Here is a 72,089-nt window from a genome sequence, read left to right as displayed (position 1 = left end):
AGTTCTAAAAATTGGTAAAAAATTGGATGTCCGAAATACAAGCTTATCTACAACGTAATTAAACTTTGTTCAATACAAATTTATATCATTTTTTTTTCTTTTATGCATCATATTTTTATATTTTTGGTTTTCGTTTCATGAAACTGACGCAACACAATTCCGTATCTTGAAATTGTAGACTCTCGAAAAGACGACAGTTTGAAAAAGAATTGTCGTCTTCTGATTTCGGAAATACGAGTTACGATCACTAAAGTTTTTCGTTTCAAAAAAATAGGCATTTCGTGCAAAGTAGCAAATCTCAAGGACAACTCGTGAATTTTCCGAATAAACAAAGAATATTAATGGTATCAATTGTGTAATTAATTGACTTATACTAGTAGAGATCCCGCGCAAATGCGCGGTTTTTTAGATAGGAAATTTAACAATTATACTATTGGTATTTAACTGCATTTGAAATTTAATTATAAAATTTACTATTAATAATGTTTTGTATTAAGAGCTAGAAAAAAGATTGTTCAACACTTTTACTCCGTATAAGATTATCGAAACCGAAATTATTTTATTAACTTTGTTTTAAAAAAATATTGTTTTTAATTATATCATTATATCTACTAAAGCCGTTATATAAACAATTAAAAAAAATTAACCAAAATTTAAGTTTTCATATAGTATGGAGCAAAGATATATATTAAGTTAAAGGGTAAGAAAAAATATGTCATAAGTTTTTCTTTTTAGAAGGAATAACAATTTATCAAAAGATAGAAAAATAGAATTAATTAAAAAAATGTTTCCTAAAAACATGTTATTGGCCGTAATGTTTAGTTTTAAAAACAATAATAGTAAAAATATTTCTATCACATTGTACATATAATTAATGCAATTTCATGTATGTAATAAAATAGAATATCATATTAATATGTCTATACAAATTAAAAAAAATATTATCCCCTTTTTTAAATGGTATAGAATTATTTATGTATGAAATTAATCAGTATGGTGCACTTGTAGATAAGATATTATGAAGCCCATTTATAGCATAAGTCAAAATTAATCAGGATGGCCCAGTTGTATATATGATGTTATGAAGCCCATTTATAGCCTAATTTATTTAGGCGGGAAAACTTAGAGATCTCTTATTCTTTTAGTTTAAGGGAGATGTCTATACAAATTAAAAAAAAAAAATATTATCCTTTTTTTTAAATGGTATAGAATTATTTATGTATGAAATTAATCAGTATGGTTCACTTGTAGATATGATATTATGAAGCCCATTTATAGCATAAGTCAAAATTAATCAGGATGGCCAATTGTATATATGATGTTATGAAGCCCATTTATAGCCTAATTTATTTAGGCGGAAAAACTTAGAGATCTCTTATTCTTTTAGTTTAAGGAAAATTATACAGAGGATGACATTAGGTACAAAAATAGACAAAATTAATGGTGTAGGAAGGAAAGAAGTATACGTATTCTCCCGCTATTCAAAATTCTGCTACCTACCTTAAGGCAAACAGATCTGCCACTAGCACAAGCTTGTTTTTTTTTTTGAAATTCTAGCACAAGCTTGTTAGAATGCCCTCTTAGACTTCCTAATTTTTATTTAACTGAAAATGATCTTGGGCTATAGCCCTAGTAAAAGAGGGCTAATTCCGCCCATGCGTGTATCCTTAGTACACATATTAAGAGCCTGAATAAAGAAAGAATCAAAGGAATATATCTTTAGAAATTCTCCTATATACTAAGAGAATAAAACTTTCCAAAGTTCTCCCTCAAAAAGGCATCAAGCTAAATAAGAAAATAAAAAAAAAACTTCTTTCCTTAAATTATTATCATTTCATCAAGATATAATCTTTTAATCAAATAATAATATTTTCTTTAAAATTTAAATTATAATATTTAAATTAAAATAAATTTCTAATTTCACTATAATTTTATAAACTTGACACATTTTGTATAAAACTTAAACTGATATTATTAGTTTATTCGCAAAAAAAAAAAATATTCATTAACATAATTTGAGAAAAATTATTGTTTGTAATCATTAGTTTTATGTTAAAGGAAAAAATTCATTAAGCACATTTTATAACTTTAATAAATTCTCTTTATTAGTTCATACACTACTACAGAATTCATCAAGGACATCGGACTTCTAGACACATGGACATCGGATTATAGGCCGATGTAGAGTTCAGTCCCGTCCATATGGGGTGTAATGGACATGGGACTTTAAACCGATGTCCATTAATAAAAGGACATCGGATTTTTAAATATATCCGATGTCCATATGAGTAATGAACATCAGATTTTAACAGTAATCCGATGTCCATATGTGTAATGTACATCAGATTTTTATAGAAAGCCCATGTCCTTTGAAGCTAGAATTACATCGAACTTTTATAAATCCGCTGTCCTTTATATTTGTTTTTTTTTTTTTAAAAATTTTTAAAAAGAGCAGGCCAATTCATATTGCATTACACCAATTTGAATGCCAAAACATTAATACAAAACATGCCAACTGCCATTCAACCAAAATGATCGATTTCAATTAATAAAAACCGATCCCAATCAACATACAATGCAACCGTCTCCATCATCCGAATTAATGGTGCAAAATATCATGGCACGTAGGTTAAAAGTCTCACCACGATAAGCATCATATACCTCTACCCCTTCATCCCATAATAACTTTAAATCATCCATCAATGGTTCCAAGTAAACATCTATGTCATTTCCAGGTTGCTTAGGCCCGGAAATTAGTAGTGACAACATAAGATATTTACGTTTCATGCATAACCAAGGAGGCAAATTATAAATTGTTAGCAAAACAGGCCACGTACTCCACTGACTACTTAGATTACCAAATGGATTCATACCATCAAGACATAGTCCAAGCCTTAAATTTCTAGCATCGGACCCAAATTCAGAAACAAATGATCTATGCTTTTCCACTGAGTTGAATCAGCAGGATGACGAATTTTGTCATCTAAAATTCTACCATCACCACCAAAGATGCCAAATTAAGTTTCTCGCCTCTTTTAAATTTGCAAACATTCTTTTAAATCTTGGGATAATGGGAAGATACCACAAGACTTTAACTGGGACACCTTTACTATTTGTGGAATTCTTTTTCGGCAACTTATAACGTGAACTCCCACACTTTGGACATTTGTCTAATTCTTTATAATCTTTCCGAAACAAAATGCAATCGTTACGACATGCATGTATTTTTACATAATCAACTCCCATTGGACACAAAATTTTCTTAGCATCATACGTACGCCTAGGGAGTTCATTGCCTTCCTGAACATCCGACCCAAAAACTCAAGCAAAGTTGTGAAACTTTTATCACTCCATCCATTTTTAGCCTTTAAACTATACAATTTTAAAGTTCTTTGATAGGCGTGTGAAAGTTGAACCAGGGTACAAGGGTTTTATTGCATCACCAAACAACCTATCAAACATCTCAATTTCACTTGGGTCTACAAATGATTTTTTCAAATCATTTATAAGATTGTCTATTCGATCAACATTTTCATCAAAATCCTCTCCCTCAAAGTCGCTATCATCCCCTAAATTACTACACAAAGTGGGCAGCACATCCTCCCCATGCCAAATCCACCTTGTATAACTCTTGTCAATACCATTAATTAGGAGGTGACTTTCCAATTCTACCGCATCAACATACTCATTATTCCCACATTTAACACATGGACAGAAAAGTTGTTCCACATTCTCTGCATTATTCATAGCATGTCTAACAAAATATTCCACCCCTTCCCTATATCTTGAATCCAAACGATCAACAAACATCCATTCGCGATCCATATCCATACTCCAAATTTACTGCAATAATAGGGAAGAGGGTTAAAATCTGCTTACTATTTTCAGAGTTCATCACTTCACCTAATTACTTAACTCTCTACTCCTTAATTAACATTCTACCTTACTTTTACTCCTTACTTTGTTTATTTACATGCTTTTTATGCTACAAACGTATTGATCAAAATAGTAAGCGATTTTCAAACATGCTAATCACAGACCATACATTCACTACACATTCACACATGCTAATCACATACCATAGAAACCCCCAATTTGAGCATACATTCACATACATTCTTTCACAGACCATACATTCACACAACTACCAACTAATCTGCTCATACAACCACATCAAAAGAGACCCAATTCAACTAAACATTAGAATGATAAGTTTGATAATCAAGTTTAAGAAACTCCAATGAATCATTTGTCGCCAATTGCCCTCACTCGGTAACTTTTCGATTCTCGATCGATCCGAGGTTCGGACTTGTAAAAGTGTGCTCTTTGAGTTACATAAAAAGGGAATACGTACATGAAATGGAAAGGAACACGTCTTTGGATTATCGACACTAATGTCGGTAATATTCAATCTTTACCGTTTGAGTTATATATGTATATCAAGATAATATTTACGGTTTTTTTTTATCGTAAATTCTTTTTACAAGTTTACAAAGACTTAGTTTTTGACACTATTTTTTGCTGCCACTGGCTTGTAGCAGTAGGCAATGTTAGATGCTGCACTGCAAGGGAATATATGTGCCAAGTTTCCTGTTAAACTATTTGAGCAATTTTCCCTCTTTTGTGTACTGTTCTTAACAGGAAGCAGCAGGAAATCAGGTATTATCTGCATTCGTGGAGATCGTGTTTGATAATATGGACATTTGCATACTTGTATTCAAATAGTCAAGTTTCAAACTTTCAATGATTATTAAAAAACTAAATGGCAAAATTCAAGCAAAGAAGAGTGCCAAAATAATTAATACAAATGGCTCATCCTTTTATACACAAATTCATCACTTAAACAAACAAAGAATTCAACTAACAACGAGTATCATTCATATATAAACCAGGAATATAAATGCATGTAATACAATAATAGCAATGTATAATAATAAACCCCCAATTAGATTATCAATTAAATTATAACCCTATAATTCATTCTTCAGTCAAAATTACAAACAAATCAAAAACCATTTCAGTAAAATATTCAAATAAACCATAAAATGATCGAGAATAAATATATAAATGATAGGGGAAGATTAATTACCTAATAATAAAGAGCGAAGAAACGAAAAGAATGACTAGGGTTTGATGTCGCGAGGTGATGAGAACGAAGACTGATGATATCGCCGGTGAAGAGAAGAAGGATGATGTCGCCGGTGATGAGGGAAGAAGGGATGAACGATGAAGCAGCAGCAGCAGCTAGGATTTTGGGTTTTTGATCGGGTGTTGAAGTAACAAGCTAAGGGATGAAGGATGTATAGAGAAGAAAGGGATGGTCGAGTAAAGCTAAGGGTTTGGGTTTGTCTCAGTATGCTAGTAAAATAATTTGGGGCGGGGAATTGTTTTCATTTGCGCCCAAATTGAGGATTATATGGACATGGGTTGTAATTTAATCCGATGTCCATTATAATGGACATGGGTTGAAAATAACAACCGATGTCCATATAATATAATTACATCAGACTTTTATAAAAATCCGATGTGCAAACTTATTACATCTGTTTTTTCAAAAATCCGATGTCCATCCACTGATGTCCTTGATGAATTCTGTAGTAGTGATAGTTCATTTTTTTTCCTCATATCGAAATACAATGAGGTATATGACAAATTAATGATGTATCAATTTAAAACATTAAATTAATAACTAAAAACAAAACCTCTATATATATACCGCAAATGTGCGGGATCTACATTAGTGTAAGTATATCAACTCGTTTAATTTATTCCATATTTTCATGAGAAATGTAAGTATCAACTCATTTATTTCATATTTAGTTTTAGTGAAATATATTCCTTTGATTCTTTCTTAGATTCTTAATATATATCTCTAGGACACACGTTAGAAAAACCATATAGAGTTAGAATGCCTTGAATATTCATGAACATCTTAATTTGTCATACTGTTAGACTTTGTCATTATTAATTTTGTAAAATTATTATACGATGTACGAAGTATCATAAATATATTATTATCGTATTACTCTCTCCATTTTGGTTTATTGTTAATTGTTAATTGTTATCCTTTGATTTTATTATAAAGACCCAGGAAAGAGAAAGAGGTTAATTACTAAATGATAAGTGGACCAAATTGTTCGTGAATCATCAAAGACATGAAATTGAAGTGGCGTCGTTAAACGGCAAAGTGTGATGAACAAGGAGACAAATATAATATAAGTGGCATGCAATAACGTAGGATCCTTCACTTGTTGTCTTGTTTGTCAATTATTATCGCCACCAAATGTGAAAAGCATCATTAATCATGACGAACCAACATATGGAATACTTTTGTCACCTATTTAGAATTAGGGAGTAGACATTATACTCAATTATTCTTGTCATTCTATGAATTGGGTGTACAATTATATTCCAAATCCACTCTTGTTGGAGTATTGTGCAAATTCGTAAATGTCATTTCATTAGCCCTCACCAAATTCTATGGATTCTTGTACAAAAAAAAAAAAAAAAACAAATTCTATGTGTTCTCAAGTTACAAGTGACGGTTATATTATCCGACTATTCGGGAACACCGGGTTACGCTAAAAAAAACTGAAAGTGAAAGATTACGGTAAATGTCTTCATGATCGGGGATGCTAGTGTAGTGGTGTCACCTACTTTTGACATATATAAAAAATTGTAAATGTTAGTTAATTTAGCTAATAAAGTCATAAGAAGTTGTACTTAATACTTATGACTTGAGTTTAAATTCGGTCAACAAATTATTGAACTTATAGTTCCCTTCCAATTAGACGTAGACATGAGAGAAAAAAAAAGAGAGAAAAAAGAAAAGAAAAATGCGTCTTATTAGGAAAAACTACTGCGGTGGTCAGCGGAGGCTCACCAACCACCAGGGTGGTCTGGTCTCTGGGGGTTACTACAGTAGGCTACATGGAATCGTGTGCCAATGACAGAATCAAAAACTAATGGAGCAGACCTTCCCATTTCATTTGTAATCGGGAAAAAAAGAAGAAATCATCAATGGAGACAAGGGGCGAGATTCAGAAGAAGAATTAGAGAATGGAGAAGAAAAGATGAAATCATCTTAATCTTTGTAGATAATATTGAATTAAAGACAACCGATACAATGATTAGGACACAATTTGAAGAATTTGGGGAAGTTTGATGTATTCATTTCCAGGAAAAGAAAGGTAAACAACTCAAGACGTTTCGGCTTTGTGAAAATTAAAGGTCCATGGAATGCATATAGGGCAATTAAGGGAATTAGGGGTCGATGGATTGATAACTCAAGACTTTATGTGAAAGAAGCAAGATTCAAGAAGCAATTTAGTAAATCTGGGTTTAGTAATGGCAAAGGTCCGATGGTCAAAAGCAAAGAGTGGGTACCAAGACATAAGGCAGTGCCTAGAAGAACATCTCCAACACCATCAGTGGACAAAATGAAACCAATTGATGAAAAAAAAATAGTAAAGGCCGGTCAATGTCAATTCAACTATGGTAGAAGAATTGGAAAGAAGTTTAATTGGAGAAAGTGATGATTCAAGATCAGTGGAGGTCCTCTCTCAAACACTAACCAACCAATGGAATTCAATCACTAAGGTACGTGACTTAGGCCCGTACAAGTTAATAGTTACTTTCATGGAAAAGGAAGACATGGAGCATGCTATTAAGACCAAAAATCCCCTTCTAATACAATACTTTAGTCATGTATACCCATGGGATATATACCAACAAGGAGATACTAGGAGGATTTGGCTAGAGGTAATGAGAATTCCTCTACAAGTGTGGTCAAGGGATACTTGTGAAAAGATTGCAGATAAATTTGGAATCCTAGTATGTTGTGATTCGAGCTCTGAAAAGCCTGATAGCTTTTGCTACCTGTAGAATGATGATTGATACCAATATTATGTCGTATATTGCAGAGGTAGTGTATTTGAGCATCGATGAGCAATCTATTGGAAATTCAATTTTTGTTAGGGAGGGGTCACTTGACTACATGTTACATCAAACAACCGGAGCTCAACTTGAATTTGTCGTCCCATCAATGGGATGATACACTATCTGCCAATAACCATGCCCAGTTTGGTGTCCAAGAATCTGAGGGGGCTAAACTTTCTCAAAACATGGCTACGGTTGCTGGAACACCTGAGGATGATGGACAATCAAATGAAAGTGAAAAGACGGTAACCGTGATTGGAAATGTCAAGTATGATATTAATGAGGAAATGGACTTAATTTCAATGAGGCGGAGATTAGATGCACATATAGAAATTTCAGCAGATACTTCATGTTATGATGATGATTGTCCCCCTGGCTTCCAAAAGATTTTAAATGCCAAAAAGTTTAAGAGGAACTCCAAGTCTTCGGCAAAGGAGTTTAATCGTAAGAGCACCGAAGTTTCGAAAAATAAGTCGACCAGGAAAGCAGCGAACCAATTATTAAGAGACGAAATTGCAAATAGGGCGGAAATAAATTCGGATAACAACTTTGAACCTTGGTCTGACGATGACTTCGATAATGATAGAATTGCGGAAGAAAGAAAGACCAGAGATTTAGGAAAGCTGTTTGGATTTAGGGTTGGTGAAAGTTTGGACCTCAACGATTTGCTTAAGTAGTTATGCTCATCAAAATCCATTGTGTGGCCTGGAATGGTAGAGGAGCTGGTAGCAGCGGTAAGTTTTACTTATATTAAATTATCGTGACGGAATCTTACGTGGGATGCATTTTTAGCTTTGGTTTATTTAGACGGATTTGGAAAGGGCTTGCACCACCAAGTTGTGAAATACTTTTATGGGTAACACTATGGAAATGGGTAAACACAAGGGATATGATATGAAATGGAATGAGATGACTTGGGAGGGGATGACCCGTAACTTTTATCGTAACTGTTTGGAAGATATTTTCGAGAACAAGATATCTTATTGGCCCTCTACAATGGATAAATTGCTTATGAGAGTTGGGTTGTGGGGCTAATCAAGGAAGGACACTTTACCCTACATTTTGGCGGAATGGTTAAACAATTGGAAAACATTAAGATCGTGGAAGAAGAAAAGGACTATGAAAAGGAGGGCTCTCCTAGTACGCAAGTTTTTCGCGTTGGAAAGGACATTGTTTTTATTGTTTTTCTGTTTCTTGTGAACTTTCTGGAATCCTACTCACTGTAGATCTATGGGATTTTATCCCTTTCTGCTAATAAAAAAAATTCCCTTCCCATTACACAAAGAAAAACAAGGAATTAGAGGCCTAAACCCTACACATTTGACGTAATAAATTCCTTGCATCAAACATATGACTGTGGGACGATAGAGAGTACACTACATTTTATAATTCTATGTTGTCAAGGGCGGACCTAGGATTTAATGTATGGGGTAGCAAAAAAAGGAATCTATATCTCTATATATATATAAAAGAGAGTTTTTTTGAGCGATTCTAGAGCATCCACATCATCAAAAAATAATTTAGGAAAGTTTCATAAATAATATTTTTCACATAAAAAATAAAGTGGAGAATCTTTTAATTATTATAATATCTATATTTCCTATTTTATATTCATGAGAATATTCTATTTTTATATAAAAACTGTCATTTCATTTGGCAAAAAAAAATGTCGTTATAAAAATTATGAAGATAATATAATTAGATTCGTAGTAAAAAATGCTTTACTTAGAGTATAGATTTCATATGATTTGCACATATTAAAGATGGTGTGCAAATGTCGTTATAAAAATTATGAAGATAATATAATTAGATTCGTAGTCAAATATGCTTTCATTAGAGTATATATTTCATAAGATTTGCACATATTAAAGATGGTGTACTTCTTAATATGTTATTTGTCCCACATTGTAAAACAATGTTAGTGTGGTGATTATAATACGTATAAATTATAGAATTGTCCCACATCGAAAGATTAACAAAAGGTGGGTGATCCTATGATTATAAATAATAGTCATCGCTGGACCCTATATACCAACCAAAAACCTTTTGAGTCTCTTAAGTATTGTTTTGGAGAGCTCTTAAGAGTTTATATCATTATCTTCACAGTATGATATATATATATATATATATATATATATATTATATTTAAGTGATGTTTATAATCTTTATATAAAAACTTATACATCTTATTTGCCAAAAAAGTATTATAAAAAAAATTATGAAAATTATATTATAATAGATTATTGGTAAAAGAAATGATAGCATTAGAATATAGTATCATATTATTTGCATATATTTTTAATTATGATAAAAAATTAAAAACAAATGTACGAATATTAATAAATAGTACTCTCTCCATTCAAGACCAAATACAACATTTTCATTTACACACTTGCCAAGACACAAATTACAACGTAAATATCTTTATGTTTACATTATAAAAAATTTAAAAAATTGATATTCTCATTGTACTTTATAGGTGAGTCAAATAAGATCCCACATGACCATATTTTGTCTTACATATTGCAAGGAATCGTAAAAATTCTATTCGTTCATGAATAGTGCGATTCTAGAGCGTCCACATCATCAAAAATTAATTTAGGAAAGTTTCATAAATAATATTTTTCACATAAAAAATAAAGTGGAGAATCTTTTAATTATTATAATATCTATATTTCCTATTTTATATTCATGAGAATACTCTATTTTTTATATAAAAACTTTGTCATTTCATTTGGCAAAAAAATGTCGTTATAAAAATTATGAAGATAATATAATTAGATTCGTAGTAAAAAATGCTTTCATTAGAGTATAGATTTCATATGATTTGCACATATTAAAGATGATGTGCAAATCTCGTTATAAAAATTATGAAGATAATATAATTAGATTCGTAGTAAAAAATCCTTTCATTAGAGTATAGATTTCATATGATTTGCATATATTAAAGATGGTGTACTTCTTAATATGTTATTTATCCCACATTGAAAAACAATGTTAGTGTGGTGATTATAATACGTATAAATTATAGAATTGTCCCACATCGAAAGATTAACAAAAGGTGGGTGATCCTATGATTATAAATAGGAGTCATCGCTGGACCCTATATACCAACCAAAAACCTTTTGAGTCTCTTAAGTATTGTTTTGGAGAGCTCTTAAGAGTTTATATCATTATCTTCACAATATGATATTTATATATATATATATATATATATATATATATATATATATATATATATATATATATATATATATATATATATATATATATATATATATATGTATTATATTCAAGTGATGTTTATAATCTTTATATAAAAACTTATACATCTTATTTGCCAAAAAAGTATTATAAAAAAAATTATGAAAATTATATTATAATAGATTATTGGTAAAAGAAATGCTAGCATTAGAATATAGTATCATATTATTTGCATATATTTTTAATTATGATAAAAAATTAAAAACAAATTTATGAATATTAATAAATAGTACTCTCTCCATTCAAGACCAAATACAATATTTTCATTTACACACTTGCCAATACACAAATTACAACGTAAATATCTTTAAGTTTACATTATAAAAAATTAAAAAAATTGATATTCTCATTGTACTTTATAGGTGAGTCAAATAAGATCCCACATGACCATATTTTGTCTTACATGTTGCAAGGAATCGTAAAGATTCTATTCGTTCATGAATAGTGTAAAAAAAGAAATGTTGTATTTGGTCTTGAATCGGGGGAGTATAGTATTTGCTCATTATTATTATAACCCGGGTTAGATGTCAAATTATGTGCGAAAACATGGTCTATTTCTAAGTATGTTATTTGTGCCACATTGAAAAATATGTTGGTGTGATGAATATATTACGTATAAATAATAGAATTGTCTCACCTCGAAAGTTTAGGATAAGGTAGGTGATCATATGATTATAAATAGAAGGCGTCCTTAGAACCTAAATTTCTAACCCAAAACCTTCTGAGTCTCTTAAGCATTGTCCTGGAGAGCTCTTAAGAGTTTATATCCTTATCTCCACGGTATAATATATATATTCTTTATATTATGTCCAAATGATATTTATAATTTTTATATAAAAACTTATACATCTCATTTAGAAAAAAAGTATCATATTATTTGCATATATTTTAATTATGATAAGAAGTTAAAAAAAATGTACTATACGAATATTAATAAATAGTGTAGTATTTGCTTATTATTATTAAACCGGGTTAAATGTCGAATTAAGTGCGAAAAAAATGGTATTTTTCTAAGTATATTGTTTGTCCACATTGAAAAATAATGTAGATGTGGTAAATATACTACATATAAATAGTTGAATTGTCCCCACATTAGAAGATTATCATGAGGTGAGATATCATATGATTATAAATAGGAGTCATATTTGAAACTTAGGGGTATCAACCCAAAATCTTTTGAATCGCTTAAATATTATCCTAGATAATTCTTATAAGTGTTTGTATTAACGACAAACCTTAATTACAACAATATCATACAAATATTAATCACGTAGATATTTATAAAGGCGATTATATATTACTATATTAGTGATATTATAATGTTTATTTTAAGACAATCGATAGTATAATAACTTTATTTAAAACAAAATCATAATTAAAAAATAAAATGGGTGCTAAATATACATAAATTGGTTATTAATGTGTCATATATAATGATAATCTCTGCACTAAAATATAAAATTTATGAATTATAATACAATCAAGTGTTGCATAAAAAGATCTTGAATCTACAAACAAATCAATAATGAGCTTTTTTACTTTAATAAATAGTAGAATTAACTTTTTAACTTTCAAATATAGGTAATTATTATGGCTCATTACATTTGAGTAACTAAAACATATCATAATTTTCAACCATTAATCAAAATCGCACCAGAAAAAGAAAATATTTTGCATTTGCTTATACATTTTATTGCTCCCTCAATTACATATTAAAAGTCGTGTTAGGAAAAAAAATGTAATTTTATCATTATTAAATCGGGCTGGATATCGAAATAGGTGCAAAAAAGATGGTGTACTTCTTCGTGTGTTATTTGTACCACATTGAAAAATAATGTAGGTGTGGTAAATATACTACATATAAATAATTGAATTGTCCCACATCAAAAAATTATCATAAGGTGGGGTGATCCTAAAAATTAATTTAGGAAAGTATCATAAATAATATTTTTTGATGTAAAAAATAAAGTGGAGAATCTTTTAATTATTATAATATTTATTTCCTATATTATATTCAAGTGATATTTCTAATTTTTATATACAAATTTTTACATTTCATTTGGCAAAAAAATATCGTTAAGAAAATTATGAAAATAACATTTGATTTGTGGTAAAAATGCTATCATTTGGTAAAAATGCTATCATTAGCGTATAGATTTCATATAATTTGTACATATATAAAATTGTGTACTTTTTAGTATGTTATATGTCTCACGTTGAAAAAAATGTAGGATTATATAAAAATAATAGAATATAATTGTCACACATCGAAATATTAACATAAGATGTAGTGATCTTATGATTATAAATATGAGGCATCCTTGGAACTTAGGTATCAACCCAACATCTTTTGCGTCTCTTAAATAAGATGTTCTGACTTTTGATCATATCTATATAAATGATTAGACATAAGATGTAAATATTAAGACCTTATAACCATTTTTTTTGTTACTAAGTTAATTACCCCATTGCAACGCACGGACATCCAAACTAGTAGTCTATATATGCATGTAATGAGTTTCGAACCTGGGGCAATAGGTGGAAAACCAAAACCTTTACCATTGAACAACAAGAGGTTTATTATATATTTAATGGAATAATATTTACTTATCTACTAAGTATTCAACAATAATTGGGATAGCAAAAATTCCTCTTCTTAGCTGTATTTTTTATGTTTGGGGTAGAGGCCGCCACCCCTTGCTAATAGGTGGGTCAATGTCGTTGGCTACTCTCATGATGCATTCTTCAATTATTCAAATGATGATGCAAAATAGGAAATAGGACTAGGAGCCGATGTTTGAGTTCCGGTTAAGGGTTCCGATCTTTTCGGGTGTAATAACTGGGGGATGTAATTGTAGAATCTGGGGCAGTCGAAAGCAATGTTGCACACTCAATTGCGGTATGTCCTCTTTTTGTATTTGTATTTTGCCTTCGTCTCTTTTTGTGCTTGGTCGGGTTGTCCTTAGTGTAAGTAATAGGAAAAATTAGTCTTGAAGTATGAGAACTGCGTAGTATATATATTCTTCATCTATGACTCTATGTTACTCAAACTAGGGCATACGATTAATCGAAAGAACCGTGTATGAAATACTTTTCAAGTGAAGCGGTAGTTATTTGACCGAGTATTTGTTTGCGTATAGTATAAGACAATTGCATATTGCCATAATGATTATCGGTGTTCAAGAGAGAAACTAAAATTTTAAAATAAAGAAGAATGGAGATGCGGGGGATCAAACCACGTGCCTCTCGCAAGCAAAGCGAGTGCTCTACCACTTGAGCTACATCCTCGTCGTTGAATACCTTATGTACCTTATATTTATAACCTGTAAATCCATCTTACAATAATAGCGACATAACAGACTCACTACATGTGTCCAAGCTCAGAAGGGAGACAGGCAGACATCAAGTCAGCAAGTTAACTCCCACCATTATATTTCACAAAATCTCATTGAAGACGGCGATATTCGTCACAAGCTTGTCCCCTCTCCCTTTTTATGAGAGGTCTTCAACTTGTGACGGGATTAGCCCGTCACAAGAAAAACGCTTTGAATATATTTTCACATTTTTTTCCCCAAGAATGAATTATAGCTACCTTAATACCTTATGGTAACGCCGATGATATGGATTACACAGAATTTTAAACGGAACACTTATCCCATCTATAGATTCCGCGCGTGTTCGTGCGGTTTTGTAGATGGGCATATTAGAGAAAATTTTAACTATATTATTAGTATTTAACTTCAGTTGACATTTAGTTATAAAATTTAAATTAGTAATGTTTTGTATTAAAAGTAAGAAAAGAGTAGGTTCAACACTTTTAATCCGTATAAGATTGTCGGTTTTACTCGAACTATTTTGTTAACTTTGTTTTAAAAAAATATTGCTATTATATTATCATATCCACTAAAGGTGTAATATAACCGTTAACTAATTATTGTAGCCATCAAATTTAGTTTTAAAAATAATAATAGTAAAATATTACTTTCACATCATACTTATAATCAGTACTTCGAACAATTTTATTTATGTAACAAAATAAGAATATTCTATTAATATGTCTAAATCTAATCAAATTGAAAAATTTACCCCTTTTAAATGGGCTAGAATTATATATTTATTACTCCGTATATGAAATTAAACAATATGGCCCAATTTTAGACATGACCTAATAAAGCCCAATTATAGAGTAGTTTTCATTTAGGCGAAAAAATATTGGAGATCTCTTATTCTTTTAGGGGGCGTTTGGTTAGGGGTTTAAAAGAAAGGGAATGGAAATCAAAATTGACTATTCCCTTTGTTAGTGTTTGTTTGACACAAACAAAGGGAATGTAATTCTCTTCCTTACCTCCAACCTTCTCTACACTCATTCCCCCCCCCCCCCCCCAATACCCTTTTCCTACCAATCAACACATCACTATCACACACCACACATCACCGACCACAACGTCTATCTCCACCAACGTCGGCGTCACCCTCCATGTGCCGTCGCCGGCGTCACCCGTTGTACCTTCTTTTACCACCTCCAAAACCACCACCAAATCCGGTTGAAATTTAATCAATATAATTCATTCAATCAGTCAATTAAATTCCCATCATCAACAATTCCAATCATCAAATCAAATCTGATTTTGATTGAACTAGCAAGAATCGATCTTCTAGCATTGAACAACGAGATAACATTGATAACAACACAAATAATCGTCGGCGGTAGTGTGTAATGGCCGTGTGTTTCTCCGACGAGTTGTAAACGTGAAGGAGAGATGGTAGTATCATATGGCGATGATGGTCTGGGCGGAGGGAAACGCCGATGACGACGTAGCAGGTGGTCTGGTCACTGGCGACAGTAAAATGGGGATGGGTTTTCATGAACCATGGTAATGGAAGTGGTTTTAGTGTGTTGAAAAGGTGGTTCAATACATTACAACATCATTTTTTTTATTATTTCTTCATTCGAGTACCAAACAATAACTATAATCATTTAAGGGGATCCGATTCCATTCCCCTTATAACCCTTTCTTAATTCCATTCTGATGGTTCAATTTTAACCTCGTAAGTGCACGGTTTGTCGTCGTACAAATTGAGGGTCAAATCCGCGAAGAGCTAGGGAGATTACTAATTGTCCTAATTCTTAGGCTTAGCTAAGTCGATAATAATGGGGTTGGATATTTTAACTAGACAACTAAACTAATCAAATTAATATGCAAATAAACTAATTATGAAAATTAAGCAAGTGAGAAATAAAGATGTAATTCAATAGAATAAAGAGCCTAGGACCCGATTTCCACCAACAAATCATAATTCAACGTCATGATTCCCTTAGCGAGTTATTGGGGTGATATGTAAAGAGGAGATGACTCTAATTCGCCTAGAACCCCCCCTCTCAGATTCGAACTAGGACACTAGACCTCCCAACTTCCCTCCCTTTTGGGTTCGGAGTTGGAACCCTTAAAATTGAATTCCGAATTTCCTAGAAACACGCGCTTTTCCAAGACACTCTAACTCCATTTAAGGTTAATAAGCTCTCACCATGTTCCAAGTCATCCAACTCCTCCTCTAGGAGGTCGAATTCGAACTCAAGCTTAGAGGTGCCCTCCCTTGGGTTCAAACTTGGAAAATGGAAATAATGTAGATCTAGGGTTGTCTATCCAAAAATTACAAAGTGGGGGTATATATAGTGTTTGCAAAACAAATGGAGGTGAACCGGAAGAGAAAAAGGGTGAAATGAACCGTCCCTTAGGGACGAAATCTGTCCCGGCTGGTACGGCTTGTCTGTCCCGGTGGCTGTCCCGGTGGGATGGATTTAGGGACGGACTCCAGCACTTGCTTCTTGTTTCTCTTCTTCCATACCGGTCATTGTCCTTAAGGGATGACTAAAGGGACGACACTAGTTGCTTCATAACTCCTCCTTAGGGAAAAGGGGTCTTGAGAGCTCATCCAAAGGGTCTCCAAGTGAGCCGGGACAGCTCCTAAGCTAGGATTTCGCACCCAAGTCCTTGCTCCATCCAAATGGCTTCAAAATGCACAAATTCCGTCTTGTTTCGCCTTGTTTCATCTACAAAACATTATCTAAAGCCAAATGGACTAAAGGGAAGCTATTAGCACCAAAAATCGTTCCGAAGAGCGGAAATGACATGTGATAAGGCATTAAATAAGCGGTAAAATGTCACAAAATAATCACATATCAAATCTCCCCATAATTGAACCTTACTCGTCCTCGAGTAAGCTAGATCTATCTATGTGGGTGCACAATATAAGCATCACTTGACTTATTCTAACTAATAATATCCGAATGAGTATTAGCGCACTCAACGCCTTTTCAACTCACGCAATTTTCACTTATGAGGAAAAGCAAAATTCGCAATCCAAGTAAGGTCTTGCGCAAAATTTAGAAACATCCAACATTAAAGCACACAGAGACAAGTAAGGATGTATCAACAAAAGTTTAGCCAATTTCCTCATCTAAATGGCTCAACTTTCATTTCAAGACAAAGAGTTTTAATAGGGGAAAAATAGTCTCGGGTCTCAACGAGGTGCCCAGTCCCTAGAATTAGCTCAATTAACCCTTGCAACAACACAACATGCCAATGAAACGAATTCAAGGCGGGAAAGGGGGAAAATAGCCTAACTTGCAAGATTGACATGACAAATGCACAAGATTAGACAATGCCAAACCGTTGACCAAGGGAGACTTAGAATGCCAATTTCCTCACGGATTCCACTCGTCGCTCAAGTGAATTTCAAGTGATTTCTTTTGCAAAATTAGTAACAAAGAATCACTCTCCTACTACGACTTGCGGGGTACGCCCGCATTATAATGTGGAACTTCTTCCTAATAACCGTATAAGAAATGCAAAAAGAAGAGGAAATGTACATATTAAGAGGAAATAGGGTTGTAACGGGGCCAGGGAGATGGACGAAACATGTAATACTAAAGTTTTATGAGTCTCTGGGTACTCTATCGAGTGGGGCTTACTCTGTCAAGTAAGTATGTTTGGTATTCGAAATAGTAGTCTGCCCGTAGGGTACTAGATCGAGTAGCCTTGGCACTCGATCGAGTAAGTGCACTCGATCGAGTACGAGACTTACTCGATCGAGTAAGTCGGTTATCGGGTGTTATTTGACGGGTTTTGTTAATAAGGCGGATTAGTATATAATAACTTTCGCCATCTTCCTTAAAAACTTTTACAAAACCTAATTCACTGATTAAGAGAGATTTCAAGTTACGTTGCTTTGTTCTTCCGCTTTATTGACAAATCCCGGAGCTAGAGGAGTCGGTTTCCTTGGTTCTTTATATCATTGTGATCCTTGCGTCAAGGGTAAGTTCTACGTACCATTTTTATAGCATTTGGTTGATGTTGGTTAAACCCTAATTTGGGGATTTGGGGTTTTTTTTATGTTTTATATGGTTAAGGTAGTGATTTTATGAATATATGTATAGGAGGAGGATTCGTAGAGGAGAGATTTTAAGACAGCTGCTAGATCGTCTGATTTGTGATTGCATTCCAGGTAGGGTTTCCCTACTCAGTATTAGTTACATGATGTGTTTGGTAGTTTCATTGTGATGATTGTTAAAGTATATTGTTGGTGGTTGTGACGGTTGTTGGTTATATTGTTGATTAATATCGTTGATTATTGTTGTATCTGTCTGTGATCTTCGGGGTGCGTCCCTGGCTGAGTGGAGTCACTTGCGGGAGTGGCTTCACGCTCTTGATTCGCCTTCTGTGGAACCCACCACAAAAGGGATGTGCACATTAATGAACATGGGTTTATCGCTCGATGGAGATGAGCGGGGCTTAGGTGGGAACGGCTGCGGTCCCCCACTGGCGGTGTGAAGTATTTGTTGCGATGGGTACTCTGGCAGGACTACACACTTTAGTGTGTATTCAGTTGTGTGGAGATTGATTATGGAGTTTGGGGTTTGATGTGACGATTGAGCTGTTTGGCATTGTATTATCGTGATTTGTTTTGTGTAATTAGTACTGACCCTGTTGTTTGTTTTGTAAAACTGTGGTGATCCGTTCGGGGATGGTGAGCAGTTATTGAGCAGGTTTGATATGATGCATATGGGCTAGCTGGGATGAGTCATCACTTGCAGTTAGAAGAGTCTTCCGCTGTGTTAGACGATGTCCTTTAGTTACTTAGTTTTATCAGTAGACAGTTTTGGTTTGGTTGTATTTCACTTTACAGTTTGGTTTGAGACATGTAATCACTTAAATTATATTTACTTTTAAAGCACGTTTCTTTATTGTCTTATGATATTCATTGCCTTGGGTAACCGAGATGGTGACATTCCTATACCTGAGTGGTCCTGGTAAGGCACTTGGAGTATATGGGTGTCACAAAGTGGTATCAGAGCGACGATCCTGAAACCTGTAACCAATAAATCTAATGAACATAGGGAGTCAAATTGAAATGAACCCGGGGTAGAAGTTGTAGGAGCTAATGCAAAGGCTTGGGAGACGTCCTAAAGTCGCGAACTCGCCCTACAATTTTGAACCCTGTCACATGGGGTACGTGTCGGGATAGTATATGTTGTCTTCGGATTTGTGTTATCTATATAGTAGCATGTGGTGTGAATTGATGGATGTTGAATGTGGAGGATTGGAGGTACGGAATAGAAGTTGAAAGATATGTAAATTATATGTTGAATTGGATGAAAAGCGTGTTGTTTGTTTATAATGTGGCATAGTAGTGATATGAAGTAAATTGTTTTGTTGAGTATATAAAGAGTTGCGTATACATGCATGCATAGTTGTTGTTGTTATGTTGAGAGTAGAGAAGTTTTATATAATGTTGGGAAAGTAAAATGAGCATGCGGGTATTTATATGAGTCTGCATGACTCGATCGAGTGGGGGGCACTCGATCGAGTAGGTGAGGTGCTCGATCGAGTGGGTCTGACTCGATCGAGTAGGGAGTTTAGTGTTTTTCTGGGCAGAAACATGTTTTTGGGTACTCTATCGAGTACGTAGGGGCACTCGATCGAGTAGGGTTCTCTCGATCGAGTGTCTTGTCAGCTCGGTCGAGTGTGTTTTTGAGCAGAGGTCTGATCAGGTTCTGGAGTCGAGGCACTCGATCGAGTAGGTTAGGCACTCGATCGAGTGGCCTCAACTCGACCGAGTGGGTTCTATACAGGTCGTATGCGTGTTTATGTCTACCTTTTCTTATCTAGTTACAAGATGCCGCCAAAGAAAACCGCTTTGTATGCTAGAGCTGAGAGCAAGAACATTGATGATATAGTAAAGATGTTGGAGCACCAAGATGCTCTTAGGGAAGCTTTGAAGAGAGTGGGAAAGGATAAGGAGGTTGATCACTCTAAGATCAGTATCCACATATCTAGGTTCAGTCCGAAAGAGTCTAAGGGAACCGGTGCGCCAATTCTTCTGGATAATTGGCACAGGGAGATGGAGAATATCCTGGAGTTGGTGCACTGCCCGGATGAGTTGAAAGTGGAACAAGCTACGTTCTACTTGAGGGAAGCGGTAGGTGAGTGGTGGGATAAGGTCAAGGTGAGTGCTACGAAGATGTATATGAAGCAGGGACTACCTGCAATACCTTGGGATGAGTTCAGGAGAGCCATGAGATGTGAGTTTGTGCCAGAACATGTGAGGAGTAAGCTGAGGGAGGAGTTCGATGAGTTTAAGATGACATCTGATATGACGGTGGCTGAGTACTACCGTAAGTTTAATGAGAAGTCCATATCTGCTGAGGATATGGGGCTGAGTGAGGAGAATCTAGCTTTGAGGTTTGAGAAGGGGTTGACCCCCAAGATTATGGAAAAGCTACCGGTGGGAGTCCTTACAGATGTTAAGGAAGTCTATGAGAGAGCTGGGAGGGCTGAGAGGTTGGTGGAGATGACTAGGGAGAGAGGTGCTGAGAAGAGGAAGGCTGAGAGCGAGGGTGGTGGGCAATCCAGCTATAAGAAGGGTAACTACACTCAGGCGAGAGCATATTCATCTGGCTCGGGGTTTAGTGCTGGGGCTTTGTGGACGCGGGCCAACGGGGGCGAAAAGTGAGCAAGCTTTTCTTGTGCATTTGTGGAGTCGCCACCAATCTATTGTGGAAAATTGGAAACCATTCGAATAACTCGTGCCATGTCAAGACACAAAGTAGTGACATGAACACCAAGAACTCGTTACCCTTAGCATTCTATGTCCAGAATGATTCTCGTGGATGCCAATGAACACGGATGTTCACAGAGATCTGGAGTAAGGGGTGAGGGTACGTATTAGGAAGCTCTTTTGATCGAACACCTAATCCCGCCCGCCTCGATAGCGGCCTCTACTAATGATTAGGGAAGTTATCTATACTCGATATGTTGTCGATTATATGCATGCAATGCAGCATCCATTAGATTAATCCTAACATGTGAGAATTAATACTAAGTCGGTGAACACGTAATTTAACATACAATTAATTTCAAAGTAGGAATTTAGGGTCGATTACATGTGAGCATACAAACAATATGATAATAGAGAAATACAATAAAAATACAATAAAGAAAATTACAATAATTACATCGGATTTAATTGATTTATGTCGAAAATACATTTAAAACGGATGGTTGTAGAAAAGAAAGAACAAATAAATTAACGAACAAAAATTAGGTGATAATACGATTAATAGTAAATTAAATACGTAAACTAATAAACTAGGTCAAGGCAAAAACGGGAGTTCAGAGACAGAACTCAACCCAGAACAGGCGCAGCAGAGCTGCGTCCTTTGGAAGAGGCGCAGCAGTTGCTGCGTCTGTTCCTGACCTGAATTCTGGCTGTGAAGCCGAAATTGCATGTCGTTAATGCTCATTGGTAATTTAAATGCTTGATTAATGATATTTGACTCGGATAGAAGTGATTTAACATATTATTTACATGTGAATTGGTCATAAAAACAATAAATCATGGACGTAACTAAATAGAATGAATTATTTACAAGATTAATGAGGTTAATTATGAGAATTAAACAAACTAAACAAATTAATTAGGTTAAACAGGTTATTAATGACGAACTAATGATGGCAACGATAAATAAGAGATGCAAATATATCAATGGTGAATTCCAGAGACTCAATATGGATGAATCGAATCTCTAAAACCCGAATTGATTTTAATGACGAAAACCCGCAATGGATTATAAGGGATTTAAGTCAGGAATTAAAAAAATGAATTAAATAATAAAGATTTAGATGTTAAGATTATCATGTTAGAAATACCGTGTCAGTGAACAATGATCAATTGAAAACAAAATAAAACATACAGACGAATCAAAAGACGAAGGAAGAAGAAAGGAAGCAGGAACTACGGCAGCCTCAGGAAGAGGCGCAGCAGGTGCTGCGTGTTGGAGCTTGTGTCCTCCACAAATTAGTGTGATAACATTAATAAATCTCTTATAGGTTCACAAGGGTATACTTCGTATTTTATCAGTTGATTAACGATTACCTAATAACGGTTGGCTTGCTAGAAAGTTTGACGTTATTATCATACTGATGGCGGTGATCAACTGGTCCCTAAAAGTCACACCTAAAGGATGTGTTTGAGAGATGTGATTGTATGAAAATATAATCACATTGATGCCTGACTAAAAGGTTAGTCCAAGCAATTGACTAAACAGATAGTCAATGTGTTGATGAGACAATTATTTAATGCCGATTAAATAATATTAGCTAAGACGAATTAACTGTCAATTCGTAAAATTGAATATAACATGTTATATTTAATTAATGTATATAATGATAGCTTGGACGAATTAATATGTTAATTCGTAATTAAATGTAATCGGTGATATTTAATCAGCAAATGATAATTATACGATATTGTCATAATAAATTATTATTGACCCGTATTAATAAATCAACCGCAAGCTGTTGTGTGTAGACTTGTTAATACGGAATAATATAAATGACAATTTATATTTAATACATTTTATACATTTTGCATACTACCAAAATAAGAAGATTTAATCTCCTTATTTTTGGGTAGGTAGAAATACCCAAAAAAAAAAGAGAAAATAACTTCTCTTATTTTCGGAATTATGGGCCGAATTAGGAGAGGAAAAATATCTCCATTTAAACTTCTCTTTTTCGGTTTTAAGAAGGAAGAGGTGAGATCATTTTTACCCTAATTCTAACCTAGCCTCCTCTCATCAAAGAAAAACACAAAAACCCGAAATAATTTACAGAAAATTGGTGATCAATTCTAGCAAGAACACAAAGGGCATATCTCATATCATCTTGGGTGCAACTGATAGGTGAATATCATTGCGATATTGTTCTTAGGCCGATTTTGCTAGGACCGAAGGTTGATTTCATAATCTCTCTATTTTGTTTATGTAATTTTCTTTTATGACTAATAATCATCTTTATATATTCGTTATAATCCTTAATAATAAAGGAAGTATACAGATAATTTCCCACAAGTGGTATCAGAGCCAGGGCCACGAATTTTATTTTGATGATTTTCATAAAATGAATTTAAACAAAAGATTGTTGAATCGAAAGAAAAAAAAACCCCACGGCTGAAATTTTTTTTTTTGCCGAATTGAAATTTTTTTCCCCAGCCGGTTTTGTTCTTGTTTTGATGCTATATTTCCATTTTTATTTTTCATATTGTTGTTTTAATCAGTTAAAATAATTATATGAAGAATTTGTAGATGTTTGATTTAATGAAGATTAAGTTTAAAATGTAAATGGAATCGTCATGTTGATGATATAAAAAATTGTTTTTGCTATATAGTTTTTGGCATATACGGTTAATCATGTTTCATTAATTAATATGCTAATCTTGTTCTAATAGCAACTATAAACGATTTTGTTCATCTTTAAATTTTTTTTGGGGGCTGTTTTGTTATTGTTACAGCCGAGTATTTTTTTTTGTTTTAGGACTATTTTGGCGCAAGAGAAAAAAAAGGGGGGCTGTTTTTTTTAGGGTTTGCCGAGCCAAAAAGAATTTTTTTTCCTGTTGTTTTTTATTTTGCTGTTATGCCGAAAAAAAAAGAAAAAAAATATTTTTTGTTTTTTTTGTAATTGCCGAAATAAAAAGGGTGATTGCTGTTTTTTGTTTTTGCCGAGAGCCAAAGAAAAAAAAAACTGTTTTTTTGTTAATTTGGCTGATGCCGTGAGCAATATAAAAAAATAATTTTTTTTTGGTTAGTTTTGGCCAATATTGATTATACATTAAATTTATAATGTATGATAATTTTTGTGAAGCGGTTCACAAATTTTAAGATACCTAATTATTTTAAAGCAGTTTAAAATATTGATGGATTAAATTCATATTACAAGTTTAATATGAATTAAGATTAAATTTATAGTGAGTAATTGAGGAATTGTCACTTAATTTGATCAATTAAATAGGTGGTTGGGATAAAATTAATCTACATAATTAAAGAATTATGTCTTGCATGTTTAATTTTTTTAGTTGATGCATTTCTTTTGTTGAATGAATCGTTGAATGAATTTATTTACGTAGTTTTGCAATCGGTTGTAATTTGTAATACCGAGTGTGGCCTTAGTTAATTATGTTTTCGTAATGAAGGAAACATAATTTTTATGTAATTATGAGATCTCGAATCTCCTTTTATTTTCTTTAAGTATTATGGTTTTGAAATTAGAATGTAAATAGGTTTATTATGTAATTTAAATTGTAATTTTAAAGAAGATTAAAGATGGAGATTGGAGCTCACTCCCGCTACATGGACCAAGATGGAACATCAAGACAAGCTTCTCGGGTCCAAGGATGGATTCCAAATTTGTATTTAATGTTCATTTTAGTAGATAGGCCACACTAGGACTTTTTATTGTTTTTACGTTTTCGTTCTTATTGCTTTTCATTCACATGATAGTTTATGCATCATTTTCCGCCTAAAACCAAACCACCTACTAAAATGCATGAAAATTGACTCATATAGATTGTATGTTAGTTTTCATAGACATACAGATGTCACACAGTTTAAGCCATCACCTTAGTTTATTCATTCACGCATGCTAGATATTAGTTCACTTAAAATGAATTAAAATAAAGTTGATGGGATCTTCCTCTAAAACGGAAATTGAGACTAGTCTTTATAAGTGCAAACAGCTATGAATCCCTTCTTCGTCGGTAGGCATAATATGACCCCTTCTACGTTGGGTAAGTAGTTTGTGTTGACTTAGTTTATCTCAACATTATAGTCCGAAGAGTTTCTCGTGGTTATGATGGACTAAAGATAGAATTTACAGATATTAATCGACCAAGAATTCTAACAGTAGAATTAGCCAAAAGGTTGGCTTATCAATTTGCAGATAATTGAGTCTTGGGATCATTTATATAATTCTTGAGGGAGGTCAATTGTATAAATGCTTGAGTCTTCGCTTATAACAGTTTTGCATTAAGACTTAAAATCATAAACGATGCACATGCTTATTATTTTTATTCTTATTTTCGCAGTGTAGAACACGATTATTTTTGATAATATTGTTACAACAAATGGCTGGAAATAACGAAATCCCAATGCCGAGTGCCACACTTGGACGCGAGTCCTGGATTAAAGTTTTTATGGACAACATGAATCAGTTCACACGACTGAAGAATGATGGGTCCAACTTTGCGGGCTGGGAGGCAGCACTACGGAATGCTGCCATTGCTGACGGTAAGCTCAAGTACTTAACTGAGCCAATACCGGTTAACCTAGGCCCCAATGCAGGAGTTAACGAGTCACTTGCTTATAGTGATTTCGTCATGGAAGCGGGTGCGATAAAGAACGTACTCATCTTTGCAATGGAAACCAATTTGCAGAGACGCTTCATTGCCCAAGGTGCAAACAAGATTTTCACCACGCTCACTAACGAGTTCTCAAAAGCACCGAGAATCGTTACTTATGAGCATACCTGTCGCTTCTTTGATGCGAAACTCCAGAAGGGCCAACCTGTTAGCCCACACATTCTCAACATGATTGAGAATGTCGAGAAATTGGAGGCACTTGATTGCAAAATCAGTGAGAGCATAGTCATTGACCGAATGCTTCATTCTCTTCATGATGGTTTTGCCCTTTTCAGGGCGAACTACTACATGAATGACTTAAAGAAAAGTCCTCATGAGCTACACTCACTTCTCGTACAGACCGAGAAGGATATGAAATTGAGTGGGAGCATGAAGCAGGATGTTATCACGATTTCCAACAAGAGTAAAGGTAAGGGCAAAGCTCCAGGCGACCTAACTGTAGGTAAGCCAAAGTTTAAGAAGCCAGGAAACGGTAAGAGTGGGCCTGGTGAGACTAGTGGCTCACAGGGTAAGGCAAAGAGCAAGGGCGGTGACATTGAGTGTCACCATTGTCACAAGACTGGACATTGGAGGAGGAACTGTCCCGTGTACCGTGAGGACATAAAAGCAGGCCGCGTCGTTCCTGTTGGTATGTCATCTTATATTCATATGATTGAGATTAACCATGCAAGTTTCGGAACTTGGGTACTTGATACTGGTTGTGGTTCTAATCTGTGTAATCATTTGCAGGGCCTAAGAAACATCACACCTCTCGGAAAGGGTGATGTGGACCTGCGAGTCTGGAATGGAGCTAGAGTTGCTGCTGTCTCGAAGGGAACATATGTAATCTAACTCCCTAGTGGTTTTGAGTTATTTTTAAATAACTGTTACTATGTACTCAGTTTGTCTAAGAACATTATTTCAGTTTCCGTACTTGATAAGGACGGTTTTTCATTTTTAATAAAGGATAATAGCTGTATTTTCTCTTTCAATGAAATGATTTATGACAAAGCAGTTTCCATGAATGGAATTTACATCTTAAATCAAACCACAGAAGTATTACACGTGAATAATAAGAAATTAAAGGTTGGTGACAAAGATCAAACCTATCTATAGCATTGTCGAATGGGACACATAAATGAGAAACGTGTAAAGAAACTCGTCGATAATGGGACTATTCCCGCATTCAAATTTTCTACATATGGCACTTGTGAATCATGTTTCATTGGCAAAATGACTCGAATTTCCTTCAAAGGTGTTGGAATGCGCGCTAGTGACCTATTAGGACTCATACATACTGATATTTGTGGACCTATGTCAATTACCGCTAGAGATGGCTATAGATATTTTATCACTTTCACGGACGATTTGAGTAGATACGGATATGTCTACTTAATGAAGCATAAAAGTGAGTCCTTTGAGAAATTCAAGGAATACCAGAACAGGGTTGAGAACCAACTGGGTAGAAAGGTTAAAGCACTCCGTTCAGATCGGGGTGACGAATATCTTTCAAATGAGCTTGATCAACACCTTAAAGACTGTGGAATCGTTTTGCAGTTAACTCCATCTGGAACACCTCAATTAAATGGTGTGTCCGAACGGAGAAATCGAACCTTACTTGATATGGTTCGATCCATGATGAGTCACACGGTAGTACCTGATTCATTATGGGGTTTTGCTCTTTTGTCACCGCTCTTTATACTTAATCAAGTCCGACTAAAGTCAGTCGACAAGACTCCATATGAAATCTGGAAGGGAACGGTCCCTAACTTGTCCTTTATTCGGGTTTGGGGCTGCGAGGCTTATGTCAAGTGGAGACACGAGGATAAGCTCGGCCCGCGATCGGTCAAGACATACTTTATTGGTTATCCAAAAGGAACGTTTGGTCATTACTTCTATTCGCCTACCGAACATCGAGTTTTTGTTGCGGCTAGTGCGACGTTCTTAGAGAAAGAATTTCTCGAGAACAAGACAAGTAATAGAACCTTCGAGCTGTCGGAGATTCCAGAACCAACAACCGAGGAACAGTTGAAGGAATTTGTTCCTCCAACTGATGATACGGTTAATATTCCTGAGGAACCTAGGAGGTCGGGTAGAGTCTCTAATCCTCCGGACAGATACATTGGTATGATCGAGGAGAATGATGTTTTGCTCCTAGAGAGTAATGAACCCGCTACCTATAAAGGTGCTATGGCCTGTTCCGACTCAAAGCTATGGCTCGAAGCCATGCAATCCGAGATGGACTCCATGTATGAGAATGACGTATGAGATCTTGTTGATTTACCTAATAAGGTAAAACCTCTACAGTACAAATGGCTTTAGTAAATAAAGCATTCTGTAGACGCGCAACCAGATACCTATAAGGCACAACTAGTGGCAAAAGGTTTCACTCAAGTGCACGGATTGCATTATGATGAGATTTTTGCACCTGTAGTCATGCTACGTTCCATTCGGATAATCTTAGCGATTGTAGCATTTCATGACTATGAAATTTGGCAAATGGATGTGAAAACCGCCTTCTTAAGCGGTTATTTGGAGGAAGAGTTGTACATGGTGCAACCCGAAGGTTTCATAGATCCTGAACATTCTAAGAAAGTATGCAAGCTTAAGCGCTCTATTTATGGACTTAAGCAAGCTTCTCGGAGTTGGAATCATCGATTCGACCAGGTGATAAAAGAGTATGGTTTCACTCGATCGGTCGAGGAACCATGCTTATATATCATGTCGAGTGGGAGCAAGATTGTATTCTTGATATTGTATGTCGATGACATACTCTTGATTGGGAATGACATTCCTCTCTTATCTTTGGTTAAAGGATGGTTGAAGAACCATTTCCAGATGAAAGATCTGGGTGAGGCACAACGCATATTGGGAATCCGTATCTACCGAGATAGATCAAGACGGACGTTATCACTTAGTCAGGAGTCTTATTTGGATAAGATTCTTGAGAGGTTCAGCATGACCAACTCCAAGAAGGGGAACCTTCCAATGACGTTTGGGATGCAGATGAGCAAGTCTCAGTCTCCCACAACGCCTGGAGGGATTGAGCGCATGAGTCGTGTTCCTTATGCATCTGCAATAGGATCAATCATGTATGCCATGATATGCACACGTCCAGACGTTGCATATGCATTGAGTATGACGAGTCGGTACCAAAACAATCCAGGTGAAACACACTGGATAACTGTTAAAAATATCCTTAAGTACCTACGGAGGACTAAGGATAGGGTATTGACTTATGGAGGAGATACTAAGCTATGCGCAATCACGCAGATGCTAGCTTCCAAACGGATCGAGATGATTCAAAATCTCAGTCCTGGTTCGTCTTCACTCTTAATGGTGCAGCGGTCAGCTGGACGAGTTCCAAATAGAGTGTTGTAGCAGATTCTACTACTGAATCCGAGTACTATGCCGCTTCGGAGGCAGCAAAGGAAGCGATATGAATGCGTCAATTCTTAGAAGGACTTACGATAGTTCCTAGTTCGAATGACCCGATCACCATCTATTGTGACAATAGAGGTGCCATCTTCCAGGCTAAGGAGCCAAAGTCTAGCAACAAATCTAGACATGTACATCGGAAAGCTCACCTGATCCGTGATTACGTGGAGCAAGAAGAGATAGTGATTGACAAGATAGCTTCGGATGATAACATCGCGGACCCTCTCACTAAACCGTTGAATTTTGATAAGCATGAAGGGCACGTTATTTCCATGGGAATTACACGTGTTCCTGAGTTGTAGTAGTTGATTATGGATTTGATACATTATCTTTTTCATATACTATTTATAACTTCATCTTTTTAATATAATATTTTGTTTTTCATGTGGATTGTACTGACAACATTGAACGCTACAAAGTGAACTGAATTACATTATATTTTGTTTTGGTCCGTAATCACCTTAATGAGCTGATAACTCTGGCTATTATATTGTGCAGTCGATTGATGGTGGGTTCAACGAGCCATAAGTCAAACGGTTGACTGATCGATCACAGATGCGAGATTATAACGATACCTCGTAGGACAAATTTTTGTGACAACGTAATGGAGTCCTAAATGTTTAAAAACATTCGGTGCCAGGTCGTGGATAGGACATCCATTATGTTCCTAGAGTCGATTCTTTTGACTATCGACTGTCTCTTGAGATTAAGGCAGTTTTTGGGTGACTTTGGTTTCTTTCTCACGGTCTGCCGTAATCGAGGCTAAGTAGATTTTTTCGGGTCATTTCATACTCGTGCTTACATCTCAGGGATTCGAGTTGAGGAAAATATCCAACCCTTATCAGGTTTAGTTATTTCTCAGGGCCACTCGAGGAGTTGTAACTGAAATGCATGGCCATGCTCGAATGATGATTCGTTTATCAGTTAAGTTACTCTCTAGTCGGGGAAACCACTCTTGATAATGATCACTTGTAAAATACGAACTTTGTGAATACAGATTTTGCAAATTGTTTTACATTGAGTGGGAGAAATTTTAGGATATGAGAATCGGTTATCGCACATACACTTGTGAGGACAAGTGGGAGTTTGTTGGAGCTTGTGTCCTCCACAAATTAGTGTGATAACATTAATAAATCTCTTATAGGTTCACAAGGGTATACTTCGTATTTTATCAGTTGGTTAACGATTACCTAATAACGGTTGGCTTGCTAGAAAGTTTGACGTTATTATCATACTGATGGCGGTGATCAATTGGTCCTAAAAGTCACACCTAAAGGATGTGTTTGAGAGATGTGATTGTATGAAAATATAATCACATTGATGCCTGACTAAAAGGTTAGTCCAAGTAATTGACTAAACAGATAGTCAATGTGTTGATGAGACAATTATTTAATGCCGATTAAATAATATTAGCTAAGACGAATTAACTGTCAATTCGTAAAATTGAATATAATATGTTATATTTAATTAATGTATATAATGATAGTTTGGACGAATTAATATGTTCATTCGTAATTAAATGTAATCGGTTATATTTAATCAGCAAATGATAATTATACAATATTGTCATAATAAATTATTATTGACCCATATTAATAAATCAACCGCAAGCTGTTGTGTGTAGACTTGTTAATACGGAATAATATAAATGACAATTTATATTTAATACATTTTATACATTTTGCATACTACCAAAATAAGAAGATTTAATCTCCTTATTTTTGGGTAGGTAGAAATACCGAAAAAAAAGAGAAAATAACTTCTCTTATTTTCGGAATTATGGGCCGAATTAGGAGAGGAAAAATATCTCCATTTAAACTTCTCTTTTTCGGTTTTAAGAAGGAAGAGGTGAGATCATTTTTAACCTAATTCTAACCTAGCCTCCTCTCATCAAAGAAAAACACAAAAACCCTAAATAAGTTACAGAAAATTGGGGATCAATTCTAGCAAGAACACAAAGGGCATATCTCATATCATCTTGGGTGCAACTGATAGGTGAATATCATTGCGATATTGTTCTTAGGCCGATTTTGCTAGGACCGAAGGTTGATTTCATAATCTCTCTATTTTGTTTATGTAATTTTCTTTTATGACTAATAATCATCTTTATATATTCGTTATAATCCTTAATAATAAGGGAAGTATATAGATAATTTCCCACACTGCGTCCTTTCTCGACGTTTGTCTCATGATAATTCGTAAAAAGGGTTTGAAATAAGGTTTTACAAATTGGTTTTAAGCGTATTTTCGACATAAATCTTACAATGATGATTACAAAAATTAAAAAAACAATAATAAAAGAAGGATTTACACCCTCAGACTTACATGTTTGACAAATCGAGATTGGCTAAGTTAACGTTTAGTGATGCTCGACTTGAATGTACGACGAAAGTACCCTCTTAGAGGAATTAAACAGATTGATTAACTTGATTGATTGTAGAGTTGGTCAAATTGGTCGGTCATGCAAACGAGGCTGGTACTCAGAAAGATCCGAGCTTACGTGGTCGAATGTTCAAGCACGTAGACGCCAAAAAGTAAGAACGTGGTCTAGAATGCAAAGGGAGAAGAGAAGGGCGGACACTCGCGTGAGAAATATGTGAGACCGAAGGTCTCTATTTATACTAATCACACGACGAAAATTAGGGTTTTCGGAGAAACTTTGGATGTGAATCTCGAAAAGATACGAAAAATACCAGAAAAGGACTGAGGAAGAGGCGCAGCAAGCATTGCGTCTCTTGGAAGAGGCGTAGCACCTGCTGCGTCTTTTCCTCAGTGGTTTCCTCCTGCGGAAGAAAGATTTCCGTGTTTCTATTATAGAATAGCGGATTAATCTTATTTCCTTAATATTTTATATGATAATTTCGGGATATATTTTACCGAAGATTAAAAGATTGGAAAATATGGAATAGAAATATCCGGAACATTTTAGAATATTCTGACTCGGCATTTTAAACGGTTATTAGAAAATGAAGACGATTTTTGACCCGGACTCCAAATGTACTCTAATTATTGCCAAAACGACCGTATCGGCGCTTAGATGACGACTATGAGGTAGACACAAGTGTTTGAGCGATCACTTGACGATAAACTTACGAACTGTCATAAATCGTTCCGTGTACCAAATATGGGGCTCAATCATCATCGGGTGGTTTGCGGGAGATGCAGAAATGAGGTATCTACAGAGCCCCCACTTTGACTGAGGCTTGGACAAGGCGAAAGTCAAAGTATAGCCATCACGTTAATCGAAGATTACAACCTGACGACTATGGCGACGCGAGGCGGTTCAAGGGGTCTGAACCAAGGACCTGTCGTCGGGAACATTTTAGAGTCTGTTGACTATTAGGGAGGGTCGTTTAAAGTCCATTAGACTACCTAAGGAGGCTCCAAGCCATAAGAAGAGACCATACCTGAAATTCCTTGAAACTCCAAAGGGAAGTAAAACGCGATATTGGAAGAGGTAGCAGGACGTGGGCAGGAATTGCTAGGAGAAATCTGCTTGGGTCGGCTTTCAAACAATCTTCGGAAGAGCTTGGGGTCGATGTTGATCTCCACGTGTTAAGAGGGGCAAATGTCTGTCCGTATAATTTCGTCGCGGAACATAATCGGGAACTGATCTCCATGTCTCGAGAGGGACGATTGGCTATCCGTGTACTCTCGCTGGGGGAACAGAATAAAGGTGTGTCGAAACACCTGTCAGAAAATATCTGCTCGTTGTGGCAAGCAAAGTCTTGGTAAAAGATATATATTACGATAGTTTGCAGTTGGCTTGGAAATGCGGGTCCGGGCGAAGAACAAACGTCAAATGGACCAAATATACGATGTGTAGTATCAAGGAAGAGGCGCACTAAAGATGGGCCCACAAATAACGAACTTATAACGAATCTTCAAAAATTCATTTGGAGGGAAACTGAGGAAGAGGCGCAGCAGAAGCTGCGTCTCTTGGAAGAGGCGCAACACTTGCTGCGTCTTTTCCTGAGTGCGGCTTTCCTGAGTAAAAACTCGATGATATACGGGTTTCATTTCATAATTTAGAAACATAAAACCTCACATATTCTCTCAAATTCCAACCACTTCTCGCTAAAATTTGATCGAAAGCTTGCATTTGCCATGATTAATCGAGGTATGTGTATTAATTTTGCATTAATCTTTCGTATTTGATCAAATTGAGTCGACAAATCAGGGTTTTTGAACCCTAAAAAGTCGAAAATTAGGGGCTTTTCCCCCAAATGATTTTGCCTTATAAAATTGACCTTACAAAATGGATAATTGGTAGTATAAGGATCGTAACCATGTATTTATTTTGAATTTTCGATCTCACAGCTAAACCGTATATTGCTTCGAAAATAGCCTTAGGATTACCCATTTGCGATGAAATTTGGTATTTGGAATCCTCGTATGATGGGTAAACTTCCTACCATTTCGGAATTTTGATTTGTGACAGCTTTTTCAGGACACTTTTTTAGGGCATAATCGCCGTTATAACGAAATGCTGTCGAAATTTCGACTCGAACCCATGACTAGGCTTCAACTTAGGCGTGAATTAACCCAAATTACCACATGAGCGGATGGGTCTGTAGGAAAATTGGCTAAAGATGGCGAGAAAAGAGCGATTTCTGAGCTTTGAAAACTCGAAAATCCTCTAATTAAGGCTTGTCGTCACTTGAGGCGACCTAAATTCATTTTAATTTTGCAGGTGATGAGGCTTCTACATCAGGGAGAGCTCCCATAGATGTGGACACAGCCCTTGACCCTTCTCGTATGCTTGAGGAGGCGTTAGAGCAGGCTTTCACTGCTGTAGTGGCAGCTGCTGAGGACGAGGTCGTCAAGGAGGAGGTTGTTGAGAAGGAGGAGGCCTCGAGGCGAGCCAACGCCGGACGAGGTGGTCACCAGCTGAGGGGAGCGCTCGAGTGGGCTGAGAGCTGGGACAGCAGACACCTCATCTGGGCTGCGGAGGGTCACTTGTCCTACAGGACGGTGAAGAGCTTGGTAACTTGAACTCATCACTCTTTCATTCATTTTCTTTCATTTCTATTTGCTATTCCTTTTCCCTTTCATTCTAACTAAAGATAGCTCTTGCTTCGGATCAAAATAGGAGGCCGAGAACATCAGGTCGTTCTCGGGTTACACGACGATGATGGGGGCCTACGAGAGACTGTCAGCAGAGGAGCGGGCCATCATCGAGCGAGGAGCGTTCGGTGCCTTGGTAAAGGCTTGGAGAGACATCATGAGGAGGATGATTCGGGCTAACCTTAGCCTGGTTCGAGCCTTCCTGGATCAGTTTTGGGACACGATCTCTACCTTTCACATGCCTTTCGGTGACGTTGGGGTCACGTTGGAGGACTACGACATGATTTCTGGCTTGCCGTGCGGGACTGAGGCGGTGGTGTGGCCGGAGACAGCCATGAGGGTAGAGTCGGCTGAGGCTAGGAGCTTGATCGGCTGGAACTTGATGCCGAAGGCTGCTTCGGTGCCCGGGTTGGTGCCTAGTTCCTATGTTCGGGATTACTTTGATGGGAAGAGACCGGCGATGGTGGTGATCGATGGGAAGGAGATGGCTCCTCCTCCTTGCACTGCCGAGCAGAGAGCTCGTTTATGGCTCTGGTGGTTCTTGTCACCGATATACCTCGGAGACAAGGGAGAGAGGCTGTCGACGAAGCTTTTTTCCCTTCCTTTTTGACCTGGGTGGCCTAGGCCGCTGGGGCTGGGTCACTTCTGGCTTTGCGGTCCTCATTCGCTATATGAGGGCCATGGTTCGTCCGGAGTTGATAGAGAACGAGACTTCTCCTGCAACTGTTGGCCCTGGACTGTTGTTGGAGGTATAAACCTCCATTCCTTTTCATGAAAGATCATTTCTTTATCGAATCACGAAAGATCGTCATTAACTATCTTGTTTTACAGGCGTGGGTGTACTCCTACTTTCAGGGCCTCGTGCCAAAGAGGGCGGAGCCAGGGGAGAGAGCTTATCCCGTCGTGAGGGATTGGGTGATGTATCGCACGAAGAGTCAGCGTTCCTTCCACGACACCTGTCGACGAGATGTGAACGCTCTGCAGCTGGACGACGTGAGTATCTTCGAGCCACTTTTCTTTGTTTACTTTTTCATTGCTCTCTTTCGGAATCGATCATATGAATGACCTCTTGTTTGCTTTTCATAGTGGGTGCCCAGGCCTTGCGCGGACTACACTCGCGCTCCTCCTTTTGTGGCTGAGGTCCTTCGACCTAGGAGCTCGAGTCGGTTGCTTTTGAGGACGTCGATGGGTCCTGTGTGGTACTTGGGCGAGCGCTTGGCTCGTTAGTGCTCTCGAGACGTCTTGACGGTTCCCATCGACCCTCCTCGGACGATGTTCAGGGAGCCTTCCAATGCTAAGAGGGAGGCTGACTTAGCTGGCGTCGGTGGCGATGCCCTCCTTCTTCATGGTGAGGACTACTCGGCATTTCTCTACGGGAGGTTGGCGTACTGGCCAGTCGTGGTAAGTGTTTTATGCTCTTTCGATTGACATGAAAACATGATGAATGATCATCAATTAATGAAAACTATTTGAATTTTGCAGGAGGTTGAGGTGGCGGGCATCGAGCCCTTAGCGTACCCCGAGACCCTCGAGTACACTGATGCGACGGGGATGACGACGATCTCCGAGCTTCGGGACTTTAACGCGACGGTGAGAGATGCTGGTCTAGACGAGTGGCAGCATCTAATTCGGAGGGTATGCTCCCTAATTTAATCAGCTTTCGTATAAGAATACACTTGTTTAAACTTATCAAATTATTGAGGATCCTTGAAATACAGGTTGCGCCATCCCGGTTCGTGGCTTTGTGGAGGGTAGCCAACCGGCTACGGGATATTGCCATCGAGGCACTTGCTGGCGGTCTAGGACGTCAGGTATGAACCTTCCGTTTACTTCATTTTTTGAAATTTCTAACTTTCCTTATGTTTGAAACGATTGACATGAGCTAATTCTTGCATTTGCAGAGGGAGCGTGACTTGGAGCGAGAGCTTGCCCAGTCCCGGGAGGAGACAGCTCGCCTGCTGAGGGAGCTAGAGGTCCACGACGCCGAGATCACTGCTCTTGAGGCGATTGTTACTGAGCTAGGCGGCGACCAGCTGTAGTTTGTTGCTCTTTGTCGTTTTTGTTGTTGGTCGTACTTCACACACTTTTGTACATTTTGGACCCTTCATTTTGCATTTTATACACTTTGTTTCGGGCTCGAGCCCCCAGTTTGGTGTACATAAACCCTTTTTTGGTTGTATATATGATGGCCTAAGTGCCTTTGCTGTTGGGTTGCTTTGTTTGTACCTGCAGGTTAGCTTTGATCAGGTTTGGTAGATGACGGTTTACGCCGTCATGTTGCCGAAATGTACACGAGATTGCACATAAAACGCATATTTGTACACATGGCCTAAATTAGCGCAAGACAAAGACTCGAAAATGCAAAAAAATTACTGAAAATGACCGGACAGTAGGGAGGTTACCCCCTAAAAAAGAAAAAAAAGAAACATATAAGTTTGAAATGTGAAATGGAACGGGAGTGAAATAATTTCCCCAAAAAAGAAAATTAAAAGAAAATGTGTAAGTTTGAAAATGAATATCTGAATTGGTGAAATGATTCCCCGAAAAAAGAAAATTAAAAAGAAATGTATAAGTGTGCTGAAATGACGAAAATGCCGTTATTGCCTCGAAATGCGTGCCCGTGGAATTTGGGAAACGCGCAACATGGTAATTGACGGATTTACCATAATAATAACCCGTATGAATAGGAAATTATTCTTCGAGGAATTAGGAAAGATCCAACGCGGAAAATCACAGAAATAAGGCTTAGGAAGAGGCGCAGCAGGAGATGCGTCCCTTTGAAGAGGCGCAGCAGGTGCTGCGCCTGTTCCCCTGACAGATTTTAGGAAACAACTTTTAGTATAAATATAGACGTCGAGGGAGGTTTTATTCACATAATTCTTCCATCTTTCTCTCTTCTTATAACATAAAATCTCTCTAATTAAGCATACATCATGAATACTCTTGAAATCCGGCTGAAAGAGTGGACAAATGAGTTCTCTAATGTGGAGAAACACGATATGGGCGCCTATAATTTTGGATCGATCTTGAGTTTGAAGTTGGTCAAGGTACTCAAACCAGTCCTAGATGCTTGTCTTGATTATTGGGACCCGAATTATCACGTATTTGCCTTTCCTGGAGGCGATATTTGCCCATTTCCCGAAGAAATTGCTGCGACCGGTGGTTGGGACCCGGAGCATTTGCCTGCTATACCCTCTACTTCTCAAGGGTATAAGAATAAGTTCAGAGATTTGCTTGGGTTGACAAGAGCTGAGGTTGACCGTCTCGTGACCTCAAAAGAAGTGCGAATGTTGGACTTCATCGATCGATTCATAAACAGGGCAGATCCTACTATTTCCTATGTTGCAAGGCAAAGGGCATTCGGATTTTGCCTACTGCATGTATATGTCCTTCAAGGGCATGTTGATGAGGATTTGAGAGGTAACCCTCGCTACTTGAGCTTAATCGAGCAAATGGAGCTGCGCAGGAACCCAGCTTGCCTGTGTTTAGGAGAGATCCTGTTGGGGTTAGATAACAGGAAAGCCAACCGCGACCTTCCTTATTTGGGAAGTCCCATCATATTGCAGGTAACAAAACGAAGCTTTTTATTTCCTTTTTTTGTTTTTTTCGATTTTTGTTTGTTTTCTTTTCTTTTTTTTTCCCCCTTTTTTTTTTCTTTTTTTTTTTTTTTAATATCTGCGTTTCAGTAGGTCTGGCTTATGGAGCGCCTTCGATTGATCGAGCCCCCAGTTAATGTTCCTGCTTATCATGCTCGCTCAATTGCAATGAGGACTAGACTTTACATGGTGGACTTCACTCGAGTCTGAAACTATTGGGAAAGCAAACTGAAGAGTGATGATGGTCCACTGATTAGATGGATCGTACCATGGTGGCATCTCAAATCTGTCGCTGGAGTATCGTCCTTGGATCCTACCCGATCGGTGCGTATTCTTGGCTTGGAGTTTATGATATGCATCTTCCCGGAGAGGTTGATGAGGCAGGTTGGATTGAAGCAGACGATTCCGAAGCTTGATACAGTCCCGCAGACCGCTATGGCCCTTACCACTGAGAGCCGAAGAGAATGGGCCATCAAATGGGCTCAAAGAAACATGTGGTTCTTGAATTCTTTTATTAGTGCTCTATGGGTGTCTGATTCCTACTTGAAGTGGAGGAAAGCTACTACGCCGGAGGAGCGCGATAGATTGAGGAAGCGCGAGCCTGTTGACTACAAGGTTCGTGATGTAGAAAAGGAGAAAGAGAAGCATCTGACTGAGGGAGAGGAAGAAGCCGGGTTTCGAGTTGTACATCCTTCGAAGAAACCGAAGACTTCTCCTGCCGTGGAAAAGGTGGTTAACAAGAATGGCAAGGCAAGATTGTGGGAAATATCGGTATATCTCATCAAGAAAATTCGGATTATAACGAAATTATAAATATGAAATTATGAGTCATAAACGAAATTGCATAAACAAAAGAATAGAGATTAGAATTAATCTCCGGTCCTAGCAATTTGGCCTAAGAACAAATATTGAGATCGATATTCTCCTAATCGTTGCACCCAAAATGCTCCGAGAAATGCCTTTCTTTTGCTAGAATAAGAACCCTAATTTCTAATTGATTTTTAGTGTTTTTGTGATGAGAGTTATTAGGTCAAAAACAAGTGAGAAAATGATCCCCTTTTTCTCCTCTTTTAACTGTCCAAATAGGAGGAAAAATAGGGAAGAAATTTTCTTCCTTTTTTTTTTCTTCAAACCGTGTATGCCAAAAATAAGGAGAGAAATCTTCTTATTTTAGGTTGTTTTTATATTGTATAAAATGTGTATATATATTAGAGGTGATCATTTGCGGGCTTGGGCCAGACATGGACGGGCCTACACTTAAAAAAATTGTCCGACGGGCCTAATTTTGTTGCCCGTGTCCATTATAGCGGGCCAAGTTTGATTGTCCAAGCCCGCCCATTTTAAATAGGCGGGCCGACCCGCGGGCTCGTGGGCTCAAAATTAAAACAAAAAATCGGTTGTCAACTTAAACAAAACTATCTACTACTAAGATTAAAGTAGGTTTATAAACTTTCTTTTGGGCTCGACCTCGTTTCGCTTAACTTTACGTAAAAATAATAATTAGTTTTTAGTTATATACATTTTTTTTTTATGTTATTGTTGTTGTCATGTAGAGAAAAATAGGAAAATATTTTTTAAAGCGGGCCTAGTGGGCTGGCCCATGGGCATTTTTCATTGTCCATACCCGCCCATTAATTTTGGCGGGCCTATTTTTGTTGTCCGTTACCCGTTAATTTGGTACTTTTCTATGACCATGCCCGCTTAAATAGCGGGCCGGGTGGGCTGGGCTAAACGGGCCGACCCGCACTTGATCAGCTCTAATATATATCAATTGTCATTTATGTCATCATGTATTTAATAAGTCCACACACAACAGTTTGTAGTCGATTTATTAATACCGGTCTGTCAACATTTATTATGACAATTTCGTATAATATATACATTAACTATAAATATCGCATATTTATAATTTGCTAATTAAATATAACCGTTTATGTTTAATTACAAATTAACATCTTAATTCGTTTGAGCTAACATTATATACATTAATTAAATATAACTGTTTATATTCAATTTACGAATTAACAATTAATTCGTCTCAGCTGATATTATTTAATTGTATTAAATAATCGACTCATCATCACATTGACTAACCTTTTAGTCAAATACATGGACTAACCTTTTATCATATAAGGCATCAATGTGATTATATTTTCATATGATCACATCTCTCAAACACATTCTTTAGGTGTGACTTTTAGCGACCAGTTGATCACCGCCATCAGTATGATAATAACGTCAAACTTCTAGCAAGCCAACCGTTATTAGTAAACGTTAATCAACTGATAAAATACTAAGTATACCCTGTGAACTTATAAGAGATTTATACACGTTATCACACTAACTGTGGAGGACACGAGCTCCAACAATCTCCCACTTGTCCTCACAAGTGTATGTGCGATATCCGATTCTCATATCCTTAATTTCTCCCACTCAATGTAAAACAATTTGCAAAATCCGTATTCACAAAGGTCGTATTTTACAAGTGATCGATATCAAGAGTGGTTTTCCCGACTAGAGAGTAACTTAACTGATAAACGAATCATCATTCGAGCATGGCCATGCATTTCAGTTACAACTCCTCGAGTGGCCCTGAGAAATAACTAAACCTGATAAGGGTTGGATATTTTCCTCAACTCGAATCCTGCAGATATATGCACAGTATGAAATGACCCAGTAAAAATATGCTTAGCCTCCTGTTACGGTCGACCATGAGAAAGAAACCAAAGTCACCCAAAAACTGCCTTAATCTCAAGAGACAGTCGATAGTCAAAAGAATCGACTCTAGGAACACAATGGAAGTCCAATCCACGACCTGGCACCCAATGTTTTTAAACATTTAGGACTCCATTACGTTGTCACAATGTCCTACGAGGTATCGTTATAACTCGCATCTGTGATCGATCAGCCAACCGTTTGACTTATGGCTCGTTGAACCCACCATCAATCAACTTCACAATATAATAGCCAGAGTTATCAGCTCATGTAGGCGATTACGGACCAAAACAAATATAATGTAATTCAGTTCACTTTGTGGCGTTCAATGTTGTCGTACAATCCACATGAAAAACAAAATATGAAATAATACGATGAAGTTATAAATAGCATATGAAAAAGAAAATGTATCGAATCCATAAGCAACTAGTACAACTCAGGAACACGTTTAATTCCCATGAAAATAATGTGCCCTTCATGCTTATCATATTTCAATGGTTTAGTGAGAGGGTCCGCGATGTTGTCATCCGAAGCAATCTTGTCAATCACTATCTCCTCTTGCTCCACGTAATCATGGATCAGGTGAGCCTTCCGATCTACATGTCTAGACTTGTGGCTAGACTTAGGCTCCTTGGCCTGGAAGATGGCACCTCTATTATCACAATAGATGGTGATTGGGTCATTCAAACTAGGAACTATGGTTAGTCCTTGTAAGAATTGACGCATCCATATAGCTTCCTTTGTTGCTTCTGAAGCGGCATAGTACTCGGATTCAATGGTAGAATCTGCTACAACTTCCTGTTTGGAACTTTTCCAACTGACCGCAGCACCATTAAGAGTAAAGACGAATCCAGACTGAGATTTTGAATCATCTCGATCCGTTTGGAAGCTAGCATCTGCGTAACCGACTGCACATAGCTTAGTATCTCCTCCAAAAGTCAATGCCCTATCCTTAGTTCTCTGTAGGTACTTAAGGATGTTTTTACAGCCATCCAGTGTGTTTCACCTGGATTGCCTTGGTACCGACTCGTCATACTCAATGTATATGCCACGTCTGGACATGTGCATATCATGGCATACATGATTGATCCTATGGCTGATTCATAAGGAACACGACTCATGCGTTTGACCCCTTCCGGTGTCTTGGGTGACTGAGACTTGCTCAAATGCATCCCAGAAGTCATGGGAAGGTTCCTCTTCTTAGAGTTGGTCATGCTGAACCTTTCAAGAATCTTATCCAAATAAGACTCCTGACTCAGTTACAACATCCGTCGTTATCTATCTCGATAGATACGGATTCCCAATATGCGTTGAGCCTCACCCAGATCTTTCATCTGGAAATGGTTCTTCAACCATCCTTTTACCGAAGATAAGAGAGGAATGTCATTCCTAATCAAGAGTATGTCATCGACATACAATATCAAGAAAACAATCTTGCTCCAACTCGACTTGACATATAAGCATGGTTCCTCGACCGATCGAGTGAAACCATACTCTTTCATCACCTGGTCGAAACGATGATTCTAACTCCGAGAAGCTTGCTTAAGTCCATAAATGGAACGTTTAAGCTTGCACACTTTATTAGGATTTTCAGGATCTATGAAACCTTCGGGTTGTACCATGTACAATTCCTCCTCCAAATAACCGTTTAAGAAGGCGGTTTTCACATCCATCTGCCAAATTTCATAGTCATGAAAAGCGGCAATCGCTAAGATTATCCGAATGGAACGCAACATAACTACGGGTGCAAAGATTTCATCATAATGCAATCCGTGCACTTGAGTGAAACCTTTTGCCACTAGTCGTGCCTTATAGGTATCTGGTTGCCCTTCTACAGAATGCTTTATTTTGTAAAGCCATTTGCACTGAAGAGGTCGTACCTTGTTAGGTAAATCAACAAGATCCCACACGTCATTCTCATACATGGAGTCCATCTCGGATCGCATGGCTTCAAGCCAAAGCTTAGAGTCGGAACAGGTCATGGCACCTTTATAGGTAGCGGGTTCATTACTCTCTAGGAGCAAAACGTCATTTTCCTCGACCATACCAATGTATCTGTCTCGAGGATTAGAGACTCTACCCGACCTCCTAGGTTCCTGAGGAATGTTAGCCGTATCATTAGTTGAAGGAACTTATTCCTCCATCTGTTCCTCGGTTGTTGGTTCTTGAATCTCCGACAGCTCGAAGGTTCTATTACTTGACTTGTTCTCGAGAAATTCTTTCTCTAAGAACTTTGCACTAGCCGCAACAAAAACTCGATGTTCGGTAGGCGAATAGAAGTAATGACCGAACATTCCTTTTGGATAACCAATAAAGTATGTCTTGACCGATCGCGGGCCGAGCTTATCCTCGTGTCTCCACTTGACATAAGCCTCGCAGCCCCAAACCCGAATAAAGGACAAGTTAGGGACTGTTCCCTTCCATATTTCATACGGAGTCTTGTCGACAGCTTTAGACGGACTTCGGTTAAGTATAAGAGCAGCTGACAAAAGAGCAAAACCCCATAACGAATCAGGTACTACCGTGTGACTCATCATGGATCGAACCATATCAAGTAGTGTTCGATTTCTCCGTTCGGACACACCATTTAATTGAGGTGTTCCAGGTGGAGTTAACTGTAAAACAATTCCACAGTTTTTAAGGTGTTGATCAAACTCATTTGAAAGATATTCGCCATCACGATCTGAACGGAGTGCTTTAACCTTTCTTCCCAGTTGGTTCTCAACCTTATTCTGGTATTCCTTGAATTTTTCAAAAGACTCACTTTTATGCTTCTTAAGTAGACATATCCGTATCTACTCAAATCATCCGTGAAAGTGATAAAATATCTATAGCCGTCTATTGCGGTGATTGATATAGGTCCATATACATCAGTATGTATGAGTCCTAATAGGTCATTAGCGTGCATTCCAACACCTTTGAAGGAAATTCGAGTCATTTTTCCGATAAGACATGATTCACACGTGCCAAATGATGAGAAATCAAATGTGGAGATAGTCCCACTCTCCATGAGTTTCTTTACACGTTTTTCATTTATGTGTCCCATTCGAAAATGCCATAGATAAGTTTGATCTTTGTCACCAACCTTTAATTTCTTATTATTCACATGTTATATATCTGTGGTTTGATCTAAGATATAAATTCCATTCATGGAAACTGCTTTGCCATAAACCATTTCATTAAAAGAGAAAATCAGCTATTGTCCTTTATTGAAAATGAAAAACCGTCTTTATCAAGTACGGAAACAGAAAAAATATTATTAGATAAACTGGGTATATAGTAACAGTTATATAAATATAACTCAAAACCACTCGGGAGCTGGATTACGTATGTTCCCATTGAGACTGCAGCAACTCTTGCTCCATTCCCGACTCGCAGGTCCACATCACCCTTTGCGAGGGGTGTGATGTTTTTTAGGCCCTGCAAATGATTACACAGATGAGAACCACAACCAGTATCAAGTACCCAAGTTTTGAAACTTGCATGGTTAATCTCAATCATATGAATATAAGATGACATACCAACAGGAGTGACGCGGCCTGCTTTTATGTCTTCACGGTACACGGGACAGTTCCTCCTCCAATACCCAGTCTTGTGACAATGGTGGCACTCAACGTTACCGCCCTTGCTCTTTTCCTTGCCTTGTGAGCCACTAGTCTCACCAGGCCCACTCTTACTGTTTCCTGACTTCTTAAACTTTGGCTTTCCTATAGTTAGGTCACCGTGAGCTTTGTCCTTACTCTTATTCTTGTTGGAAATCATGAGAACATTTTGCTTCATGCTCCCACTCAATTTCATATCCTTCTCGGTCTGTACGAGAAGTGAGTGTAGCTCATGAGGACTTTTCTTCATGTCATTCATGTAGTAATTTGCCCTGAAAAGGGCAAAACCATCATGAAGTGAATGAAGCATATGGTCAATGACTATGCTCTCACTAATTTTGCAATCAAGTGCCTCCAGTTTCTCGACATTCTCAATCATGTTAAGAATGTGTGGGCTAACTGGTTGGCCCTTCTGGAGTTTCGCATCAAAGAAGCGACATGTATGCTCATAAGTAACGATTCTCGGTGCTTTTGAGAACTCATTAGTGAGCGTGGTGAAAATCTTGTTTGCACCTTGGGCAATGAAGCGTCTTTGCAAATTGGTTTCTATTGCAAAAATGAGTACGTTCTTCATCGCACCCGCTTCCATGACGAAGTCACTATAAGCAAGTGACTCGTTAGCTCTTGCATTGGGGCCTGGGTTTGGCGGTATTGGCTCAGTTAAGTACTTGAGCTTACCGTCAGCAATGGCAGCATTCCTTAATGATGCCTCCCAGTCCGCAAAGTTGGACCCGTCATTCTTCAGTCGTGTGGACTGATTCATGTGGTCCATGAAAGTTTTGAGCCAGGACTCGCGTGCAAGTGTGGCACTTGGCATAGGGATATCATTATTTCCAGTCATTTGTTGTAAGCAGTATTATCAATATAAAACGAATTCTACACTGCGAAAAGAAGAAGAAAAATATAATAAGCATACTCATCGTTATGATTTAAGTCTAATGCAAAAACTGTTATAATGCGAAGACTCAAGCATTTATACAATTGACCTCCCTCAAGAATTATATAAATGATCCCAAGACTCAATTATCTCAGAAATTGATAAGCCAACCTCTTGGCTAATTCTACTATTAGAATTCTTGGTTGATAAATTTCTGTAAATTTTATCTATAGTCCATCATAATCACGAGAAACTCTTCGGATTATAATGTTGAGGTAAAATAAGTCAACACAAACTACTTACCCAACGTAGAAGGGGTCACATGGAGAGTAAGGTCCTATATGCCTACCGACGAAGAAGAGATTCATAGTTGTTTGGCCTATAAAGACTAGTCTCAATTTTAGTTTTAGAGGAAGATCCCATCAACTTTATTTTAATTCATTTTATGTGAACTAATATCTAGCATTCGAGAATGAATAAACTAAGATGATGGCTTAAAATTGTGTGACATCTTTATGTCCATGATAACTAACATCCAAACTATATGAGTCAATTTTCATGCATATAAGTAGGTGGTTTGGTTTAGGCGGAATATGATGCACTAATTATCATGCGAAGAAAAGCAACGAGAATGGAAAAACGTAAAACAAAATCAAAGTCCTAGTGTGGCCTATCTACCAAAATGAACATAAATACAATTTTGGAATCCTTCCTTGGACCCGAGAAGCTTGTCTTGATGTTCCATCTTGGTCCATGTAGTGGGAGTGAGCAATCCAATCTCCATCTTTAGTCTTCTCAAAATTACAATTAATAAATTACAAAACAAACCTATTTACATTCTAATTTCAAAAACATAATACTAAAGAAAACCAAAGGAGATTCGAGATCTCAAAATTACATCAAGATTATGTTTCCATCATTACGAAAACATAATCAACTAAGGCCACACTAGGTAATACAAATTACAACCGATTGCAAAAATACGTAAATAAACCATTCAACAATTCATACAACTAAATAAAAATGCATCAACATTAAATTAATCATTCAAGACATAATTCCTTAATTATGTAGAGTAATTTATCCAAACCACCTATTTTAAAATGATCAAAATTATGTGACAATTCCTCAATTACTCACAATAATTCCAATCTTAATACACATTAACTTGTAATATGAATTAATCTAACATTATTTTAAACCACTTTAAAATAAATGGGTATCTTTAATTTGTGAACCTTTTTTCAACAAAACAATCATACATTATTGATATAATGTATAATAATTATTGGCCAAAACAAAAACGAAAAACAGATTTTTTTTTTAATTTAACAGCTCTCGGCATTCCCAAAAAAACGAAAAACTTTTTTTTTTTTTTTTTTTTTTTTTTTTTTTTTTTATGGCTTGCGGCATTTTGCCCAAAATTTCGAAAAAAAAAACAGTTTTCTTTTTCTTTTCGAAAACAACCCTTTTAATATGAACAAATTTGTTTAATGTTGCTACTAGAACAATATTAGAATAATCATCAACATTTAATTTAAACATAGATCCAAAGTAGATGATTCAATTTAACCTCTTAAAATGAATATCTAAATTATGATTAAATCGATTATCCGAATATTTGATTCATCACAATTGATTTGAACATTATTAAATTAATGAATCATGATTCTAAACAACAATTTAAAACCATGTATGCCAAAACTATATAGCAAAAAACAAATGAATATCATCAATAAAAAACAATTTCCATTTACATTTCAATTTAATTCTTATTAAATCAAAACATCTACAAATTTATCATATTATCATCTTAACATATTATTAAAACAACAATATCAATAAATCAAAATGGAAATAAGGAATCAAAAAAAAAAAAAAAAAAAACTCGGCAAAATAATGGTGCGGCCGAAAAAAAAAAAATGTTATCTTTCAATTTTTTTTTTGTTTCAATCCATTTATGAATATCATATAAAATAATTTCGTGGCCTATGCTCTGATACCACTTGTGGGAAATATCGGTATATCTCATCAAGAAAATTCGGATTATAACGAAATTATAAATATGAAATTACGAGTCATAAACGAAATTGCATAAACAAAAGAATAGAGATTAGAATTAACCTTCGGTCCTAGCAATTTGGCCTAAGAACAAATATCGAGATCGATATTCTCCTAATCGTTGCACCCAAAATGCTCCGAGAAATGCCTTTCTTTTGCTAGAATAAGAACCCTAATTTCTAATTGATTTTTAGGGTTTTTGTGATGAGAGTTATTAGGTAAAAAACAAGTGAGAAAATGATCCGCTTTTTCTCCTCTTTTAACCGTCCAAATGGGAGGAAAAATAGGGAAGAAATTTTCTTCCTTTTTTTTTCTTCAAACCGTGTATGCCAAAAATAAGGAGAGAAATCTTCTTATTTTAGGTTGGTTTTATATTGTATAAAATGTGTATATATATCAATTGTCATTTATGTCGTCATGTATTTAATAATGACACACACAACAGTTTGTAGTCGATTTATTAATACCGGTCTGTCAACATTTATTATGACAATTTCGTATAATATATACATTAACAATAAAGATCGCATATTTATAATTTGCTAATTAAATATAACCGTTTATGTTTAATTACAAATTAACATCTTAATTCGTTTAAGCTAACATTATATACATTAATTAAATATAACTGTTTATATTCAATTTACAAATTAACAATTAATTCGTCTCAGCTGATATTATTTAATTGTATTAAATAATCGACTCATCATCACATTGACTAACCTTTTAGTCAAATACATGGACTAACCTTTTAGTCATATAAGGCATCAATGTGATTATATTTTCATATGATCACATCTCTCAAATACATCCTTTAGGTGTAACTTTTAGGGACCAGTTGATCACCGCCATCAGTATGATAATAACGTCAAACTTCTAGCAAGCCAACCATTATTAGTAAACGTTAATCAACTGATAAAATACTAAGTATACCCTGTGAACCTATAAGAGATTTATACACGTTATCACACTAACTGTGGAGGACACAAGCTCCAACAAAGACCACGAGAGAGACCATTGGTGATTAGGTCTGAAGTGGCGCAAGAGCGTCCGGCTCGAGGTCGAGACAAGAAATATGATAAAAATGACAAAGGCAAAGAGAAAATGGAAGAATAGCCCGAGTCTTTATTATTATTATTATTATTTGCAATAAGAAGGTGGGGTTTTTAGAATCCTAGCCTATTGTTTTTTTTAACTTTATTTCTATTATGTAGCGTATTATTATTAAAAGAAATGAAATAGAAGAGGTTGATTGGTTATGAAACCGTTGGGATTTTCTACTATTATTCTTGTCGAATTCCAAATGCATATGCAAATGTCCTTCTATTTACATTTAAAATAATGGGTTGTATCCTATGAAGGATTGCCTACGTATTCATTTTAAAAATGAAATCAAACCCTTGCGCGTAGTTCAAGTAAACGTAAAAGAATAATTGTTCTAAGCAAGAGCTTGTAGCGAACTAGAAAATAAGCATGAGCTTTTTACTTACTCCTAAAGTGCAATTCAATTTATTTGATGATATGAGGATGACGAATTGTCAAAATATAAGAGCAAGGTGACGTTAGCTTTATTTAGCTTGGCTAGGGGCCGTTTATATTCCGTGCCACAGGAGCGACACGTGAGGTTACGCGAGGCGCGTTTTGTTCCTATTCTAAGCATAGTAACGTTTCAATTGGTCGAGGTTTGTCGGGTTGGCAGATTCATTCCCATCTAAGTCTGTGTTCCTAACCGCACCCCTGGAAGTATGGACTTGACTATAAATGGTCCGGCCCAATTGGGTTTGAATTTCCCTCGGGATCGATAGGTAAAAGAGCTCTAATTGATTTGAGGACCAAGTCTCCTTCTTTGATGTTCCTTGGCTTAACCCTTTTGTTGAAGGCTCGTTTGATACGTGCATGATATGTTTGCACATTATGTAATGCGCGCAATCTTCGTTCATCCAGGAGGATGAGTTCTTCATATCTATCCTTCTTCCAATCGGTTTTCGGGATTTGACTTTCGAGTAAAATACGCAAAGATGGTATTTTGAGCTCGACTGGTTGCACGACTTCCATGCCGTAGGTCAAATAGAAAGGGGTGGCCCCAGTGGGCGTCCTAACAGATGTTCGATATCCCCATAAGGCAAATGGTATCTTGCTTGGCCAATCTCGATAGTTGTCAATCATTTTCTTGAGGATTGTGACAACGTTCTTGTTTGCCGCCTCTACCGCGCCATTAGTTTGTGGTCTGTATGGCAAGGAGTGGTGATGCTTGATTTTGTATTTGGCTAGAAATTGCTCAGTCTCAGCCTGAAAGTGTGACCCATTGTCACTAATGATCTCATGTGGGCAACCGTATCGATAGATGATGTTGGTTTGTATGAACTTTGCCACGTTCTTGGCTGTGAGACTAGTATAGGAAGCCGCTTCTACCCATTTGGTGAAATAATCGATTGCCACTAGAATAAAACAGTGATCTCCTGTTCCGGCTGGCGTGATCTTTCCGATGATGTCAATTCCCCAAGCAGAAAATGACCAAGGAGATGTCATGGTGTAGAGTTGTAATACTACGGATTTATGAGTCTCTGGGTACTCTATCGAGTAGGCCTTACTCTGTCGAGTAAGGGTGAGTTGCAGTTTAAAATAGTTTCTGACCTGTTGGGTACTCGATCGAGTAACGTAGATACTCGATCGAGTAAGGGGGCACTCGATCGAGTACCTCAGCTACTCGATCGAGTAGCCGGTTTACGGGGGATAATTTGTCGGGTTTTGTTAATAATGTGATTAAGTATATAATACCTTCCGTCACTTTTCTTTAAACACTTTTAAAACCTAATTACTTTCAAAGAGAGAAATCAAACTACGTTCTTCGCATCAATCGCATTGTTGGCAAATCCCGGAGCTTGGAAGGTCGGATTTTACCTTTCTTTATACCGTTGTAATCCTTGCGTCGAGGGTAAGATCTATATACTGTTTTTATAGTATTTCGTTAAAGTTGGTTAAACCCTAATATTGGGATTTGGGGGTTTTGTTGTATTTTGTGATTGGTAGTGATTATATGTTTGTATGTTAGGAGGAGGATTCGTAGAGAAAGCGTTTTGATATCATCTGTGAGATCGTCTGATTGTGTTGTGCTTTCCAGGTAGGGTTTCCCTACTCAGTATTAGTCCCATGATGTGTTGATTGGTGTTTGTGATTGTTGAATATTATCATACTCGTATTGTGACAGTTGTTGGGTTTGATTGCTGAGTAGTAGTTGTGATTGATTGTATCTGTCTGTGTCCTTCGGGGTGCATCTCTGGCTGAGTGGAGTCACTTGCGGGAGTGGCTTCACGCCCATGATTCGCCTTCTGTGGAACCCGCCGTAGAAGGGATGTGCACATTAATGGATTTGGGTTTATCGCTCGATGGAGATGAGCGGGGCTTAGGTGGGAATGACTGCGGTCCCCCACTGGCGGCGAGGAGTGACCTGTTGTGATGGGTACTCTGGCAGGGCTACACACTTTAGTGTGTAGTCAGAATTGTGGAGTTGGGTTTGGAGTTCGGAGGATATCTGTGATGATTGAGCTGTTTGTTTTAATGTATTATTGGTTTATATAAATTGTGTGATTAGTACTGACCCCGTTTAATGTTTTAAAAACTGTGGTGATCCATTCGGGGATGGTGAGCAGTTATTGAGCAGGTATGAGTCGAGTTACTAGGATAGCTGGGATGTGCCACCGTCTGATGATAAAAGTCTTCCGCTGTAGCTTAGTAGTTTAATAAACATTTCAGTTAGCTCAGTAGACAGTTGGTTTTGAGAACTTGTATTCGTATTTCGTATTTTGGTTTTGGTTTTGGATTGTAACCTTTCGCTAAAGTATTTCTATTTAAATGTTGTTTCGTTATTGTCTATTTGATTATCGTTGCCTCGGGTAACCGAGATGGTAGCATCCTTATACCTGAGTGGTCCTGGTAAGGCACTTGGAGTATGGGGGTGTTATAAAATGATATCAGAGCGACGATCCTGAAACCTGTAACCAATGAATCTAATGAATATAGGGAATCAATTAAAATGAACCCGGGGTAAAGGTTGTAGGAGCTAATGCAAAGGCTTGGGAGACGTCCTAAAGTCGCAAACTCGCCCTACAATTTTGAACCGGTCACATGGGGGGTATATGTCAAGGTCGTATGTGATGTTTGTTAGTTTGTATGTGAATGTGGTGATGTATGCTGTAACTGTTGGATGTTTGGAGTAGAAGGTTGAGTTTGTGCATGAAAGGTTGGTGAAGTATATAGAACTGTTGTTTAAACAAGAAGCATGTTGGTTGTTTACTATGTGGCGTTTGATAATATGATATAGTTGTTTTGTTGATCATATGAAAAGCTTGGTAGAATTGCATGCTTATCTATATTATATGTCGAGTTTATAAAGTTGCATAGTATGTTGGGATATGTGAGATAATATGCGGGCAGTATATACGAGTCAGCATGACTCGATCGAGTAAGGGGGTACTCGATCGAGTAGGTGAGGTACTCGGTCGAGTGGGTCTGACTCGATCGAGTGGGTATTTGACGTTTTTATAACCAGAATCGTGGTTTTTGGGTACTCGATCGAGTAGGTGGTCCCTCGATCGAGTAGCCTGGCTACTCGGTCGAGTATGTTAAAGATCAGAAGGTCTGTTTGGGGTCTGATGTCGAGGCACTCGATCGAGTATGCGGGGCACTCGATCGAGTAGCCTCTTACTCGATCGAGTATGTTTAGGCACTCGATAGAGCGTGTTCTGGGCAGTCCGCTTTCGTGTTTTGAGGTTTTAGTGCGTATGTTTATGTCTACCCTTTCTTATATAGTTTCAAGATGTCGCCCAAGAGAAATGCTTTGTATGCGAGAGCTGAGACCATGAACATAGATGATATCTTTAAGATGTTGGAGCATCAGGATGCTCTTATGGAGGCCTTAAAGAAAGTGGGAAAACATAAGGATAAGGAGGTTGATCACTCTAAGATCAGCCTCTAAATAGCGAGGTTTAACCCAAAAGAGTACAAGGGGACCGGGGAACCTAACCTTCTTGACAACTGGCATCGGGAGATGGAGAATATACTAGACCTGGTTCACTGTCCGGATGAGATGAGAGTAGAAAAAGCTGCGTTCTACCTAAGGGAAGCAGCTAGCGAGTGGTGGGATAAGGTGAAGGTGAGTGCTAGGGAGATGTATGTGAACCAGGGCTTACCTGCTATACCTTGGGAAGAGTTTCGGAGGGCTATGAGGAAAGATTTTGTACCGAAACATGTGAGGAGTAAGCTGAGAGAGGAGTTTGATGGGTTTAATATGACATCGGATATGTCAGTTGCTGAGTACTACAAGCAGTTTAATGAGAAGTCTTGGTATGCTGAGGACATGGGTTTGAGTGAGGAGAACCTGGCGCTGAGGTTTGAGAGGGGGTTGACCCCTAAGATCATGGATATGCTACCTGTGGGAGTCCTTACTGATGTTAAGGAAGCTTATGAGAGGGCTGGAAGAGCTGAGAGGTTGGTGGAGATGGCTCAGGAGCGAGTGGGTGTTGAGAAAAGAAAGGCTGAGAGTGAGGGTGGTGGCCAATCTAGTCATAAGAAAGGCAACCACAATCAAGCTAGAGGGTTTTCTGCTGGGTCAGGGTTTAGTGCTGGGGCTTCCTTTAGGCGTGGCCGTGTGAGTAGTAGTGGTAGTTGGGGGATGACTTGCTTTGGCTGTGGCGGTGTATGCCACAAGAAACATGATTGCACGAGTGCACCGGGAGCTTTTCAGGGATCGGCTCGGGGGAGCTATTCTCAGGGACCTGCACAGAGTTATGCGAGCAATAGACCGTCTGGGTCATGGTCTAACCGGGGAAGTCAGAGCTATCAGGGTGGAGGTAACCGCAATGGCGGTAATGCTTATCAGAAACCAGCTACGAACAACAACAACAACCAGGGGTCGGGTGCTAAGCCGACCACATCAGCCGGTACTGTCCAGGGAGGTGGACAGAAGACTAGTGGAAAGCTGTTCATGATGGAGAAGAAAGCAGTTAAGGATGATGCACATGTTATCACTGGTACTTTTCTTGTTAACGGTATTCATACCTTTGTTTTGTTTGATTCGGGGGCATCTTAGTCGTTTGTATCTTCGAGTCATGTTAAACGGTTGGGTTTGAGCGTATATGAGTCTGTAAGTGAGAAAGTTTTTATACCTTCGGATGAGTCTGTATCATATGGGAGGTTGTATAGAGATGTGTCTATGATAGTTGGGCAAGTTGATCTACCTGTAGACTTGCTAGAGTTTCCTTTTGACGGTTTTGAGATGATAGTCGGGATGGATTGGTTGGGAAAGTATAAAGCTAAGATAGACTGTCATCAAAAGAAAGTGTCTTTGAGAGGGCCTAAGGGTGTCAGTGTGTCTTATCGTGGGTTTCTAGTCAAACCCAAAGTTAAGTTGATTGCAGCTGTCACCTTGAAGTCTTATCTGAGGAAGGGATGCCCTTTGATCTTATGCCATGTGAGAGATGACCAGATAGAGAGTCCGACAGTTGATTAGATACCAGTGGTGGGAGAGTTTGCAGATGTTTTTCAAGAGGAGATTCCGGGGTTGCCACCGAAGAGGGAGATAGATTTCACAGTTGAGTTGAAACCGGGGACGGGGCCAATCTCTAAGGCACCATACCGGATGGGTCCTAAAGAGATGGAAGAGCTCAGGAAACAGTTAGATGACCTGATAGAGAAGGGATACATTAGACCTAGTGTATCGCCGTGGGGAGCACCAGTTCTTTTCGTGAAGAAGAAAGATGGGAGTTTGAGGTTGTGCATAGACTACAGGGAGCTGAACCGAGTGACGGTGAAGAACAAGTATCCTTTGCCAAGGATAGATGACCTGTTTGATCAGTTGAGTGGTGCATCAGTCTTTTCTAAGATTGATTTGAGGTCGGGGTACCATCAGGTGAAGATTAGAGAGGTGGACATACCAAAGACAGCTTTCACGTCGAGGTATGGCCATTATGAGTATGTGGTGATGCCGTTTGGGTTATCTAATGCACCGGCTGTGTTTATGGATTTGATGAACAGAATCTTGACGCTTTTGGACAAGTTTGTGGTGGTGTTTATCGATGACATCTTAGTCTACTCTAAGACTAAGGAGGAGCATGAGGAGCATCTGAGGTTTGTGTTGCAGACTTTGAGGGAGCATGAGTTATATGCTATGCTGTCCAAGTGTGAGTTCTGGATAGAGAAAGTTGCTTTTCTGGGGCATGTGATCTCTAAGGAGGGAGTAGTCAGGATCCTAAAGATTGAAGCAAAGTGACAAGGTGGGAAGCACCAAAGAATGTTGCTGAGATCAGGAGTTTCTTGGGTTTAGCTGGATACTACAGACGGTTCGTGAAAGATTTCTCCAAGATAGCTAGACCTATGACAGCTTTGTTGAGGAAAGAGAACAGGTTTCGTTGGGATGAGAGTTGTGAGACGGCATTCCAAACATTAAAGGAGCGTTTGACCACAGCTCCTATCTTAGCATTGCCTAAAGGGACCGAGAACTTTGAGGTTTATATAGATGCCTCAAAGAATGGGTTGGGATGTGTGTTGATGCAGAACGGTAAGGTGATTGCCTATGCTTCTAGGCAATTGAAGCCGTATGAGGAGAACTACCCTACACATGATCTAGAGTTGGGTGCAGTGGTGTTTGCTCTCAAGATTTGGAGACATTACCTTTATGGGGCGACCTTTAAGGTATTTTCAGATCACAAGAGTCTCAAGTACATCTTCACTCAAAAGGAGTTGAACATGAGACAGAGGAGGTGGATGGAGCTTATTGGCGATTATGACATAGATATTATCTACCATGAAGGGAAAGCCAATGTTGTTGCAGATACTTTGAGTAGGAAGAGTGTACACTGCCTGTGTACAACTCTATCTTTGATGAGGTTGAGAAATCAGGTGGGGAAGTTTGGGATACATATGATGTAGAGAGGGGATGACGTGGGAGATTTGACAGTACAGCCTGATCTTTATGATGGTATTCGAGGTAAACAGGCTTTAGATCCTAAGATGGTTGAGTGGAGAGCTGGAGTAGAGAAAGGGACAGTGTCTCGATTCTCTATTCATACAGATGGTAGTTTGCGGTTCGATGGTAGGTGGTGTGTACCTAATGATGAGGAGCTGAAAAAGACTATCATGACATAGGCACATTGTACACCATATTCAGTACATCCAGGTGGTGACAAACTGTACACGGACTTGAAGAACACGTTTTGGTGGCCTGGGATGAAGAAAGAAACAGCTGAGTTTGTGTCCCGTTGTTTGACATGCCAGAGAGTTAAAGGGGAACAGCGACGACCACAACGTAAGATTCAGTCTTTAGAGGTACCTGAGTGGAAGTGGGAATCCATTTCTATGGATTTTATCGTGGTTTTGCCAAAGAGTCAACAGGGTAACAACCTGATATGGGTAATAGTGGATCGACTGACCAAGTCAGCTCACTTTGTGCCAATGAAAGATACATGGACTAAAGCACAATTAGCTATGGCTTATCGGAAGAATTTGCTCAAGTTTCATGGAGTCCCTAAGGACATAGTGTCTGACAGAGATGCGAGATTTATCTCAAGGTTTTGGAAAGAGTTGCAGGAATCTTTGGGAATAACTTTGAAGATGAGTACAGCATTTCATTCTGTGACAGACGGTCAGACGGAGAGAACAATCAAAACTCTTGAGGATATGTTACGAGCTTGTATGATGGACTTTGGTGGTAGCTGGGAACAGAGGTTGGATTTGATAGAGTTTTCTTACAACAACAGCTATCACACTATTATTGGAATGGCACCGTTTGAGGCTTTATATGGGAGGAGATGCAGGGTAATCCTTGCGTCGAGGGTAAGATCTATATACCGTTTTTATAGTATTTCGTTAAAGTTGGTTAAACCCTAATATTGGGATTTGGGGGTTTGTTGTATTTTGTGATTGGTAGTGATTATATGTTTGTATGTTAGGAGGAGGATTCGTAGAGGAAGCGTTTTGATATCAGCTGTGAGATCGTCTGATTATGTTGTGCTTTCCAGGTAGGGTTTCCCTACTCAGTATTAGTCCCATGATGTGTTGATTGGTGTTTGTGATTATTGAATATTATCATACTCGTATTATGACAGTTGTTGGGTTTGATTGCTGAGTAGTAGTTGTGATTGATTGTATATGTCTGTGTTCTTCGGGGTGCGTCCCTGGCTGAGTGGAGTCACTTGCGGGAGTGGCTTCACGCCGATGATTCGCCTTCTGTGGAACCCGCCACAGAAGGGATGTGCACATTAATGGATTTGGGTTTATCGCTCTATGGAGATGAGCGGGTCTTAGGTGGAACGGCCGCGGTCCCCATCGCGCGAGGAGTGACCTGTTGCGATGGGCACTCTGGCAGGGCTACACACTTTAGTGTGTAGTCAGGATTGTGGAGTTGGGTTTGGAGTTCGGAGGATATCTGTGATGATTGAGCTGTTTGTTTTAATGTATTATTGGTTTATATAAATTGTGTGATTAGTACTGACCCCGTTACTGTTTTAAAAACTGTGGTGATCCATTCGAGGATGGTGAGCAGTTATTGAGCAGGTATGAGTCGAGTTACTGGGATAGCTGGGATGTGCCACCGTCTGATGATAGAAGTTTTCAGCTGTAGCTTAGTAGTTTAATAAACATTTCAGTTAGCTCAGTAGACAGTTGGTATTGAGAACTTGTATTCGTATTTCATATTTTGGTTTTGGTTTTGGATTGTAACCTTTCGCTAAAGTATTTCTATTTAAATGTTGTTTCGTTATTGTCTATTTGATTATCATTGCCTCGGGTAACGGAGATGGTAGCATCCTTATACCTGATTGGTCCTGGTAAGGCACTTGGAGTATGGGGGTGTTACAAGAGTAATGAAGGAGGGACGTGTTGCACATTCCCGAATATCTGGCAGTTATGACAATGTCTGACATACTTGATGCAATCGGATTCCATTGTGGTCCAATAATATCCTAAACGTATGATTTTCTTTGCCATCATTGGTCCACTCATGTGAGGGCCGCATTCTCCATCATGGACTTCTTCCATCACTTTCCGTGCCTGTGAATGATCAAGGCAACGTGGGATTACACCAAAAGGCGTTCTTTTGTATAACTCTCCTTGAATGAGGATGTATTGGGAAGCTAGTAAGCGTATAGCACGTTGTCCCCTCTTGTCCATATCCGGTGGATAGGTGCCATTGAGTTTGAAGTTCAGGATTTCTTGGAACCAAGGTTCCTCTGTAATTTCTTCTTCCGCTGTAATTTGGTGCACGTAAGCCGGTTCTGACCGTCGTTCGATGCATAAAGGCATTTATACCATATTATCCGGCATATTAATCAAAGATGCAAGTTTTGCAAGAGCATCTGCAAATTGATTCTCTTCTCGAGGTAGATGTAGGTATGTTACTTGATCGAAGAATTGGGCAACTTGGTCTATTCTGGCTTGATAAGGTGCTAGGCTTTCACTTCGAATTTTCCAAGATCCCGTAATTTGGTTGATGATCAAAGATGAATCTCCATGTACGCGAACATTCTTGATGCCTAAACCTACTGCTGCTTGTAATCCGATGAGACAAGCTTCATATTCTGCCGCGTTATTTGTCACCTCGAAGTCGAGTTTGACAGATATTGGTGTATGCTCGCCTTCAGGAGAAATGAGCAACACTTATATTCCAAATCCTCTCAAGTTCGATGCCCCATCAAAATAAAGGTCCCAGGAGTCTACATCGGTCTGGAGTATATCTTCATCCGAAAATGACCAGGTGTCTATTGTTTGTGCATCATTGATGGGATTTTCTGCGAAGAACTCGACAACGGCGCGTCCTTTTATAACTTTCAGGGGTACATACTTGAGATCGAATTCTGAGAGCATCAAGGTCCATCTTGCTAAGCGTCCATTGAGAGCAGGTTTCTCGAAGAGGTATTTGACAGGATCCATTTTGGAGTATACTTTGACGGAGTAGCTAAGCATGTAATGGCGTAGCTTCTTCGTTGCCCACACAAGAGCGAGGCATGTCTTCTCGAGTGGTGTGTATTTGCACTCGTACTCCAAGAACTTCTTACTAAGGTAGTAGATAGCTCTTTCTTTTTTTCCTACGGTTTGGGCTAGCATGGCGCCCATGGCTGTTTCAGTTACCGTGAGATATAAACCAAGAGGTTGATCTCGTTGAGGTGGCATGAGCATTGGTGGCTTGGCTAGTATCTCCTTGACTCGGTCGAATGCCTTCTGACAGTCATCATCCCACATGGTGTGATCTGTTTTCTTTAGCTTTCTGAAGATAGGTTCACAAATTATGGTGAGTTTCGATATGAATCGACTTATGTATTTCACCTTACCTAAGAATCCTCTAACTTCTTTCTCTGTTTGAGGTTGCGGCATTTTGATTAGAGCTTTGATCTTGGAAGGGTCTATTTCTATTCCTCGTTGACTAACAACGTATCCCAGGAGTTTGCCAGATGTTACCCCGAATGCACATTTCTGAGGGTTGAGTCTCATGTTGTACTTTCGTTGCCTTGAGAAGAATTTGCGAAGGTTCGCAATGTGCCCCTCTCTATCCTTGGACTTGTTAATCATATCATCTACGTATACCTCAACTTCTTTATGCATCATGTCATGTAAGAGCGTAGTTACGGTGCGTTGATATGTAGCTCCGGCATTGATTAACCCAAATGGCATAACCGTGTAGCAATAGATGCCTCATTGAGTGATGAATGCGGTCTTATGCATATCTTCTATGGCCATCTTGATCTGGTTATATCCTGCGTATCCATCCATGAAGGACAATAGCGTGTGATCTGCTGTGTTATCCACCAATATGTCGATATGTGGTAGAGGAAAGTCATCCTTGGGACTTGCTTTGTTTAGGTCTCTGAAATCCACCCAAACTCAGATTCTCCCATCCTTTTTAGGTACGGGTACTATCTTAGCTACCCAGTCTGAGTACTCGGAAACTTTGATGAACCCGGCTTTGAATTGTATGTCGACTTCTTCTTTGATCTTAAGAGCCCATTCTGTCCTCATTCGTCGAAGCTTCTGTTTTACGGGTTTGAAACCTGGTTTAATTGGGATTCTATGTTCTGTAATGTCCTTGTCGATCCCTGGAATGTCTTTGTAGGACCAAGCAAAAACGTCTTTGAACTCGTGTAGGAGGTCTATGAAACTGGCCCTCTCGGCGGGGCTCAAGGTCGTCCCTATCCTAAGTTCTTGGGGTTCTAGTTCGGTTCCTACGTTAATGGGTTTAGTATCTTCTATTACTGGTCCCCCTTCCCCATTATCATCGTAAATAGAATTGCATTCAGAATAACACAAAGAGTAAGCAGAATCTGATTTATTCATATTAAAATTTGAGAAGAGTTGAAACAAAGAAGCCATCTGTTCTGTAGTCAGTGGCGGTAAAGGGACAGCTGTTGGGACATTTCCCGAACTACTGTTACTATTTGATGTTAAGCTAGGAGAAACAAGGGGAATGGGAGTGATGACAGGAGGAGACTCTCTAGGGACTTCTCTAGACTCCGACTCTGACTCAGACTCGAACTCATCGTCTTCTGGTTCTCCTTTGAACATCTCTACTTCTCCAGTAGTGAGCTTGAAGAGCCTTCCTTGGTTGTTCGTCCACTTGATCGACTTTCTCCATCCTTTCTGCTGATTTGAGTTGGTTTCTATGATCAATGCGGTAGGGTTGTAATGATCGTCTTGAAGTATCATGGTAATGATCTTATCCTGCGTGGCTCTAATAAATCGATCTTTCTAAAATAGTTGGCTAACAGCTTGTTCGTCTAAGCAAGGTGCTTGACGAGTTTTGAGGGTAGGAACCGTTTCTGGAGGAATGAAGTAACAATCGTGAAAGATCTCGATTCCGGCTAACTTCCTTTAAAGATAGTGACAAGGTTCGAGAAATCCATAAAAGAGTTCTTTACTTCCTTCCCTAACGAAGTATCCATTTAGGGTAGGGAGATATGGTTGCATTTGGATTCCCACATTCTTACGGTTTTGAACTTGGACGAGCATCTCGAGAGCTTCCTCTTTAGTGGGTTTGTACCCTAATCCAAGTGGTATCTTTTGTGAGTTGCCTTCTTTGTAGGGTGCAAAGGTATTCATTCGGGTAGGATTCGAAGGCATTTCTGGGAAGTATCCCTGGGATTTGAGTATGTGGTTGACCACCAAATTGGGGTAGGGATTGAAGTATAAAGGTGCCAACTCGCTTTCTATGACGCATATGCTATGGAAGCCCCCAAGTTCATGTACTGGATCCGCGAGTACTTGGTTACTTGATCTCTTTTCTATTACTGCCTTGATGGGTGATGAAGTGATTGTCACCACTTTACCATCTAGTGGGATCTTGATCTTCTGGTGGAGGGTGGATGTCACCGCTTTGGAAGCGTGAATCCAAGGTCTTCCCAGAAGTATGTTGAAGGATGCTTCAATGTCTACTATTTGGAAGTTGACTTTTTGTTCGATCGGCCCTGTGGCTATGGTCAGGTTAACAAGTCCTACCACTTTGCGTCGTGTACCATCATATGCGCTAACACCTTGGTTGGTAGGGGTCCAATCCGACTCTTTCATGCCTACTTTGTATGCCGTTTTCAAAGGTATAACGTTGACTGCCGAGCCATCATCTACCAAAGTTATTGGCACATTCTTCTTCAAGCAAATGACAGTGATGTAAAGAGCCAAGTTGTGATTAACGCCAAAGGGTGGCAAGTCTTCATCCGAGAAAGTAACAGGGTTACTTAGCTTAGGTGATTCTTGGAAGACCAAGTTGACCATGTCATCGGGTGTGGAATTATGTGCCACATTTTGTTTGACGAAGGCTTGCAGCAAAGCTTGGCGATGTGGGAATGAGCTTGCAACTAGTTGCCAGACTGAAAGATCAGCCTTTGTCTTCTATAGTTGTTTTAGCAAATGGTCAGTAAAGGTATCTTCGTTATCATTTGGTGTGACAACGTTGGTTGGACCATTTGCTATAGGACCATTTTGAGAAGTGTTTTGGTATGGACGCCATGAGCTAGTAAGGTGGTCTACATCTTGATCCTCACTATTTTGGACTATTTCCTCACTGATTTTGACTAGGTAGTGTTCATTGAGATACTCATATTCATCATCGTCGGCCCACACTCCATTGATAGTAGCAAGTTCTCTCATCCTCATGATCTCGGCCTCCAATTGGATAATTTGGTCGACTAGTTCATCAACCACGGCTACTACTTCTTGCATTGTAGCATTCTGAGAGAAACTTAGTGGCGCACGTTCTCTGGGTGTTGCACGTGGATCACGTAGGGTTTCCACTATACCTTCTAGTTCTGAGACTTGCCTATTCACGCTCTTTGCCCATGCTATAAAGTCGGTGATGGTAGGGGAAATGGTAGAGTAGTTCCTTTCTTCTTCTATTGCATAGACCTCATCTTCGACTGGAGAAATGAAGTGTGAACAATCTATGGTAGGTTCTTCACTTGTAATCATCAGAACTCTAAGAGGATTTTGAGTATTGTTAGGCTTGCCTCCAGGCGGTATTGGTAGGCGACCGTCTTCAATCATGTCTTGAAGCACATTCTTTAGCTTGTAGCATTTTTCTGTATCATGTCCCTTGCCTCTATGATATTCGCAATATGAATTCTCGTCCCAGAACTTGGATTTATTTTCTGGTTCAGGTGTAGGGCCTATGGGTTGAAGCTTACCCTGTTTCATCAGTCTGTTTAGAGCATTAGAGTATGTGTCCCCAATATTAGTGAATTTTCTTGGTGGGGTACTCTTCTTAGATGGCTCGAGAAGGTTAACTTCATCAGTCTTGCTAGTAGAGCCATAAGAACGATTTGTTGAGCCTTGATATCCACGACCTACCATTTTGGACAAGAGCCCTTTACGGATGTCATCCTCGATCCTTGTTCCTAGTACAGTTAAGTCTTTAAAGGTCTTAATGTTTTGGTACCTCAAATGACTTGCATAGATGGGCTTTAAATTGTCCACGAATTTCTCCACGAGGGTAGCTTCATCTGGACGTTCAACAAGTTGGGTACTAGTCTTCCTCCACCTACTTAGGAAGTCGGTGAAACCTTCTTTGTCATTTTCGGTAAGCACCTCTAAAGTGCGCATGTTGACTTGGATTTCGGCATTATCCGCATATTGTTTGGCGAACTCAATTGCGACTTCGTCCCAGGTAGCAATCTTCTTGTGCTCTAGAGAATAGAACAATTGTCTCGGGATAGTGTCAAGAGATGAAGGAAATATCCTTAAGAACATCTCGGGTTTAATGCCTTTGATAGACATGTAATACTTGAAAGCACAGATATGGTTCAAAGGGTTTTCATGCCCCTTGAATTTAGGGATATCCGTCATGCTGAAGTTGGTTGGCAATTTGGAGCTCACGGCCTCATATTTGCGATTATTTTGCCCTATAGATATCATCTCCTTTGAGATACATCAATTGTTCCTCCAAGTATTGGAGTTGTTTCTCAGATGCAGTCATACCTACGGGAGGGTTAACCTCATGTGCTCCCATAGGAGGATTTTCATTCCTGAAGTCATTCACAAATTCATCAGACACTTCACTTTCTCGAGGAGGCAACCTTGTTTCCACAGTATATATTCGGCCTTCGATTGTGTCGAGGCGATCATACACTTGGTCTTGAGTGACTTGGAGACGAGCTAGCGCGGCTAGGATTTGATCATTACCATTCAAGGGTTGATTGTTGCTCACGTCGCTTGTGTCAGGCATCTTGGAAACTGAACAATAGATCGACGATGAATCAAAACACGATCGACCATTCTAGCACACTTACTTGAAAAAAATGTTTTGACTTGTAGAGTGGGAGTGTGCCACTCGTGTCAAGTGAGTTTTTGAAGAAATGACAAAGTTTGAAAATGTTGGTCCTAGTCAACTGTAGTGTAGTTGTAGGAGTGGACTCGAAGTGAGGCTTTGAAATGGGCTTTGAGGCCCGAATTTTGACTCGACAATTGGACAGAGTTTTGACTGGTTTTGCGCTAATATTGGGCTTTATGTTCGAGATTTTTACATTTTGAATAAAATTTTGACCTTTACAAAAATCGTCATGGTTTTGTTTAGAAATGGTGATCACATATGGTACAAGCATTTATACAGGCATTATAACGGGATGCTGAGAACATTTAAAAGGGTTTTGGCTTAAAGGGTGGGTTGCCATACCGAACAATCAAACCCGAGGTCTGTTGAGAGGCTCGTACCAAACAAGAGTAAGGCCGATTCCTAGTCCATTTCCTCGAGTAGTGAAAGTCCTTGATACAAACAAGAGTAAGTACCATGGTATGGATGACGTCAATCGCTATCCATCCTTAGGCCCAAATAAGAATTTAGACCGTCTAGACGGGACGATTGGTCGAATGGGTTGGATTGGGCCTACGAAGGCCGAATAAACGATCTAGGAAGACCGAGTTATGAAAACCGACAACTGTCTTGTACAAACTATTCCCTAACATTGTTCAAGTTTCATCCTTGGCTACACGTAAGTGTATTAATCCCCAGCAGAGTCGCCAAACTGTGGACGTGGGTGAAAAGCGAGCAAGCTTTTCTTGTGCATTTGTGGAGTCGCCACCAATTTATTGTGGAAAATTGGAAACCGTTCGAATACCTCGTGCCATGTCAAGACACAAAGTAGTGACATGAACACCAAGAACTCGTTGCCCTTAGCTTTCTATGTCCAGAATGACTCTCGTGGATGCCAATTAACACGGATGTTCACAGAGATCTGGAGTAAGGGGTGAGGGTACGTATTAGGAAGATCTTTTGATCGAACACCTAATCCCGCCCGCCTCGATAGCGGCCTCTACTAATGATTAGGGAAGTTATCTATACTCGATATGTTGTCGATTATATGTATGCAATGCAACATCCATTAGATTAATCCTAACATGTGAGAATTAATACTAAGTCGGTGAACACGTAATTTAACATACAATTAATGTCAAAGTAGGAATTTAGGGTCGATTACATGTGAGCATACAAACAATATGATAATAGAGAAATACAATAAAAATACAATATAGAAAATTACAATACTTACATCGGATTTAATTGATTTATGTCGAAAATACATTTAAAACGGATGGTTTTAGAAAAGAAAGAACAAATAAATTAAAGAACAGAAATTAGGTGATAATACGATTAATAGTAAATTAAATACGTAAACTAGGTAAAAACGGGAGTTCAGAGACATAACTCAACCCGGAACAGGCGCAGCAGAGCTGCGTCCTTTGGAAGAGGCGCAGCATTTGCTGCTGATCGAGGCCATTTCGTGTTCACAATTAAGTATATGTGGTCGTTGGTCAATGGTCGATACAAAACACAATTTATACTTCACAAACAACTCTACAATTAGTAAAGAGGCAAGTAAAGGTCGGATCCCAAGGGACGGGTATTGAAATGAGAATTCTATTGTAACTAGTAGTGTCTAGGGGTGTCACAAATTGGGTTGATGTAGAAGGTCACTAAACTAAAATAGCAATGAAAATAAACTAGCAAGATGAATAAAATAAGGGGTGTAAACAATTGATTAAAAGCACTAGGGTGTCATGGGTTCATAGGGGAATCATGGGATATGATCATACAAACATGTTCTCAAATTATAAGCAAGCAATTATTATTGTGATGGATTGAGTTGGGTTATATCTTACAATCCTAGGAAAGTTTGGGTCCCGGAGCCGAATCGATTAGATTGTACAACACCTACAAGTCGACTTAATCTTTCCTACTCAACACATGCATGGTCTAACAAGACTCGAGTTGGGTTATGTCTTACAAGTCAAGTTGAAAGGATAGAAGATGATAGTAAATGCAAGGATTCATAGGCTTAGCATTTCATCAAATATAACATGTGCATGTATTAAGATCAAAACAAGCAAGCAAATAAGATATGAAAGCATATTGATTTAAGCATGAATCATTCCCCATGTTGGTTTCCCTAATCACCCATTAAACCCTAGCTAAGAGACTACTCACTCATTATCATGTTGATCATGCTAGAAAGGTTGTCAATCATACTAACATAATGAAACATGATGAATAAATGAAAGTAATTAACAATAATTAAAAAGGGATTAAGAGATTATACCTACTAATGATTCCAATAATAAAGCAAGAATAATAGAAGTACTTGAATCCTAGATTGAGAGGTTGTCAATCTCCCAATAATAACCCAAATAATCTTCAATTACCCAAAATAAAGGAAGAACAAGAGAGAGATTAAAGAACTAAAACTTGGATTAAAACTTGATTAATACTTGATTACAATATTGAAGAGAGATTTGATTGATATTAACTACACTAATTATTGATAAGAAGAACATGCTCCTCTAATTAGCCTAATGGGGTATTTATAGTAAAAATTAGGGAGGATGCATTAGGGTTAACTAAGGGCTAAACTAGTAATTACACTTTTTAAGTTGAGCAAGGAGGACCCGGTATTTTCTGAGAGAAGGGCTTCTCTTTTCGTAGCTTGAAGAATGAAATCCGTGCTGTACTGAAATCCGTGCGGATTAGAGTCGGGACGGCCGGATTTGGGCTGGGCAATCCGAGCGGATTCAGGAGAGGGACGCTCGGATTGTTGAGGGGGAATCCGAGCGGATTCCAAGGGGGGACGCTCGGATTGTTGAGGCTGGACGGACGGATTGTCTGCAATCCGTTCGGATTGTTGGTCAGCGTCAATTCTTCTTCTTTTTCTTCCCTTTTCTTCATAAATTCCTTGGGGATTTCCTTGGGGACGCAAGGATCCTTTCTCAACATTGTTCTTCTACTATGATATGTACAAAGGCCTTCTAGTCTTGTCTCTTCTTGATGCTTGGTCATTGAATACAATCAATTTAGCCTCGTTTTGCCATGAAAATGCAAGATTCTTACTCCTTTCCTACCAAGGGATCAAAATCTCAAAGAATATGCAAAACAAAGAACTAAAGATAAGAAATGGCCCAAATAGGCACTAAAAAGCATGGAAACAATGGTAATTCGGGGGCTAAATATGCGCCAATTATGGTCACATCAAATATCCCCAAACCGAACCTTTGCTCGTCCCGAGTAAAGAGGTGACAAATACTAGGACCAATACTAACCTATCCTAATAATAATAGCCGATATGAGATAATTAGCGGGTCTCACTCCGCCCCTTCAACTCACAACAAGACAACCATGAGGTAGGATGCCTTCTTGCAAGGCAAGGTGGGTCTTGCCAAAATGGCGACACATCCAAACATTAAAGCACATAAAATCACATAATGGATGCATCTACAAAAAGAATAGCCACTTTCCTCATCTAAGTGGCGGAAATTATCTACAAGGGAAGCAATTCAAGGGTACACAATCCTTCATAGATGCAATTTGTTCAAACTACTAAGCCTAGAAGGATACCAATAAATCACCTCCAAGTTGTGTCAAGCTAGGGTACCTTTATCCTTAATCGTTAAATGCTTTTGTCAAGAGTAGACTCCCTATGGTGTTAGAAACACTGGAGGATCGCGGAATTCCCCCTCTTGCCTAGACAAGAAGAAGGGTCGTCCCCTCTCTACCATGCACAAAAATGGATACGGTGGATAAAGGGATCAACAGATATTTGAGTTTCATTTTGGGTGTTTGCTTTTGTTTTTGTTTTCCCCCCAATTTCATTTGGCATTTGACATTTGAGAACACTTTCTTGCCATTTCTTTTTGATTTTTGGCTTTTCAACACTTGACAACTTTTTTGCATTTCTTTTTGAACATTTTCAAAGTCACCCCAATTAGTAACGAGGGTGCCTTGTATTTGAAGCTTAGGAGTTCTATTTTTGCTCCTTTTTTCATTTGATGCATTTTTGCAAACTTTCTTTCACTTTTCATTTCATTGAACTCAAATTGATTTCTTTTTGTGCCCATTCCCTTTTTGATGACAAAATGTATGGTAGAACATGGATGAATGATGGAAGTATGCATGGTTTCAAGGGTCACCTTGGAATAAACGGTAGCCAAAGAGTTATCACACCACAAGGTACTCTTGACTAGGCCTTAAACCATGGGTCAAAGGATACTAGCATGACACATCCTAGGGTGTTTTACAAGTATTCTAACAAGCAAAGTCTTAAGAATAAAAAGCATCTACTAGGGCCTATATACACTTGTCAAGCTTCCCAAATAGACGGTTTCACAAAATTTTTCTAACCATGCAAACTACATGCCATGATGCAACTAACATATACACATCCTAATGCAAATGATTCTACCAACTAATATGGCATATAAACTAAATGCAATCCTAAGTTCACATTGTTTTACCGCATCAATCAAAATAAAGCCACATAGTCATTAACATAAAGAGGAAAAAGGAGATTGGAAAGATCATACCATGCGGTCTTCAATATCCTCATGTCTCGGATGTGGCGTAGTCAATCAAAGTGAACAAGGATAAACAAACACAATATATACAAGACAATATATACAAAGGAAATGAACTTGTTTTTGGTTTTTCAATTTTTTCAATTTTTATGCTTTTTGAAATTTTTCAATTTTTATGGGTTTTTGAATAAAAGTTAAGTGTTAGAATTCCCATCCCCACACTAATATGGGCATTGTCCTCAATGGCCAAAATGATGGAAATTATGCAAAGATGATGCATGATTTCTATACTAAATGCAATTCTACACTAAGCTACACTACATGATGCATGGTTTTTGTTATGACGGAGAGGATAATTTAGATTACCTCCCGTTGTGTATGCATTAACTTCCCCAAACCAAATAAGACACTATTGCTAATGTCAAAGCATTGGGGTAGTTCATGCACACACTATGCTATGCATGAAACTAGATTGTCATTTTGGATTTTACAAATGGGAACAATAAAGAACACCTCAATGGTACCGAGGTGTGAGTCCTTTGATGTTGCTAGGACTAAACCAACAATGATCAAAATGAAATAAAATACAAAGAGATATAGGCAAACCATGGGAGTGTAGGAGTCTCCAAGGCTAGTCTTCCATCATGCTATCATCATCATCACTTCCCTCATGAGAAGTGGTCACATTGCCACTTTCCTTGGCACTTTCTTCTTCACTTTCTCCATCATCTTGTTCATCATCATCTTCACCATCTCTTTCTCCATCTCCACTTGCTTCTTCCTCAATATTATCATCAATTTCTTCACCATTTCCAACAACCTCATTGTCTTCCACCACGTCCCTAGATGCACCCGGAAACAAGGCTTCTTTATCCGCCCAACTAGGCAAAGGACAAGATGGATCAAGGAGTCCTTGCCTAGCTAAATGTAAGAGGGGAGGATATTGAGCCAAATATGCATTCTTCCGATCTTCATAAGCTTGCTTGTGCATGGCTTGCATAAGAAGAGTGACATAGTCTTTCCCAATTTCAACTCCTTGCGGTTTGAACTCTTCATACACAAAGGGGTAAGGCGGTATAACAATGGAAGAGGAGGGGGTTTCATGATCACCCTTTTGTTGTTGAATAATATACTCGGCCTCTTCGGATAGGGGAAGTAGATAGTTGGTCCGGTGGACACTTAGACGACAAATCTTTGCGGGTAAAGTGAATGATCGAGCCTCACTAGTAAGCCATCCACACTTGGTGTCAAGGGGGTTTTGAGCAACCCACTTGAACTTGTTGATCATCATAGGCATATCAATAAGATGGCCACCTTCCTTTGCCTTGTACTTGCTATCCTTATTGAAATTAGGATCAAAGTGCTTGGCTAGGACCGTGACTAGGCCGCCATTAACAATAACGGTTGTACCATTCTTCCCACTATCAACATGGAGCCATCTATCAACCAATAGCCTCAAAGAATTGAAAGGCTTGGTATGGATTCTTCCGATATTCAAAGCCGATTCAAGGAGAATAAAATCAAGTCTTGTGAAATGATTGGTGTCTTTCCTAGCAATTATGGTATTTCCCACAACTTTGTGCCATACTCTTATGCCCGGATGATGGACCAAAAGAGCACGACAAGCATGAAAATCATCAAATTTCTTCCCGGAGATTGCCTCCCAAAGAGGCTCGGGGTCATACTTTCCATAATGCTTAAAGTATCTCGATTCATCGCTAAGACCCAAAATTTCACCCAATTCCTTAAAGGTAATGCGTCTACTAATGTTAGCTAGACGAAACTCAAGATTTTCCCTATTCTCAACTTTGGTGACTTTTAAAGAACTTAAGAATTCCAAGACAAGGGAGGGGTATGTCAATTCCTTTGTTTCAAACAATTTCTTCAAACCCATGGCATTGAAAAAGGCTTTTGTTTGTTCAAGAACACCCAATTTCTCCAAAGCATCTTTACATATGAATTTGGTGGATTGAATTGATTTCATAGCAAACTTGGCAAATGTCTTTCTATGGGTATCGGAAATAAAAGTTACCTCCGGATAATGCATGAGTTGATCGATTACCGGAGTAGAAGGTGATGCTCCCATAGAAGTTTGTTGTTGTTGTTGTTGCACTTCCAAGTTTGGTGTTGCTACCACCATTGCCAAAGATTTCTTTGTTTGGAGAGCTTTTTGCCTTTGAGAGAGAGCCTTTGCCTTTGGTGCCTTTGTTGCCTTTGTTGCACCCTTTGTCCTTGCCATTTGATGAACTAACCAAGAAAAGAATCAAAAATCTTCAATTTGTAGAATGCCCAAATCGATTTGAAGGTGAAAGGCTTTGCCTTTATGAAATCAAAAATCGACTCAAAGGTTGAAGAATTTGTTCTTGGTTTTGATTTTTAATGAAGATGGAGTGATTGATTTGTTGTTTGAAGGATGGTTTGATTTGATTTTGGTGGATTTTGTTGAGGGTTTTTGTTTTTGTGATGGAGAGGATGAGGGTTTTGATGTTTAGGGTAGTGTTTATGAATGAATGAATGAAGGAATGAAGGTAGGAGGGTATTTGAAGAAGTCGAAATTTTCGAAAACGCAGGGGCAATCCGTGTGGATTAGGCCCAATCCGTGCGGATTCTGCAGCTTCAAAATTTTCAGAAGCTCGCCTAAAGACGGGCGGATTCTTGGGAATCCGCTCGGATTCTTCTGTGATGGGACGGGCGGATTTGCTTCAGGACGGACGGATTCTAGTCCGAGAGAAATTTCTTTGTTTTCTTCAAACAAGAAAGACGGGCGTCTTCTTCACAAGACGGACGGATTCTCAGAGACGGGCGTCTTTCCGAAATACGCTCGGATTCTTCAACATCAAGAAATTTTCAATTTCAGCTCACCAGACGGGCGTCTTCTCGGCAGACGCCGGATTGTTGAAGACGGGCGGATTCTCAGGAATCCGCTCGGATTCTGGTCCTTTGTACCCGGATTCACTTCATTCGTGCACAATGCATTTCCCTTTACCATTCTTCCATTCTTCTTCATTTCTTGTGTTCTTCATTGTGGGGGCACTACTAAGGCATGAATAGCCTAGGAAATTGCCATCCCCACACTAAGGTAAAGCACTACACATCAATTAAAATTGTTAGTCCCTCCCTCACTTCTCTCTTACATGACAATTATTTTGATCAAAGTAAATAAAAATCCAAAAATGACAAAAATGCAATACAAGAATTGAAATGTAAGTTAGGGAGTTAGAAATATTTACAAGTGGTGGTTTAGGGAGGACTCCACCAAACTCTCATTCTTGATGAGATGTCAAGGGGCATGTTCAAGGTGTTGTTGATGTTGCTCAACACCTTGAAGAAGTAGTCAAAAGCTTGTTCATTGTTATGGTAGAGGTCCTCAATAGACCGTTCCCCTTGTTGTTGATCATGATCGATGGCATGCCCAATGTAGGGATTAAAGATCCCTTCAAATTCGTCGTCCCAAAGACCACAAACTTCATTGAGTTGATCATTGAAAATCTCTTGCTTAGATGGAGACAATTCTCCCAATTTCTTCTCTTGGCCAATGAGGCCATCCTCTTCTTCCTTGGTTGATTTTGATGAGCTTTGCAAGCTCTCCTTGTCACAATTCACTTGCTCTTTGAATGGAGCATCTTCAATTTTCTTCCTCCATTGGAGTTCCGATTTCTTCCTTTCATCTTTCCTAAAACTATAATGATCAATCATGAAACATGGCTCATGCAAACGAGGAGCTCTCATGGTCTTGTCAAGATTAAAAGTTATGCTTTCATCTCCCACTTCTAGAGTGAGCTCTCCATGTTTCACATCAATCACCGCACCCGCGGTGTGTAGGAAAGGTCTTCCTAAGATGATTGGAATGTTGGAATCTTCCTCCATATCAACAATGACAAAGTCCACCGGGATGAAAAACTTCCCAATTCGCACGGGGACATCTTCCCATATCCCTAATGGTGTCTTCGTCGATCTATCGGCCATTTGAAGTGTGATATTGGTGCATTTAAGCTCTCCCATTCCCAACCTTTTACTCACCGAGTACGGCATGACACTCACACTAGCCCCTAGATCACATAAGGCTTTGTTGATCGTCGTGTCGCCAATGGTACACGGTATTGAGAAGCTTCCCGGATCCTTTAACTTTGGAGGTGAACTCCCTTGAAGTATTGCACTACTCACCTTAGTGAAGGCGATAGTCTCAAGTTTCCGGATCGACTTCTTCTTTGTGAGGATATCTTTCATGTATTTTGCATAGGCCGGTACGTGGTTGATTAATTCCGTAAAAGGAATTGAGACTTCTAAGTTCTTCACAATCTCCATGAACTTTCCAAGTTGATCATCAAATTTGGGCTTGGCTTGACGACTTGGAAAAGGAAGTCTAATCACAATGGGCTCCTTCTCTTTGGCTTTGTCTTCATTTTTCTTTGAACTTTCTTCTTTTGATGATTCCCCTTCTTTGGGGCTTTGCACAATTTCTTCATTTTCACTAGCTTTCACAACTTC

This window comes from Silene latifolia, chromosome X (genome assembly GCF_048544455.1).
Source record: "Silene latifolia isolate original U9 population chromosome X, ASM4854445v1, whole genome shotgun sequence".
In the NCBI taxonomy this organism is placed as follows: domain Eukaryota; kingdom Viridiplantae; phylum Streptophyta; class Magnoliopsida; order Caryophyllales; family Caryophyllaceae; genus Silene; species Silene latifolia.
Note: the sequence above shows the minus strand (reverse complement) of the source record.